This window comes from Erythrolamprus reginae, unplaced genomic scaffold (genome assembly GCF_031021105.1).
Source record: "Erythrolamprus reginae isolate rEryReg1 unplaced genomic scaffold, rEryReg1.hap1 H_21, whole genome shotgun sequence".
NCBI classification, from domain to species: domain Eukaryota; kingdom Metazoa; phylum Chordata; class Lepidosauria; order Squamata; family Dipsadidae; genus Erythrolamprus; species Erythrolamprus reginae.
Genome location: NW_027248475.1, coordinates 137,358 through 209,446, shown reverse-complemented (window position 1 = coordinate 209,446; position 72,089 = coordinate 137,358). Strand labels below are relative to the sequence as shown.

The 72,089-nt window shown below is 46.2% G+C and overlaps 1 protein-coding gene and 1 long non-coding RNA gene across 4 annotated transcripts in view; both read left to right on the top strand.

Moving 5' to 3' along the window:
- Positions 1-24,237, top strand: part of LOC139155477 (uncharacterized) — a 297,390-nt gene extending 273,153 nt beyond the window's left edge. Inside the window, exon 4 of the long non-coding RNA XR_011557073.1 lies at positions 24,100-24,237. This is a non-coding gene — a long non-coding RNA (uncharacterized lncRNA). The remainder of the gene's footprint in view (positions 1-24,099) is intronic.
- Positions 24,238-38,558: 14,321 nt separating this feature from the next.
- Positions 38,559-71,732, top strand: LOC139155474 (complement factor H-related protein 1-like). Of its 3 annotated transcripts, none has more exons than XM_070730610.1 (7): positions 38,559-38,691; positions 52,599-52,781; positions 54,608-54,808; positions 59,829-60,011; positions 63,017-63,199; positions 64,929-65,129; positions 71,322-71,732. In XM_070730610.1, exons 1-7 carry the CDS (start codon positions 38,628-38,630, stop codon positions 71,342-71,344), a joined length of 1,038 nt encoding a protein of 345 aa, XP_070586711.1. In that variant the 5' UTR covers positions 38,559-38,627; the 3' UTR covers positions 71,345-71,732. The 3 variants fall into 3 exon arrangements, with proteins under 3 accessions (XP_070586711.1, XP_070586714.1, XP_070586712.1); XM_070730611.1 differs by lacking the exon at positions 38,559-38,691 and adding an exon at positions 52,270-52,312; XM_070730613.1 differs by lacking the exon at positions 64,929-65,129 and having other exon boundaries at positions 38,565-38,691.
- Positions 71,733-72,089: the final 357 nt, after the last annotated feature.

Genomic DNA, 72,089 nt, shown 5'->3' with positions numbered 1-72,089 from the left:
GTTTTCACACAGAGAGACACATTTTAAGCATATTCATAAGAAACTACTCTGTTTTCCCCAAAATAAGCATCCGCTGATAGTAAGTACAATCAGGCTTTTGAGTGCATGACAATAAGTTCAAGAGCTTATTTCAGGTTTCAAAAAAATATAAGACAGGGTCTTAATTTTGGGAAAACATGGTATATTTCAAAATTATACTGTTTCTTATTTTTAAAAACAGTATCCTGAAGCTTGATCAACTGATAGGCAAAAAATGATTATTACTGTTGTCCCTAGTGCTGTCTTTCAACTTTAGAAAATATAGTGCCATTACATTTTTAATACCTAAAGTCAGATCTGTATTTAAATAAATAGCAATTGCTTTGGGATAATTGACATCTCCCCACAAGGTGTTCTTATTTGAATTACCCATTTTCCATTAATAAATGTTCAAAATCTACACAAATATATTGTGTAGTTGTATTGAATGTTGTGCCATCCATGTCAGTATTGAAGTGATGGGAGGCTTCAACACAATAAAAACAAGCATAGAAAAAAACATTTAAAAATCAATAGATGTTGACTAAAACTAGGAACCAGTACATAAGCAGTACAGTGGTGGAATCTTCTTTCGTTGTCCTCCAAACAATTGCTGTGTAAAATGCTCCATCATGGACCCAAGTCAACTGACTCAGGTTTTTAGGCAAATCTAGAATGCCTAGACAGTGAGGGTGTATCTTATCTCCAGCAGCAAGATTTTCCAGATTGTTGAGGCATGGCAGAGAAAGATCGTTTACTAGATCCTGCTAGCAAATTTTCTTGACCGAGGAGTTCTGCAGCATGTTTCTTTTGTCAGAGTGAGTGACAAAGCCATGAAGGGCTTTAAAAATGATAACCAACATGTTCAGTGAAGGGCTGCAAAAAAAGTTACTACCACACTGTAGGCATGGCTTATTTTGTGGGTGTGGCTTGTCAGCCATGTTACCAGGTGGGAGTGGCTTGATGATCATATGACCGGGGGTGGCTTAAAGATCATGTGAATGGCTTAAAGGTGGCCAACTTGACGTCACTCACGTCAAGGGTTTGGGTTAGAGTTAGGCTGCCTGGCCTCTCCTCGCCTCAATGATATACGATTTCCCTATCAATTTACTATTACTGACCATCAAAAATATATTATTTAATTCTATGTATATATGCCACATGTGTGCATACATATCACACACAGGCACACAAAAATATACATTATCTACTATATAAACCTTATGTGTTTGTACACATACACATACATACACACACACACAGCTCTTCTAAAATTATACACATTCAACCTCATTTACTGAAATATTAAAAACACACCCAGAGCCCAGAAGGGGAAAAAAAGAAACAAATTCAAAATTTTCTACCGTTTCTGCATACCTGACCATACCCGTAGGCGCCCATCACTGAATGTTGAATTGGACCCGGAAGCATACCAGCAATTAGTTCAACTCATGTAACAGCAATGTTACATGCATCTTTGAGCAGGCATTGTGAGTCTATGAGAACCCACAAGTTGTACACAGGATCTATTTGCGTCAATACAATCCCATCCAGAACTGAAGATTTTAAATTCCCAGATTCAAACAACCATATCAAGATTGTCTTACCAGGATTCAAGCCTGTTGTCCACTATTCAGACATCCATATCATCTAAGGAGGGAACAGACTAATGTCTAAAGGGTCCCAGGGATGCCCCCTTCTGCAGTGATGCATTGATCACCACCTGGAGGACAACATCACAAAGTTTTCACCAGCCAGGAGAGATAGGGATATAATAGGCAATCACTTGCACTGATAGCCTTGAGGACCTTGTCTGCTTCTTTAGATCTAACAAAATGAAACTGTTCCCAGATACCTGGGTAAGCCCACTTCCTGGGCATCTCTAATGGACCTGCTTTATGTTTGGCCTTCTACTGAGAATAGATAGAAGCAACTTTTCCTATCAAGTGTTTCACAATTTCCTCCACATGGCTCTGGAGACCCATGTCATCATTCCCATTATATAAGTTGTAATGCAAATAATAGAGATAGTTGAAGGATGGAATGGAAAGGTATGTAACACAATGATACTGATATTAGAGTCAAAGGAAAAGTCACAGAAATGCAGTAAATGATGAAGAAAAGTAGCAGTGGGCAAATTTGATGCTATATCAGGAGAAATTTTAAAATGTGTTTTCATTCATAAGTGGTTAGAGTGTTTGCCTTGCTACCATGGAGAAAAATAATTGTATTATGAAATAATGGAAAATGTGTGCAACTTATTACATATGGATATTTAAACTTAAATTGGAAGAAGGTGCTATTGCTTGCATGGAAAAGGAAAGATAGGTGTAGGATGGAATTGAAAGGGTGAATTAAAAGCTATAGGGAGGTTAGTTTATTAATTGTTCCTGGGAATGTGCTGTGGTTAGCTCTGGCCCAGCTCCTGCTCCAAGGACTGTGGAGGTGGATGCGGGGGAAACATCCAAATGTCACAGGCCTATTTTTCTGCTGACAGAGTTGGCCAGTGAATTATCCTCTGAAGAAGGAAGTGTCAGTGGGATGGATGAGGGGGGCTTGGCAGACAGCCCAGGAAGAAGCCAATCCTCCTTATCTTCGTTAGATTCGGATGAGGAAATAATGATAGACCCACGCATGCGTAGAACTATGCATAGGAGAGAACAGCTTCAAAAGTATTACAGAAGATAATTGAATCAACCTGTGTTTGGGTGGGGTTCAAATAATTAGGGCTGCTGTTAAATTGGCAGCATGCCGCCTCGCAGTGTGGAAGATTATCTGATTGTACTTGTTTGGACCATGACTTGCTGTTTCAGGATTGTGCTCAGAACTCTGTTTGGATTTCAGGACTTTGGGATATAAATCATTGTGAATTTTTACAATGTCTGAAAAACAGTAGCTGTGACGAATTTCACAGTTACTGGTTTATTGCCTGGATGTCTTTCTTGCCTTTGTTATCTTACTATATTCAAGTGTGCTTTGTTTGTACCAGAAATCCCTTTGAAGTTAAAAAGGAAGTTTTGCTGCTCTTTTGTTTGGATAAAGAAACTTTAATTGCATTCTCTCTTGTGTGTGTCTGCTTTGGCTATATTTCCCTTTAATTGAAGGCTTGTGTCATAAGCCGGCTGAACAGAATGTATGTGGGAGAGAAGTTCAAAAACTTAGAAAATGTGACAGTGACCAAATTAGGGAAGTGCAGGATTTTTTGATGGCCCAGGATATAAAATTAATATTATTGTCCTATAGCTGGACAAATCCCCTTCATGGATTACTGCCTTGCCATGGCAAAGGGGCTTGTATAGCTCAATGAAGCATAAACTATGCTGTGCAGGGCCACCCAAGATGGACAGGTCATAGCAGAGCTCTGACAAAACATGATCTACTGGAGACGGAAATAGCAATCCACTCCAGTATCTTTGCCATGTAAACCCCATGGACAGTACCAAAAGGCAAAAAGATATGATGCTGGAACAGGTCGGAAGGTAATCAATATGCTATTGGGGAAGAGCAGGGGGCCAGTACTAATAGCATCAGAAAAAGTGAAGCAACTGGGCAAAAGCCGAAAGGACACACAGCTGTGGATGTATCTGATGGTGAAAGGAAAGTCTGATGCTGTAAAGACCTATACTTCATAGGAACCTGTAATATAAGATCCATGAATCAAGGCAAGCTGTATGTAGTCAAACAAAAGATGAAAAGACTGAACACCAACATCTTAGGAATCAGTGAACTAAAATGGACAGGAATGAGGTAATTTAATTGAGATGACCATCAGGTATATTACTGCGGGCAATAATTCCTCAGAAAGAAATGGAATAGAGTTCATAATAAAAAAGTAGGAAAAGCGATACTGGGATACAATCCTAAAAATGACAGAATGATCTCATTTCAAATCCAAGGCAAACAATTCAATATCACAGTAGTCCAAGTCTATGCACCAACCACTGGTGTTGAAGAAGATGATGTTGACCCATTCAGTGAAGCCCTACAGCACATTATAGAATTGAACCAAAAATGATGTCCTTATTATCATGGGGGATTGGAATGCTAAAATAGGAAGCCAGAGATAACCAGAATAACAGGCAATTTTGGCCTTGGAGTACAAATTGAAAAAGGGCACAGGCTGATAGAATTTTGTCAATAGAATATGATGGTCATAGCAAACACTATTTTCCAACAACCCGAGAAATACTCTACACATGGACATCACCAGATGGTCAACACAGAAATCAGATTGACTATGTTCTCTGTAGAGAACATAGCCAAAGAGTAAGAAGTCAGTTAAAAACAAGATTAGGAGCTGACTGTGGCTCAGATCATGAGCTTCTCATTGCAAAATTTAGGCTTAAATTAAAGAAAGTAGGGGAAAGCACTAGGCCATTTCGCTGTGGTGACTCCCTCGCACCACCTCCCATACTTGGCCAATAAAATTCTATTCTATTCTATTCTATTCTATTCCTCTATTCTATACACCCGGCGTGAGGTTGCCTCTCAGAGCATCTGGGTGCAGAAAGGCAAAAGGGGGTGCTTCGCCCCGGCTGGATCAACTTGGCTTCAGCCAAACCGAGGAGTCACCACAGTTACGGAAGGGTGCTGGCTACCAAATGAGCAAGTGAGAAAAGACAGGAGCCCTTCAGCATGAAAAGGACAAGGTAGCAGCAGCAGCAGCCAGCTTTCAGTAAAAGGAGTGGGAGGTTTCCCCCTCTCACCCGTCTGGGTTTCTCTCTCTGGCACAGTGTGTGGGAGACAGCCTCGTGTTGGGTGTATGAAAGGTGTGTGCTCCTCCTAGCCGCCTCAGAGTCCCTCTTTTTTTTTAAGCTTTAAAGTTTTGGATTGTTTTGATTACCCTCATCTGACCTTCTTCCTTCGGCAGCAACTGTCCTCCTCCTCTTCTTCTTCCTCCTCCTCCCACCCAAATTTCAAGCTTTTATTTCTTTCCTAATGGGTTTGCACGCATTATTTGCTTTTACATTGATTCCTATGGGAAAAATTGCTTCTACTTACAAACTTTTCTACTTATGAACCTGGCCACAGAACAAATTAAGTTGTTAAGTAGAGGTATCACTGTACTTTGATAGAATGAAAAAAAATGGCAAAGCAATAGGCACAATTTACATAGATTTCTGTAAAACCTTTGATTCAGTGGTGCAAAACAAACTACTTCTAAAACTGCAATCTCATGGCAAATCTGGCCCCCTGCACAAATGGAAAACTGTGTTTCTGTCAAACAGGCAACCAGTAGTCAAAATATCAAATGCTATATCAAATCCTGTGCCTGTTAACCATGGTGCAGTGTTTTAGGGCCAACACTTTTTATACTTTCCATAAATGACAATCATATTAAAATCATATTTGCAACCATATTAAAAGCAACTGCATTCTCTTAGCTGATTATGTAAAACTATTCAACACTACTAACATTGCTGCTATCCTTCAAACAGGCCTTGACTATGTGTCAGAATGGTCAAACTGTTAGCAACTACAAATCTCAACCAACAAATGCTCTGTCTTACACATTGGCAAAAAAAAAATAAAAAAGACACAAAATACAGGCTGGATGGAAATGACCTAGTAAGTGACCCTCACTCTGTTAAAGACTTTGGAGTACTTATCTGGAATGATCTAAGTACAAGATCTCACTGTAACAACATTGCAAAAAAAGCATTAAGAGTTGTTAACCTATTGCAGAAGAGACGGAGTAACGACTCGGACACCAGAGCTGGATTTAAACTTGGGTCATTTTTATTATAATAAATTTGCATAATTTATTAATTAAATTAGCATAAATTTGCATAAATTTGCATAAATCAACATATTCAACTATGACCCGGAAACAGTGGACCTGCAGGGTCAAACAAACACTTCCGGGGCGGAAATGACGTAAAAGGTCAACATTCCTGGGCAACTAAGGGCGTAGTCGATGCTGGTCCAGGTGAGGGACCTCTCCCTCACCTGAGACCCTGCCATGCACTCGCATGAGGGGGGTCCCGCCGGCTCACCCCTACCCTGGGACTTCAATAGCGGGACCCAAAGACAGGTTCCCCCCAAGTGCGCAGGTAGCACCCACCATGGGCTTGGAGAGAACCTGTCAATCATCCCCAAAGATGCCCAAGGGAGAACGCGCAGTTGCTGAACCACCACCAAGATTTCTGCCCCTAACCTGCCTACCCAAATGACCAGAGGTAAGCCAATTAACCTATTAAATGCAAGCACCCCCTAACCGCACGTCCATCTCCCCAGTGTGGAATGGGCGAAAAAACAGCCCCGCCTAATGGGCGAGGCTGCAAAAAATTCCCATTCGGCCCCCGAAGGCGACCCACCAGGCACACTGCAAAATAGGGAAGGGCGGGTGGGTGTCTGCTTGTGTGATGGGTCCGGGGCGAAAAGGCCTGCTTCAAGGCCCGCTGCCCTTAAATAGGGCCAGCAAGCCCCGCCCGGACCCCACGTCATGCCCAGCCACGTGGGCAAGGCATTCCCGGCCGAAATCTTGCCTCGCGAGATTTCGGCCGAAAACAAAATGGCGGCCGCCATGGAAGGGTCCGAGTCTGCCCGGCCCTTCCGCAAAAGCGCCGTGGGCCGGTAAGTCAGCCGGCGATATTGCAGAAGAGACAGAGTAACGACTCGGACACCAGAGCTGGATTTAAACTTGGGTCATTTTTATTATAATAAATTTGCATAATTTATTAATTAAATTAGCATGAATTAGCATAAATTTGCATAAAGCAACATATTCAATTATGACCCGGAAACAGTGGACCTGCAGGGTCAAACAAACACTTCCGGGGCAGAAATGACGTAAAAGGTCAACATTCCTGGGCAACTAAGGGCGTAGTCGATGCTGGTCCAGGTGAGGGACCTCTCCCTCACCTGAGACCCTGCCATGCACTCGCATGAGGGGGGTCCTGCCGGCTCACCCCTACCCTGGGACTTCAATAGCGGGACCCAAAGACAGGTTCCCCCCAAGTGCGCAGGTAGCACCCACCATGGGCTTGGAGAGAACCTGTCAATCATCCCCAAAGATGCCCAAGGGAGAACGCGCAGTTGCTGAACCACCACCCAGATTTCCGCCCCTAACCTGCCACGGAGCGGGGTTCAGATCTCTATCTTGGCCCCCCGACTCCCCCCTCTATCTGCGCCAGCTCACGCAGAGACCGCTGCAGGTCCTGTAAGAAAATGGTGTTCCCCTGCTCTGACAGGTGAACGCCATCGGCCCGGTAAAGCCACGGCCGATCTACGGTGATGAGGGGATGGGCCACTACAACCCCACCTAATTCCTTGACTGTTTTTCCCACGGCCTTATTCACCCTACGCCTGACCCGGTGTATGGCCCTAAGGGAAATGGCGTCCCTCCAAACGATCCTTGGGAGGATCTCTGACCACACCACTTGCGTGGTGGGCCATACCGTGCGAAGCCACCGCAGGTCTTCGCGCGCCTGGATGATCAATGGAAGACCACCAAGCAGGCACAGGTCATTGCCACCGAGGTGCAAGACCAGCCATCTGGGTGCGGCTATGGGTTGCCGACCACCCAGTCCCATCTGGGCGCGACCCTGGGTAGCCGCCCGCCCAGCAGCGCCGGGTACCGCCCTGAGATGCTGAGTACCCAGCAACGTCGGTAGGAGCCCCTCCCACCGCATACCCCTCCGGCCCATCCAAACAACATTGACCCACCGTCCCAACGACAGCTGGGTCCCAATGGCGCTTCTGGCTGCTGAGCGGCCGGCCCAGAAGACCATGCTGTGGCCACACAGCAGCGCCGTCTGTTTCTGCCTGGACTGGGAACCTGGAAGAGGACACACACAGAGAGGTTACCTAGCCTAAACCCTGCCCAGAATCCTCAGCGGGCCTAACATAACCCAAATATGCCGCTGACCGCCAGCGGCCAATCTCCTGAATCCGTTGGGCCGGGAAACCAGAAAGTGCCGCGCTAGTGGCGGCGCCGATACGGAACGAATGCGTTCCGTAGCCGGCGGGATCCATGCCTACCTGAGCCATTGCCTTCGACACTACCGCCCAGAATTGATACCGGGTCAGGGGGGTGCCATCCTGGTGTTGAAAAAGGTACCCACGCCCTGATCCCCGCAAGCCACAAAAATGCTGCAAAGCAGCCACCGGGCATACAGACTGATCGGTGGCTGCGCTAAGCTCAATTCTAACCCCTCTGTGTAACTGATCTGTCTTGGAATGTCTCACCAAAAGGGAGACACCCCCCTGCCTAAAGGCCAGATCAGTGAGCTGGAAAGCACGGAGCGACAAGTCAGACTGCGAGGAGGCCATTGCCTCGCTGACCCTGAGGGCCCCAAAAAACATAACACAAGTCGCTGCCCTAAAAAGACGGGCCTCGTACAGAGAGGCACACAGACTGTCAAATGCCTGATTAATCAAAGACAGCTGCTGAACCGTCAGGGCCTGACGAGTGTCAGAAGGGAACCCCTGTCGCTCCCGCACCCAGCCTTCCAGCATCCTCCGGATGCGAAAATCACCCGAAAAATCACTAAACCCCCCCGCCTTGGACAGAAAGGCGAGGCCGGCTAACCTAGACCTGATAGTCCTAACTGAAAGGCCACGCCCCTTCAGCAGAACACAAAATTCAGCTAGGTGCTCAACCGGGACAGGCCAGCTATGGGGGTAACCCCTACCCTGCCTGAAATCCCCAAACTCCTTACCTGCACGCTGGTAGGCTCGCAGGGTGCCAGGTGCTACAGATAAGGCGATCGCCCTGGAGGCCTCGTCTCTCCAGCTCTCGGGAGCCCGCCCAGGCTCCACAGGTGGGCTGGAAACACCTCTGGCGACTCTCGGGCCCACGGGGCCAGGGTCCGAAACCTGGACAACTGACCACGGGACAAGGCGTCAGCCACCCCGTTATCTAGCCCCGGGACGTGCCTGGCCAAAAACAATGCGTTCAGAGACAAGGACCTGTGCACAAAATGGCGGACAAGCCGCATTACCCTGTCACTCTTAGAGGACAGGGCGTTCACAACATGCACAACCGGTAGATTGTCACACCAAAAATGCACGGTCTTGTCCCTGAACTGCTCTCCCCAGAGCTCTAAGGCCACTATCAAGGGGAAAAGCTCCAAAAAGGTCAAGTCCTTAACCAATGAACAGGCACTCCATTCCGGAGGCCATGCCGACCAGCACCACTGGTCACCTAACACTACCCCAAAACCGCAAGTCCCTGCGGCGTCGGAACACAGCTGCAGCTCCGCTTCCAAAAGAAGCTCGTGCCGCCAGAAAGACAACCCGTTAAAACGTTCCAAAAACTCCCGCCACACGCAGAGGTCAGCCCTGACCCCAGCGCATAAGCGGGTACGATGATGGGGCAAACGTAGCCCCTTCATCGCATCATACAACCGGCGAGAAAAAGCCCTGCCTGGCACCACTACCCGACAGGCAAAATTAAGGATCCCGGCCAATTCCTGGAGCTGCCGAAGAGTAACCTTCCTGCAGCCCAAGACCGCCTCAAGCTTGGTCCTAATTTTAATCAACTTATCCAGGGGCAATCTGGAAGATTGCTCCTCCGAATCCAATTCAATACCGAGGAAGGTAATCCTGGTGGCAGGGCCTTCGGTCTTCTCAGGGGCTAAAGGCACCCCCAATTGAGCACAAAGGGCTTCGAAGTCCCGCATCAAAGCAAAGCATTGCTCCGAGTGCGCCGGCCCGGCCATCAAGAAATCATCAAGGTAATGAACGACCGAACCCAGGCCACTACGCCTCCTGAGCACCCACTCCAGGAAGGTACTGAAGCTCTCAAAAAGGGAGCAGGAAACAGAGCAGCCCATAGGCAATGCCCTGTCCACATAAAACCCACCTTCAAAATGGAAGCCCAGAAGCTCGAAGTCGCCTGGGTGAATGGGGAGGAGCCGGAATGCCGACTTAATGTCGCATTTACCCATAAGGGCTCCCACCCCACACTCCCTAACCATGGCCACGGCCGCATCAAAGGATGCGTACCGGACTGAACAAAGTTCGTCAGGAATGAAGTCATTCACTGACTCCCCTTTTGGAAAAGACAAATGGTGAATCAACCTAAATTCACCGCTCGCCTTTTTGGGGACCACCCCCAGGGGGGACACTCTAAGATTCGAAAAGGGCGGCTCCAGGAAAGGCCCAAGGACCCTGCCCTCAGCAACCTCCTTCCGAATCTTAGCCCGAACAATGTCCTCATGTCCGACAACCGACCTGAGGTTCTCTGACATGAAAGCCTTCCTAACGCCCACATAAGGGATCCTAAATCCCTCGGAGAAGCCCCTCAAGAGCAACTCGGCTCTCGGGCGAGGGTGGTAGTCGACCAACCAACCCTCGAGCACAGAAACATTAATTGGGCTGGGCCCCTTTTCCCCCAGCTGGTGGGGAAGGTTTTCCTGGACCCCCGCCCTTCTTTTCCGCCCCTTTCTTGGGGCAGGGACAGACTGAAGCTGCATGGGACCCCCCACAATTCCCGCAGGCATGCTTGTACTTACAAAAGGGACGAAAACACGCCCCTTTTGCAGCAAACTCATGACAAGCGGGCGAGGCCCCCTTGCCAGCCACACCAGGAGTCGCCTTGGCCGGCAAAGCCGCGCCAGGCTCCTCCTCCATGAAGTGCCCACTATCCGTACGCTCACACCCTTCCTTCCCAGACATATGCGTGGCCCGGAACCAAAGGTCCGGAACCACCATATCCCAAGGCAAGTTAGGCTCTACCGCCATCCTCATACGAAAGCCTTTATCATAATGGCGCCATATGGTGCCCTTATATTCGAAGTGGGCCCTGGCAATCAAATCTATATATTTAAACATGGCAGAGGCCATAGCCGGCTGCCTCTGAATCACCACAGACCCATAAGTAAGAAAAGCATACAGCCAGGAGCTGAAGCATTTCGTTACTTTGGTTTTCTTCGTTTTCTCCCTCAGGACAATCTCTTTCTCCTGCTTAGGAACCTCTCGGTTCAAAAGCGAAAAAAGATCCACGTATTCTCCCCGCCATATAGCCTCCTTCACCGAAGGGTGAAGGTGGCATCCTAAAGGGGTGGACGGCAACCCGCACGGGATGGCCCCTGCTTTAATGCAAGCGAACGGGTCCCATACCGTGTTGGCCGCAACACCAAAAACTCCCGCACCGTGGGGCTAGGGCAAGACAGGGAGCGGGGGCATAACCGCAGGGGCTGGAGGAACCCACCCCCCTGCCCCGGGCACCGCAGGTATCCCCGTAGGACCCGGCCCGGGCAGCGGAGCAGGGCCAGCCGCCAGCGGCCCCGAAGGAGGAACCGGCTGTGCCCAGACCTGCCCGCAGGTGCCCGTGGAAGACCCCAAAAAACTGGACCCACTCCCAACCCCCGCCGGGGGAAACCCCGGGGTGGGTGAAGGAAGAAAGGACAGCGGTGTAGTGTGTGGTGCAGCCTCACCTGCCCCGTACGGGGTTGATGACATCCACGGGGGGCCCATTGTTGCGGGGCCCGGGAAAGCCGCCATCGGCCCTGCCGGGGCCTGTCGTCCAGCAGGAGCCATCTGCCCAGCCTGGGCCGCCACGGGATCTCTTCCCAACGCCGCAGGAACTTGATCAAGGGACCCTCCGGAGCCCGAACCACTTCTCCACTGCTCGAGCTCGTCGAGCCTCTCCAACACCCTGGCCCAAGACATGGCAGGAGAAAGATCAGGTTGAGGGGCAGGAGGCAACGAAACCACCCCCCCTTGCTTGGGGACCACCCCCGTAGGCCCCTCCCTACTGGCCCGAGCCCGGGCAGAAGGCCTAAGGGCCCTCCTGGGACGCGCAGCCGGCGGAGCCATAGGGGCAGTAGCAGGCCTCTTCTTCGGAGCCATCCCAAATCCTTAAAATCTAGGATGCAGGGAGCAACCTCAGCTGCTACCTAGAATTGAACTCTCAACCTTCTGAGTGGCAGGCAAGCGTCCCCACCACTGGGCCACTACCTGGCGTTAATTAACGTAAAGGGAGAAGCCCTTGCAAACCCCCAGGCCCCCTTTCCGAGGCCCAAAAGAGTAAGCTTCCCCTCACGGGCAGGCCGCTTAAGGCCTTAAAGCCGGCCTCCAATCAACCCAGGACCGGGGACCCCAGAAGCCAAACCACCCAACCGCGCCCTCCTCCCGGCCGGGAGGAGGTTACCAGTCCCCCTCGGGCCCGAGGGGGATCCTCTTGTAGAAGCTGAGCTCTGATCGAGTTCACCGAGCTGCTGACAACTTTTCGCTCCCTCTGCCGGCCACAAAATGGCGGCCGCGACACGAGGGCAACCCAAAATGGCGTCGGAGCAGCACTCAGCCGAGTGTCTGCTCGTGTGATGGGTCCGGGGCGAAAAGGCCTGCTTCAAGGCCCGCTGCCCTTAAATAGGGCCAGCAAGCCCCGCCCGGACCCCACGTCATGCCCAGCCACGTGGGCAAGGCATTCCCGGCCGAAATCTCGCCTCGCGAGATTTCGGCCGAAAACAAAATGGCAGCCGCCATGGAAGGGTCCGAGTCTGCCCGGCCCTTCCGCAAAAGCGCCGTGGGCCGGTAAGTCAGCCGGCGATAATCTTGCATAACTTCTTTTCTGGTAATATTGTAATTTTAACTAGAGCATACAAAACATTTGCTAGACCAATTCTTGACTACAGCATATCTGTCTGGAACCTACATTACATATCGGACATTAATACAATTGAGAATGTCCAGAGATATTTCATGAGAAGAGTCCCCCACTCCTCTGTTTGCAACAGAATATCTTATGCCACCATACTTGAAATTTTGGGCTTAGACAATTTAGAACTACATCCCCTTATGTTTGACATAAGTTTAGCAGATAAAATTATCTGCTACAATGTCCTATCCATCAGTAACTACTTCAGCTTCAACTGCAACAATACACGAGCACACAATAGAAACAAACTTAAGGTAAACTGCTCCAAACTCGATTGCAGATAATAGGACTTAAGCAACAGAGGGATCAATGCCTGGAATAAACTGCCTGACTCTGTGCTTTCTTCCCCAAATCCCTAAATTCTTAACCTTAGACTATCTACTATTGACCTCACCCCATTCTTAAGAGGTCTGGAAGAACCGTGCATAAGCACACCTACCGTCTATTTCCTATGTACTCATAACCATCTCATCTATACATTTACACTTTCACAATTCAACTGGTACATTAAATTTTACAATTATAGCATTTTATACAATATTGGTATATAATATAATATTGAAAAAGTTTGAAAGGACTTTCAAAATAACATGAAAGAGCCAGTGAAATAAAAACAATTTCATTTCCAATTTTAACTTCAGTTCTACATAGTGAAGATCTGTACAAATACCTGTACAATGTGGTAGTTGTTGTTCCCAACGTTTCTTCAAATATGTAATGAAAGAAAATCCAAGAAAAGTATAACCTGTGTTGCATTGATAATACACCTTCTCTTGGGGGAAATACTTCTCCTTTATGTCACCAACAATCTGACCATTTTGAATTTCAGGGGGAGAAGAACATCTTACATCTAAAATAGTAACAAATATGGTTCAGTTAAATGCACTTGGTTTTCCCAAAACAAACTTTTGTAAGCATGCTCTCACTTTAACTTTTTAAACTAAAATTGACAGTACATATCATATGGCACAGAAAATACAAGAGTGGCCCTGCAGGGTTTCTTCCCTTTGAGGTGAGCGGAATGTGAGACTACAGAGAGTGGAACGTCCTCTTCCTCCTTGAAGAAATGAAACTGGGTGCCTTCAATCATTACTATCATGATATCTGATCAGTCTTAAATTAGTGGTAGTGAGTTGTTTGTGTAAATAATTTTCTCTGAAACTCCTTTTCTAGGATTATTGTTAACTCAGAGGGTGGGAGAATCTGTATACAGTCTGTTTTCTAATTTTGTTTGTAAAAGCTAAATAAGAATACAACATTAATACTTATGCATTAGAGCAATTCTAAAATGTTGTATTGAAAACTGGATTATTTTGCAAGAAATTTAAATCCTTCTATGAACTACATGCAGAAAAGAAGCTATCAAGTGAATGACCTCTGCATGATGAACTATTCTGGCCTTTTCCCTTCTAATCAGTCTGTTACGAAGCAGCAAAGCAACAGATGCAACTGTGATCCTCTACTCTAGGCTTTGAGGAAAATGGTCTCAATATCCTTTGCTGATGTCTGGAAACCATCAGATCTGGATGAGAGAGAACAGATTAATATAAAGACCACTTAGTCTGTTCTGTTGCTTTACTATATTTACAGTTGATTGTAATGAGGCTGTTATACTTCGTTTTTATATATATAAGCAGCTAACTGTCTCTAGATTGTGATGGGATAGAAGTGGATTATAAAATGCACCTTTTACCACTGCAAAAGAGGGTGAAAACATGGTTGCTGTAGTCCCCCAGTACCCACACCTTTTGGTTTCTTCCTCCCAGCAATTTACCTCCTTGCAGCAAGCAGCCCATAGCCTGATTAGCATAAGCCACTGATTATATGCCTTTCAACCCTCAGCTGATTGATTGAAGCTGCAGGCAAACCCATATGTTAAAATGTAAGTGATGGAGGCAAATCACTGTCAGGGAGAGGGAAGGCAGAATTTTATTTCTTGTGCTAATCACATTGTGTTGAAACTGGCTATTTGTTGTATGCTGCAAGGAGATAAGTCAATAACTATAAATGCCTATACAATGTTCAAATTATTAGACATATTTTTTAAAGACTGCTTTATTATTTTTTCTAGACAACTTAACAAAATGAAAAAAACTTTTTAAAATAAATGCTTGATCTGAAGAGGCTTAGTGTTGTTGTATCTTCTTTTAAATTGTAGAGAATGCCGCTGGCGACTTACCCGCCGGCGCGGGTTGCGGCGTGGCCGGGGAAGGAGGCTGCCATGTTGGGGGTGGCCCGCAGTGACGTGTCTTGGGGTGCACGGGGCACCCATTGGCCGGGCAGGAGGAGGCAGCCCTATAAAAGGGGCTGCCTCGTGGCGCAGTTTCTCTTTTGCCCAGCAGCGTGAGAATGCCCTGCAGCACGAGGAGTCATCGCGCAGCGAGGGACAGGCCCGGAGGCCGGAGATGTTCACGGATTGCGCAGCCGGCGAGCGGAGCCTGAGCAGGCCGGCGGAGGGCGGAGAGCAGCGGATTGGAGGCTATTGGGGGCCAGATTGTCTCTCGGGGGTGGTTGTGGCGGCGATGGCGCGAGGCAGCAGGGCAAAGGGAAGCAGCCAGCGGTGGGGAGCGAGGGAGGGGGCCAGCGAGCAGGGCACCTCCCCCAACGAGCCCCGGCGTACGGGACGCAAGAGGGCCCCTAAGAGGGCATGGGTGGAGGCCTCTGGGGCTTGGCAGGCCGAGCGGCATGGGTGTGAAGGCAGCTCCAGGGGGGCGGTAGTAACAAGGGGAAGGGCGGCGAAGCATCGGGGGCCACCCCCAGGAGCGGGAGGCCGCCGCCAGGGGCGGGCCCCTCCTCGAGGGCCACATGGAAGGATGACTGAGGTTACAGGGGAAGGGGAGCCCAGTGCCTCAGAGCTTAGCTTGTCTGAGGAGGGGTCACCTGCAGGGAGGACTCCTGGGAAGGAGGGTGCAGGGTATGATTCTCTTGCTGTTTCCTCACAACTCCTATCTGCTTTACTCAAGAAACTGGATGAGCGGCCAAAGAAGAGGGGAAGGCCCCGACAGGCAGGGGCCGCAGGTGCCACAAGCGCGGAGGGGACGCGTAGCTCCTCAGAATCGGAGGAGAGGTCCCAGAAGGAGCGAGCAGAGCATCGCGCTAAGAAGAAGCACAAGAGGAAGCGGGTAAGCAGGACAGTCTCCTGCTCCGAGGATGCCGATGATGACTCTTCACATTGGGGTGAGTGCCCTGTACGTAAGCATCGCTGGTCCCGTCCAAGGGGGCCACGAGTCAGGCTGCAGGCTGTCAAACGCACTACACATAGGGCACACAGAACATGGCGATCGCGCACGGCAGCCCAGGTTTGGGGGAGGCGGCGCAGGCGAGAGGTGACAAAACAGGGCAGGAAGAGAAGGGACACATCGCAGGACAGCTCTGAGTCAACCACCACGGACTCCACCGACTCCTTTGGGGGTGATAGTGATAACCCTTTCGCCCCTGGCCTCCCTGACACCACGCTGAGTATGCATATGTCACAGGCCCTTAAACGAAAAATTTGGCGTGGGGCTTACGTGGATATCTTCAGTATTTTGTTACCGGAGAAGTCCGACAAGGACAAGGATAGCAAGAAAGGGGCCGATGAACCGAAGGACACTAAAATGGATAAGGGAATATTGGCGTGGGCGTATGCCTTCTTGGCTTACCATTCAGTGGTAGTGGAAGATGACGTACACAAGACCCACGAACTTATACTTTATATGAATATGATCTTGAAGGCGTACCAGGAGTTTGGGGGGGAGGCATGGAAGCAGTACGATGAGACGTTTCGGAGATTCGCCGCACACAATAGGCACTGGCCTTGGGACATGAGGCATAATGATCTGTGGCTGCAGGCCACGCAGCAAGCAGCTACCCCGGCCAGCGGCGGACGCCCACTGGCCACCTGCTGCTCACCCAAGGAAAAGAAGCAACCCTCCCCCGCCCTGCAGTGGGTTCAGTGACACAAGGCTCTACACAGCATAGCGGGTCAGGTTCGTCCTTTCGGATCCCGCCGTACTGTTACGAGTACGGCGCCAGGGGAGCCTGTTCACGGCCAGTTTGCCGCTTTCGCCACGCATGCGCTTTGTGCAATGGCAGACACCCAACTTCAGCATGCTACAGAGGCAGGGGGGAGGCGGCAACAAGGACACGGGGGGCCCCTCTAAACCCCAGTCGGGAGGAGCTCAAGCTAAGGGGCCCAACCCCCGTTAGGTTGGAAAGGTTGCAGGAGAGACTTATCGGCTATCGACCAAGGAGAGAGGCCGAGTTTTTGATGGCAGGTTTTTCAGAGGGCTTTCGGATTCCGTACAAGGGGCCTAGGAGGGCCTGCCTTGCGGACAATTTGAGGTCTTTAGTTGGCATGGAGTATGTGGTACGAGAGAAGATTTTGAAGGAGGTGCAGGAGGGCCGGGTGCTGGGCCCCTTTTCGGGGCCGCCCCTGCCCTCCTTGCAGGTATCCCCCCTGGGAGTGGTGCCCAAGAGAGCAGCCGGGGAGTTCAGGCTCATTCATCATCTGTCTTTCCCTCCGGGTGAATCGGTAAATGATCACATCCCTGGGGAGCTGTGCTCAGTGCACTATACCCCCTTTGAGAAGGCCGTCTCAATGGTACGAGACTGTGGAATTGGGGCCCTGATGGGCAAATGTGATATTAAGTCGGCCTCTCGTCTATTACCGATTCACCCCGAGGATTTTGACCTCCTAGGTTTTCAGTTTGAGGGGGGCTTCTTTGTAGACAGGGTCCTGCCAATGGGTTGTTCGGTTTCATGTTCTTTGTTCGAGAAGTTTAGTTCGTTCCTAGAGTGGGCCCAGGTGAAGGGCACGGGGATTCGGTCAGTTGTCCATTATTTAGATGACTTTCTTTTCGCAGGGCCGGCTGGCTCTGACGAATGCCAACGGGGGATGGCAGGATTTCAGGAATTGTGCGGTGATCTGGGCGTGCCTCTAGCCCATGAAAAGACTGAGGGGCCCACCACCAGGCTCACATTCCTAGGCATTGAGGTAGATTCGGTAGCGCAGACATGTAGGCTACCTGAGGACAAGCTGGCTAGGCTTAGGGACTCAGTTAGGGTTATTCGAGCCGCCAGAAGGGTGACTCTTAAGCAGGTTCAGGAGCTAGCCGGATTGTTGAATTTCGCTTGTCGAGTGGTAGCGCTGGGTAGGGTATTTATGTATAGATTTACAGGGCGACAGTGGGCCTGAGTAAGCCACACCACAGGATCCGCTTGACGGCTAGCATTAGGAAGGATCTAGGGGTATGGCAACAATTCTTAGACACATATAATGGGGTTTCCTTTTGGAGACAAGACATGCTTTTGAGAGGGGACATCCAGGTGAAATCTGACGCGGCAGGGACGACTGGTTTGGGAGTAATATGGAAGGATAGATGGTTTAGGGCGGACTGGCCACACGATTGGTGGGATACGGCGTTTGCAGGGATTTGACATTCCTGGAGCTGTTCCCAATTGTCGTGGGAATCGAGCTTTGGTCCCATAGTTTCGCCGGGAAGACGGTACATTTCTGGTGCGATAACATGGCAGTCGTACATGTGGTCAACATACTTTCCTCCAAAAACGAGAGGGTGATGGGGCTGGTTCGACATATGGTGGTGAAGTGCCTGGCGCATAACATGCTTTTTCGCGCGCACCATGTCCCGGGTATTAGGAACGGGGTGGCTGACGCACTATCAAGGGGGCAGTTGGCTAGGTTCCGGCTGCTTGCCCCACAGGCCAAGGAGCACCCGGAGGCAGCCCCCCATCACCTGTGGCTGATTGGAGGGCCGACGTAAACAGGGCAATGGACATGTCCATAGCAGCAAGCACCAGGAGGTCATACCAGCGGGCAGGTAGGGAATTTTGGGCTTTTCGTCACCTTAGGAGATACGATCAGCTATGGCCTGCCCCGGTAGAGCACTTACTCGAGTTCTGTGCTCTTAGCAGACATCGGGGGTTGTCCGCCCGAACAATACGGGGCAAACTCGCAGGCTTGGCTTTTATAGCCAAGTCCCGGGGCTTCTCAGACACCACAGGGGACTTCAGGGTTAGGAAAACACTGGAGGGCTGGATTAGGGAGAGGGGTCCGGCCCGGGGTGACAGGAGGCGTCCCCTTAAACTAGTTCACCTAAAGGGGCTGTGCGGCTTGTGGGACGGGCTATGCCGCTCTCAGTACGAGGTGGCACTTTACCGTGCGGCCGCGGTTATATTGTTCTTCGGAGCTTTTCGTATTAGTGAGGTTTTAGCGGCATCTAGGTTCAACAGCTCGGGCTGTCTGCAAGAGATATCAGATTTAGGCGGGGCTCGGTATTCCTATGGCTGCGACATTCCAAGACCGATCAAAAGGGACGGGGCATTACGGTTAAGCTTTCCCGCACTAGCAACAAGAGGGAGTGCCCAGTACGGGCGATTTCAGCATACTGGGCCCTTAGGGGCAAGGAACCGGGTCCGCTTTTCTGTCACTCCTCTGGGGAACCTCTCACCAGGTACCAGTTCTGGGCAGTAATGACTAAGGCCCTGGCCCGGCTGGGCCTGGACCCCAAGCGTTACGGGACTCACTCTTTTAGGATCGGTGCAGCTTCCTTTGCAGCAGAGGAAGGTTTCAGCACGCCGGACATCCGTGCAGTGGGCCGATGGCGATCGGCGGCCTTCCAGACTTACATCCGCCCTTAGGTGAGTAGGGCGGGACAGGGCGCGGCTGCGCCACCACTTCTGACGCTGCTTTGATTCCTCCCTTCTTTAGATAACACACAGGGTGCGCACAGGATCCTGATGTGTGGCCACAGCATGGTATACTGGGCCGAGAGGAGGGCCCAGGAGACGATGCCCGGCACGCATTTGGAGTTTGACCAGCCTGTGTCTGTTCAATGGTTGGGCCATCAAGGCTTGCGGTGGTTTAATTTACTTCCCCTGTTATTCAACAGTGGGAAGGTGCACGGGGTGCTGGGATGGTTGGTTTTACACGTAGGAGGTAACGACCTTGGATCAATAACGGGCGTAGATTTGTTGTGGCACACTTGGGATGGCTTACAGGTGATTTGGCAGTGGTGGCCGGACACCCGAGTTTTATGGTCCAACATTTTGCCATGAAGGTGCTGGCGGCATGCTGTAAACCCTAAGGCGGTAGATGGGGCTAGGAAGAGGGTCAACAGAGCAGTTAAGAAATGGGTACTCCAGTCGGGGGGTGGAGTGATAGACCACCCCGATATCAGAGCATCCCAGATAGATGCTCTGATATATAGACAGGATGGGGTACATTTAACAGACAAGGGGAATGACAAATTCATAGCGGACCTGCAGAGGTGCCTGCACATTCATGTGCAGGGGGGGAGCAGGGGGAATAAATTCATAATTTCACCCCCTGCTGTGGCCGATAGGGGGCGGAAATGGGCATAAGCAGGAACTGTGTGATCTCCTTTAGGGGCGCCTCTACTGAGGTGAGGGGCGATTTCCTTCTCGGATTACAGGGCTCGACCGGCCTGGGTTCGGGGAGGGGGTCGCTCCTGTGGCTCGCTGCCTGGGGATTATCAGAGACCAGTGGCAAGCCATCTCATACGCCGTGGGGGCGTGGCAAGGGGCAGGGGGCAGGTGTAAGTTTACCTGACCCTGCACCCGGCAAGGAGCTTTCGCCCTAGAGTTGCTCAGTTGAGGTTGTTGGAAAGTTAACTCCGCCCCCATTTGAGTTATGCACCCCTGCAAGTCACGTGGGGTTTATTTGGTTAATAGTTAATTAAGTTGGTTTAATAAAAGTGGCCCTATTTATACCCACACCTTGTGTCCGACTGTTACTCCGACTGCGCCGCAATGCCACTGGCAACTTACCCGCCGGCGCGGGTTGCGGCGTGGCCGGGGAATGAGGCCGCCATGTTGGGGGTGGTGCCTGCAGCCCCCACGTCATCCCCGGGGGCCACAGTGACGTGTCTTGGGGTGCGCGGGGCACCCATTGGCCGGGCAGGAGGAGGCAGCCCTATAAAAGGGGCTGCCTCGTGGCACAGTTTCTCTTTTGCCCGGCAGCGTGAGACACCCGCCCGCCCTCCCTCTGTTACAGGGTGCATATGATGGGTCGCCCCTCGGGGGGCCGAGTAGGAATTTTTTGCAGCCACAGCAAAATGGCCGAGCGGTGGCTGTTTTTTCGCCTACTCCACTCTGTGCGTGGGAGTGTGGTTAGGGGGTGGACCCACCAGCTAGTACCCCTCCCCCCCTCAAGGTCACTGGGGGGGACAGCCGATAGGGGGTGGAAATGGGCGTAAGCAGCAACTGTGTGATCTCCTTTAGGGGCACCTCTACTGAGGTGAGGGGCGATTTCCTTCTCGGATTACAGGGCTCGACCGGCCTGGGTTCGGGGAGGGGGTCGCTCCTGTGGCTCGGTGCCTGGGGATTATCAGAGACCAGTGGTGAGCCATCCCATACGCCGTGGGGGCGTGGCAAGGGGCAGGGGGCAGGTGTAAGTTTACCTGACCCTGCATCCGGCAAGGTGCTTTCGCCTTAGAGTTGCTCAGTTGAGGTTGCTGGAAAGTTAACTCCGCCCCCATTTGAGTTATGCACCCCTGCAGGTCACGTGGGGTTTATTTGGTTAATAGTTAATTAAGTTGGTTTAATAAAAGTGACCCTATTTATACCCACACCTTGTGTCCGACTGTTACTCCGACTGCGCCGCAATATACATTTCTCCAATTCTTTGCTATTTCTATTATTAGACCCGGATGCGCAAAAATACACAGCAAACAGTGTATATCATCTGTGCTGTTTGCTGGGAGGGAAATTGCTGGGAGACAGAGGCAGATTTGTTTTTCCTTGTTTTCCTTTCCCAAAACTAAGATGCATTTTATGCTCCAGTGCATCTTATATTCCCAAAAATATGGTAAATAAGCAAACAAGCTTGATCATTCAAGGTAGGCAAGGCAATCATAAGTGCTATTTCCAGACATAAAACCTGCACTAATTTAAAATGTGTCCCTCCTGCTGGGTTTTCATGACCTCAAATAGATTGTATATCTAGGCTGACAGCCCCCCCCCTTCAATTAGGAAATGCTAAAGCAGAGAAAACACTACCAAAAGTAATGAACAGCATTTCTTTTTAAAGCAATTGATGAGATCTAACAGCTAATAGCATGATAAATTTTAATAAGGATATTAAAAATTGTTATATTGGGTCATCCAGTTGACAAAAGTTAAGGAGGTAGCACTTGTTCAATGATATTTACCAAAAGGAAATGGAAAATTATTGTATTGTATTGAAAGTTGAAGGTATATGAAAAATGTATGTATTTATGAGTGGAGAAAAAATAAGCAATTTTACACACACACAACCAAAAAAGAACTTATCAGAACAAGTATAGTGAACCCTCGATCATCGCGAGGGTTCCGTTCCAGGACCCCAAGCGATGATCGATTTTTCGCGAAGTAGCGGTGCGGAAGTAAAAACACCATCTGCGCATGTGCAGATGGTGTTTTTACTTCCACCGCCGCCCGCAGCGCGTTGCTGGGGAGCGCGCGCGCGTTGCTGGGGCCGCTCCCCAGCTGGGGAGCGGATCTGGGGTTTCCCCAAGCGCGCGCGCGTTGCTGGGGCCGCTTCCCAGCTGGGGAGCGGAGCCGGGGTTTCCCCAAGCGCGCGCGCGTTGCTGGGGCTGCTCCCCAGCTGGGGAGCGGATCTGGGGTTTCCCCAAGCGCGCGCGCGTTGCCGGCTCCGCTTCCCAGCTGGGAAGTGAAGCTAGGCTGCCCCAAGCTCGCGCGCACCGCCCGCCCGCCCACGCTGTTGCCGGCTCCGCTTCCCAGCTGGGAAGCGGAGCTAGGCTGCCCCAAGCTCGCGCGCGCCGCCCGCCCGCCCGCCCACGCTGTTGCCGGCTCCGCTTCCCAGCTGGGAAGCGGAGCTAGGCTGCCCCAAGCTCGCGCTCCAGCCCAGCGCCGCTGGGGTCTTACCGGGGCAAGAGGGGGAAGACCCAGGGAAGCCTCTGCCCGGCGGGGAAACTCCACCATCTACGCATGCGTGGAAGGGCACGCATGCGCAGATGGTGGAGTTTACTTCCGGGTTGAAAACTAGCGAAATAGCCCTTTCGCGATCCTTGAGGACGCGAAACTCGAGGGTTCACTGTATTAACTTTAAAGCATAAGATGGAAAAACTGTCATCAGAAATAAATTACTGTAGAATCTAGCAGTAATTATTGACAAAGGGTAAAAAAAAAATGTATTTCTATTTTTTGGTATTCACAACAAAAAAGTATACTGCTTAATTGTTTTCATACCTTTCACATCCAAAGAGACTTATAGAAGAGGCTGGATCTGAGGAGGAATTCCATTGACAACTTTCAGCTAGTCAGCTGTTTTGTAATGTAGATTAGTCTGCAGACATCAACTGCCACAGCTACTCAGGATGTCATTCCTAATCTGCAAACATCAACTAATCTGCATACATCAACTACATCAATTACTCAAGGTGTTACCCCACCAACTAATCAGGATGTTTCAATACAACCAACCAACCCGCTTGCAGCAGCTGAGCCAACACGCCACACCCACCCAGCAGTATTTATAGAGGGACAGTAGCATAGACCACACTTTGTTTGCCCAAGCACAAAGCCAAAAAACAATAGCCTGAAGATGACGAGTGGGACCTTGTCAAAATGTGTTTTTGTTTTTAGCAGCTGTTTTTAATGCTCACAACTTTTTATCTGTAAAATAGTGATCATTAAATGAAATATTATTGATTTCAAGAGACTACCAAACCCAATCTACTTGTTTTCTGTTGGAAACTTACGGTGCACACTGATTGAATTTGTTACACTGAGGATGATCGAATCATTGAAAATAACCCACTAAAGTTAAATAACAGTTTACACTTATTTCAGCCTTAGGACAGAGGGATCTTCTGGTCTTCAGTTTTAGAATCATAGTACTTCTCTCCCATTGCTCTGAATGGAAGGAATTTCATTTGGATCACAGGAATATTATTGTACAATGGAGCTTGCATTTGAAATTGCAATTAATAACAAATGGTATTAGTAAAATACAAATTTGTGTTGTGATTTACATGTAAATACCAAACATTTCTGTAGTGAACATTTTATAAGTAGTCTTTGACTTACAACAGTTCATTTAGTGACAATTCAAAGTTACAATAACACTGAAAAAAGTGACCTTTGCAGCAATTCCCTTGATCACATGATCAAAATTCAGATGCTTCGCAACTGATTCATATTTATGATGGTTGCTATGTTCCAAGTCAATGTGATCTCCTTTTGTGACCTTCTGCCAAGGAAAGTTAATAGGGAAGCCAGATTCACTTAACAATCAGGCTATTAATTTAACAAATGTTGAGTCACTTGGGTGATTTTAGCCATTTGGTATAAAAATGATGATACTGACATTTCAGAATTTTCTTGTCCATGTAGTTTGGTTTCTTAAAATTGTTATATTTTGCTGCAGATCAGATGAATCGGTTTAAAAAAGAATTATATAAAATGTACTGATGCAAATTTATTTTTTTACTGTTCACTTTTTGTTTTTCCAGATCTAAGTAAATGAACAACAGGACATATGCCTCACCCTTTAAAACAGAAGATGAATATCTGAAAAGATATATCGTTCTCTTTAATGTGACCACATGAAACTGGATTGTATGCAATTATAAACATCAGATCCAAACAAAAAAGCCTGGTCTGCAAAAGATTTTACCAACTATAATTTCTTGGGAAATGATAAGATTTAATTAAAAACAAGTTTATGGACTAAAATTAAGGCAGATAAAATAATATCCATTTGTGAATAGGTGGCAATGTAAAATTTAAAAATGATGAAATAAAATATAAAATAATAAAATATAATAAAATATAAGGTAACCTAATAAATAATGGAGGAATGGAGAATTTTTAATATATTTTTCCTTTAAACGTTTGATTAATTGGATCAAACAGCAACTCATCTTAAACAATGACAAAATTGTAATTGATAATAAGCCTATAGATATGTTCAAGGGGAAAAAGGAAGGAAAATATCTTAAGGGAACAATCACATGAGGATTCAAGAGGAAGTTTGCAAAGGGGTATCATAAATAGTAAAAGTAAAGATTCCCTTTGCACATATGAATTACTCATTCCCAATTATAGGGGGAGATACAATATCCATCTCTTGGATATGGTAATTTTTTTCTTTCTTATGGAAGATCACAAGATACCCTCAACTTTGCTGGTGTCATTGTGAAGTTTGGAGAACAGCAAGTTAAGAAGTACACATTTCACCAATTTTAATAATCCATTGTGATTACCTGTGGACAACATTGTGTATTTTTCCTCTTGGAAGAGTGGGGGAGAGGGATGATGAGGACAAGGACAAGGATAATGAAGAAGAAGGAGAAGAATGAAAGATTGGATGCTTCATAATAAGGCAGAGCCAAACCAGATATCTTCTCACATTAGATCTTTTCCTTATTTTATTGAATCTTCCCATGAGGAACATAGAGCACTGTCTACATTTTTTAAGTCAATGGGGTCTTTTTGACTCAATTCAAGTTGCATAATACAGATACTAATACATATTGTTCTCCACAGTAGGTGGAACTATAATCCAGAATGGGTTGATCTTGCCCAATCAGATGAGGACTGAGACTGGTAATTTAAATACTGAGGGGCACTTCTGTCCTATTTCCCTCAGTCTTCAGTCTGGACAGAGGTCATCTTGTTCAATCCTCAGATTGATAGCTTCATTAGCTGATATCTCTACTTTTCATCTGTCATTGCACATGAGTTTGAGGTTTCCTTGATTCAACTGTCAGTTTTCAAGCTTTACTGCCTCTGACTGGATGGCAGGAGCAATAAAGAATAGAATAGAATAGAATAGAATAGAATAGAATTCTTTATGGGCAAGTGTGATTGGACACACAAGGAATTTGTCTTTGTGCAGATGCTCTCAGGGCCTTGGCCCTGCTCCAGTCCTGATAGGACTGAGGGACTATTATTTGGGGCCTTGTTCCCCATTAATTTCCCTCTGATTACCAGCTACTCTCAGGAACTTGTATGCTACACCTTTCCCCCTGAACTGCCAACATCTGTATCAGAGTGAGAGGAAAGGTTTAAGTCACCATGGCAACAAATCACTGATTTTTGCTCCAGCACTAGCAGTTTTTCCACTCCAATTCCTCTAACCAGCTCAGGTGACAGACCCTCCTTATCTCAGCAATTGCCTGACCACCCCTAAATTGACAGCGAAGGGGAGTTGCATCTTCGTTCCCTGCTGTCTCCTCTTCCTCCCATTGCTGCCGCTGGCTCTGGAGCTCTCCCACTTTTCCAATTATAGTCTGAGAACAGCAGAAGAATAGTGTTGTGTGAAACGAACTTGCACAGTTTGGGTTTGTGCCAAACTTTGCAGTGTTCGGCATGTTTTTAAAAGTTCGGGTTCAGGTTCGGCATTTGTTCGAACACCACGAAGCGCCGCCGCCCAGCTGTCATCTTCTGAGGAAGCAAAAAGAGGTGGGGAATCCCATGGAGACTCCTTCTGGCCCAGCTGAAATGGGGAGTTGAGGAGGAAATAAAGCCACAGGCCAGGAAGGAGATTCCCCACCTCCTTTTGCTTCCTTTTATTTTTATGGAAAAGGAAGCCGCAGCACCGCTGCAAGCAAAAGGAGGTGGGGAATCCTACAATGGGATTCTGGGGGTGGGGCTTTGACGTCACGGAGACTCCTTCCTGGCCTGTGGCTTTATTTCCTCCTCAACTCCCCGTTTCGGCCGGCCAGGAAGGAGTCTCCATGATGTCAAAGCCCCACTCCCGGAATCCCATTATGGGATTCCTCACCTCCTTGTTTATTTTTACGGGTGTAAAAATTTTTAAGTGTTCGGGTTCGGGTTTGGCGAATTTACCTGAACTCCGCCACCAAGTTCGGATAAGTTCGCTGAACCCGAACTTCGTTGGGTTCGCCCAACACTACAGAAGAACCAATTACCTGTTTGGAAGAAGTAGGCCTCATCCATGCACACAAGTAATCTGAAAGCCGACAGACAGCTGGGATCAATCAGCGGCTATTCGATGAGCCATGGAGCACAGGTGAAGCTGTCACCTCAGACAAGTTCATTGGCTTCCCCCACAGCCTTACCTTGTTTCTATGTGGGCTCCTTGTGGCTTGGGGATTTGGCGAGAGAGCCATTTTAGGTCTCTGTTGGTCCAGCCACCATTTTGTTTTTCTTGTGCCCCCATCTTACTTAGTCCAGGAGTGTAAAGACACTTGGGCTTCCAGATACTGGAAGTTTCCAACAGAAAACAAGTAATCATTCTATATGCCTAAGCTTTTGATTAATTCCTATTGATGACTGGTGATTTCTGGTCAAAGTTTATTGTCTCTACATATATAAAACCAAAAACCACTCATTCATTAATCATGAAGTCTCCAAAATAGTAAAGCTTATAAACTTAAATTTGACATGTATGTTCCTCTTGCCTTCTAGGTGCTCACTAAGAAAGGATTTTTCAAAATGACCATTGGAGCATTAGTATTTTCTATATTATTATTAACACGCTCTGTTGCCAAGGACTTCTACTTCCCCTCCCCATCTGAAAAGAAATCTGTTCCAAATGCAAAACACAAGCAGAGGAGAGAAGTTTCAGGTTCAGATTTACTTTCACAGCAAAAAGCAGGGAATAGGATAGGGAGGCTTCCATGGGGAAATTCTGAGGGAGAGAAGGGGGTAGGAAAGGAGAGAATTATGTGCGGCAAGGCTGAGGGGGAGAAGTGGAGGGGAGAGGGGAGGCTTCTATGCGGCAAGCCTGAGGGAGAGAAGGAGATGGGATAGGCAAGGCTTCTGTATGGCAAGGCTGAGGGAGAGAAGGGGAAAGAAGACGCCAAGTGTAACTACTCATTAATTTTCAAGCTGTAAGTTTCAATTTATCAAGCCCAATCACATAGTTCCATAGCAGAACACAGGTATTTAGCTAGTATTCAATACTAATATGTTTGTAATGGAGACATACAATTTCACTGGTGTTGATGTATGGGAGCTCGCAGCTGGCAACTGACTGCGGGTTACTCACAAATCCAATTGAGAGAAAAGACCTTGGACAAGAAACTTGCTCTTTGGTGAGACAACCTGGATTTTCTCTTTGGTGAGGCAACCCAGATTAAATCCAGGATGACCCTTTTATTGAAAGCAAACAAAGAAAGGCAGGCTTCTGTGATGCTACATTTCACATGGGTCTCTTACACCAATTCAAACTTATAACGTATTAAGCGTACAAAATATAACCAATAAAAATCACACAACTTGTGCTACATTTCAAAGTGCTGATTCATGAGAAAAAGAAAGCAAGAGCGAGAGAAGGGCCCCATCAGCCCACCTCATGATATATAATGTTGCACTTTTCTTAGGCTAGCAGCAACGAAAGCAAGATAAGAGTGCAGGGAAGGAGAATGTTGCTAGAGAAACTGGGTCATCATATGTGTCATGCTCAAGGTCTATGCTTTTCGCACGCACATTCCAAGACACTAGTTCCCGCGTTCCTGTAAGTTTCAATTTATCAAGCCCAATCACATAGTTCCATAGCAGAACACAGGTATTTAGCTAGTATTCAATACTAATATGTTTGTAATGGAGACATGCAATTTCACTGGTGTTGATGCACCTTTTGCATGCCCTTCTAGCCAATAGGGTTTGGGAGGTGTAGGGTGGGTTCAATATTTACATTAATTAACTGCTGCTAGTATAAAGTATTAAGAAAATTTGTAATAAAATGTGCATCTGCTGAAATGATAACTGACATTAGTGTTTTGGTGTGTGGTTCCTCTTTTCTTATACCATAGTTCTTTAATTCAGGATGCAAGAAGCTGGTGCTGTGGAAAATGGGGAACTATATGGTAACAGCATGTACAAAAATAGAAATGATGAAATAAGGTGGGGTGCTGGAAGACAGTTGCTATGAAAATGTGGTATTTGCTTGTTGTTTTAAGCTACCTTATGAATTGTCTATGACTTGTAGTTCGGGGCCAATTGGTCTCAAGTCATCCCTTTAGACTGCTTCTCTGATTGACCTTCATTGCAGTGTGATTACTTTAAGTGTCTTATATTTGCTATGCTATAATTTCTAATAAATCTCTGAATCATAAAGTGATATTTTTGTGGTGTTCTGTCTGTTCAATTTTTATTAAGTGCAGCTATGCTCATAATCAGGTTTGACAGTAGAAGGGAAATACCATCCCAGATCTGTAATATTTGAGGGGGAAAACTGATATCAAAGTGTACAAACCATTTCTATGATAATAATTGACTAATATTTAACTGCATTTCTCTGAAGAATGTTAAACTCCAGAGTAATTTAAGAGAAGAACTAGATATCTGCAAACTTGAAGTTTTTATAAGTATTTATAAAATAAATGTCAATAAATCTATATAAATAAAAATGTAAATGGTCATTTGCTCAAAATCTTAAATTTCTGAAAGTTCTTCACTGATTGAATTTGAATTTTGAAATTTTGATACAACATTGCATTGAAATATGCACCTATTTTTATTTATTTATTTATTATTTTTATTAATTGGACTTGTATGCCGTCCCTCTCCATGGACACCCCGTGGACTATATCTATATTATATAGTTGTCACACCTATGACAGGTAAAACATGCAGGTGCTTAAAATAGGACCTTAAAACAGGTCCTTTGCATTTCTAGCTCCACTTTCCACATTGTTATAGGTCAAAATCAACATCTTTTACCCCCCCCCCCCAAAAGGGGGTGAAAACTTGGGTGCTAATTTTCTTGCGCTAATCAGTGCTGAATCTGGATGCAAGGTTGTGGAGAGCTTTTTAAGAAGTATGCACATAGTCCATTAGATCCCAATAGCCAGAGATGGTTTTAGGTTCTGTTATGCCTTTCTAACATTTTCTTCTGTAAAATTGATTTGTGTTACATCACTGAAGTTAATTGTGGTATGACTAGGAAATGTTGTCCGTGAGCCATTGCTGTTAACAAAGACTGAGCTGAGGAATGTGTTAAAGAGGTTGGCTTTAACTGTTTCATCATTATAGTCTTTACCATTCGGTCCTTTAAGGCATGGGATGGATCTTGAGTCTTTGAGTTTGTTTTTTACCAAGTTATAGAAGGCACCTGTGGACTTTGTACATAAGTTTACTTCTTGATTGAAGTGATAATTGGTAAATTTTGTCTTTATTTGTTGACACAAATTTTTGTAGCAGCTTTTAATGTTTGCAATGTAGCCTGTTTTATTTTTTTGCCAAGTTCATCCTTTTTTTAGATTGGAGCTTCCTTATTTTTATGGTTAATTTAATTTTCTTGGTTTGGGTGATGGCGGTGCATATAATATAATGACTCCTTGGATTTCAAGCAAAAATATATTGCGGTACTCTTATCCCATTATTAAGGTAGTTTATGTAAGGACATATACTGAGACAAAAGTCAATCATGCTATGGTCACTGCTGGAAAAGGGTTCTTTTATTTGTAGCCTGTATATTGAGTGTAAACTGTTGCAGAAGATGAAATCAAGACAATTGTTGAGTCTAGTATTGTCTGTAACTAGTTGATCTAGCCCTAGACTCATTGAAGGGCTATAAAATTGTTTACTACCACACTGTGAGCGTGGCTTATTTTGTGGGTGTGGCTTGCTGGCCATGTGACCAGGTAGGAGTGACTTGACAATCATGTGACCAGGGGTTAGCTTAAAGGTCATGTGACTGGCTTAAAGGTGGCCAACTTACATCACTCACGTCAAGGATATGGATTAGGATGCCTGGCCTCTCCTCACCTCAAAGAGATACAATTTCCCTATCCATTTACTATTACTGAACATCCAAAATGTACTATTTAACTCTCTCTATATATGCCATATGTGGACATACATATTATAAATAGGCACATAAAAATATACATTATCTACTATATAAACTGTATGTGCATGCACAGCTCTTCTAAAATTATACACATTCAATCTCATTTACTGCGATAGGAAAAACATACCCAGAGCCCAGAAGGGGGAAAAAAGAAACAAAATTCAATTTTTGTCTACTGGTTCTGCATGCTTGACCGTACCCATAGGAGCCAATGCTATAATAGCACTGTAAAGGGTTGAATGTATGGGTTCAGTTGTACATTCGTTTAGGTTCCACTTTATATGTGGTAGGTTTAGGTCACCAAGAAATATAAGAGAATGTGGGTAGGAGGCTCCCTACATTAGTAATGAGGTTAGCTTGTTTGCATGTCATAATTAGGGCTCTATAACATAGTAGGAAGTGAAATGTGGTATTTAAGGTATTTAAGCCCCTCAAATATTGGAACACTGCTATCAAGTATCACTTCATCCTTCTCTTCACTAGACTAGTCATGCCCAGTTCCTGTAATCGTTCTTCATTTGTTTTATTCTCCAGTCCCCTAATCATCCTGGTTGCTCATCACTGCACTCTTTCAAGAGTTTCAATATCTTATTTATAGTGTAGTGACCAAAACTAGATGCAGTATTCTAGGTGTAGTCTTACTAAGACTTTATAGAGTGGTATTCGATCTTGATTATATCCATGGGTGGGCTACTGTCTGGACGGGGGGCTGGGGGGGGGGCACAGTGGGGTAGTGAAAATGGAGCTCCACCCCAGAGCACCCAATTTACACTGAAAGATATTGGAAGAAAATGCATCCTGCATAAGCCAAGCCCACAATGTAGTAGTAAAAATTTTGGTAGCCCTTCACTGATTATATCCCTCTGTTAATGCAACTCAGGATTGCATTGGCTTTTTTGGCTGCCACAGCACACTGCTAGCTAATATTTAACTGGCTGTCCACTAAGACTCCAAGTTCCCTCTCACAGTCACTGCTATTAATGCCAGTTTCACCCAGTTTATATGTGTATATTTGGTTTTTCTTGCCTAATTGTAAGATTTTACTTTCCTCTACTTTGAATTTCATTAGGTGGGAGCCAGTGTTCAATCTGTCAAGATTAATCTGGATCTTGTGCCTATCTTCAATGGTGTTAGCTATTCTTGACATTAATATTATCTGCAAATTTGATAAGTTCCACTTCTATTCATCATCTAAGTCATTTGTGAAGCACTGGGCCTAAGCTGGAATATGTCAGATATCAAATGTAATTTAATTATTTAATAATCAAATTTCTACACTGCCCTTTTCATCTGAGTCACTCTGAGTGATTTACAATACAAATTACCATGTTAAGACATGGAAGAATGAGAAAATGTTTTCCATTGCCAAGAAGTTTTCATAAATTCATGTATCAACCTGGGAAGATTTATCAATGCTGGGATGTTGCGGCGCAGTCGGAGTAACAGTCGGACACAAGGTATGGGTATAAATAGGGTCACTTTTATTAAACCAACTCAATTAACTATTAACCAAATAAACCCACGTGACCTGCAGGGGTGCATAAATCAAATGGGGGTGGAGTTAACTTTCCAACAACCTCAACTGAGCAACTCTAGGGCGAAAGCTCCTTGCCGGGTACAGGGTCATGGTAAAATTACACCTGCCCCCTGCCCCTTGCCACGCCCCCACGGCGTATGGGATGGCTCGCCACTGGTCTCTGATAATCCCCAGACAGCGAGCCACAGGAGCGACCCCCTCCCCAAACCCAGGCCGGTCGAGCCCTGTAATCCGAGAAGGAAATCGCCCCTCACCTCAGTAGAGGTGCCCCTAAAGGAGATCACACAGTTGCTGCTTATGCCCATTTCTGCCACCTATCGGCCATCCCCCCCCCAGTGACCTTGGGGGGGAGGGGTACTAGCTGGTGGGTCCACCCCCTAACCGCACTCCCACGCACAGAGTGGAGTAGGCGAAAAAACAGCCACAGCTCGGCCAATTTGCTGTGGCTGCAAAAAATTCCTACTCGGCCCCCCTAAGGGCGACCCATCATATGCACCCTGTAACAGAGGGAGGGCGGGCGGGTGTCTCACACTGCCGGGCAAAGAGAAACTGTGCCACGAGGCAGCCCCTTTTATAGGGCTGCCTCCCTCTTGCCCGGCCAATGGGTGCCCGGCGCACCCCAAACTCGTCACTGCGGCCCCCGGGGATGACGTGGGGGCCACAGGCTCCGCCCACAACATGGCGGCCTCCTTCCCTGGCCACGCCGCAACCCGCGCTGGCGGGTAAGTCACCAGCGGCATTGCGGCGCAGTCGGAGTAACAGTTGGACACAAGGTATGGGTATAAATAGGGTCACTTTTATTAAACCAACTCAATTAACTATTAACCAAATAAACCCACGTGACCTCCAGGGGTGAATAAATCAAATGGGGGCGGAGTTAACTTTCCAACAACCTCAACTGAGCAACTCTAGGGCGAAAGCTCCTTGCCGGGTGCAGGGTCATGGTAAAATTACACCTGCCCCCTGCCCCTTGCCACGCCCCCACGGCGTATGGGATGGCTTGCCACTGGTCTCTGATAATCCCCAGGCAGCGAGCCACAGGAGCGACCCCCTCCCCGAACCCAGGCCGGTCGAGCCCTGTAATCCGAGAAGGAAATCGCCCCTCACCTCAGTAGAGGTGCCCCTAAAGGAGATCACACAGTTGCTGCTTATGCCCATTTCCGCCCCCTATCGGCCACAGCACGGGGTGAAATTATGAATTTATTCCCCCTGCTCCCCCCCCTACACATGAATGTGCAGGCACCTCTGCAGGACCGCTATGAATTTGTCATTCCCCTTGTCTGTCAAATGTACTCCATCCTGTCTATATAACTCTATCTGGGATGCTCTGATATCGGGGTGGTCTATCACTCCACCCCCTGACTAGAGTACCCACTTCTTAACTGCTCTGTTGACCCTCTTCCTGGCCCCATTTACCGCCTTAGGGTTTATGGCATGCCTCCAGCACCTTTGTGGCAAAATGTTGGACCACAACACACGGGTGTCTGGCCACCACTTCCAAATCACCTGTAAGCCATCCCAAATGTGCCACAACAAATCCACGCCCGTCATTGATCCGAGGTCGTTACCTCCCACATGTAAAACCAACCACCCCGGCACCCCGTGCACCTTCCCACTGTTGAATAACAGGGGCAGTAAATCAAACCACCGCAGGCCTCGACGGCCCAACCATTGAACAAACACATGCTGGTCAAGCTCCAAGTGCATGCCGGGCGACGTCTCCCGGGCCCTTCTCTCGGCCCAGTATACCATGCTGTGGCCACAGATCAGGATCCTGTGCGCACCCTGTGTGTTATCTAAAGGAAGGGAGGAAACAAAGCAGCATCAGAAGTGGCGGAGCAGCTGCGCCCTGTCCCGCCCTACTCACCTAAGGGCGGATGTAAGTCTGGAAGGCCGCAGATCTCCATCGGCCCACTGCACGGATGTCCGGCGTGCTGAAACCCTCCTCCACTGCAAAGGAAGCTGCACCGATCCTAAAAGAGTGAGTCCCGTAACGCTTGGGGTCCAGGCCCAGCCGGGCCAGGGCCTTAGTCGTTACTGCCCAGAACTGGTACCTGGTGAGAGGTTCCCCAGAGGGATGACAGAAAAGCGGACCGGGTTCCATGCCCCTAAGGGCCCAGTATGCTGAAATTGCCCGTACGGGGCACACCCTCTTGTTGCTAGTCCGGGAAAGCTTAACCGTAATACCCCGTCCCTTTTGATCGGTCTTGGATCATCGCAGTCGTAGGAACACCGAGCCCCGCCTAAATCTGATATCCCTTGCCGTCAGGGCACAGCCGGAGCTGTCGAACCTGGATGCCGCTAAAACCTCACTAATACGGAAAGCCCCAAAAAACAATATAACCGCGGCCGCAGGGTAAAGTGCTGCCTCGTACTGAGAGCGGCATAGCCCGTCCCACAAGTCGCACAGCCCCCTTAGGTGAACTAGTTTAAGGGGATGCCTTCTGTCACCCCGAACCGGACCCCTCTCCCTAATCCAGCCCTCCAGTGTTTTTCTAACCCTGAAGTCCCCAGTGGTGTCTGAGAAGCCCCGTGACTTGGCTATAAAAGCCAAGCCAGCAAGTTTGCCCCGTATTGTTCGGGCGGACAACCCCCGATATCTGCTAAGTGCACAGAACTCAAGTAGGTGCTCCACCGGGGCCAGCCATAGCTGATCGTATCTCCTAAGGTGACGAAAAGCCCAAAATTCCCTACCTGCCCGCTGGTATGACCTCCTGGTGCTTGCGGCTATGGACATGTCCATTGCCCTGTTTACATTGGCCCTCCAATCAGCCACAGGTGGAGGGGGGCTGCCTCCGGGTGCTCCTCGGCCTGTGGGGCAAGCAGCCAGAACCTAGCCAACTGCCCCCTTGATAATGCGTCAGCCACCCCGTTCCTAATCCCCGGGACATGGTGTGCGCGAAAGAGCATGTTATGTGCCAGGCACTTCACTACCATATGTCGAACCAACCCCATCACCCGCTCGTTTTTGGAGGAAAGTGTGTTGACCACATGTACCACTGCCATGTTATCGCACCAGAAGTGTACCGTCTTCCCGGCGAAACTAGGGGACCAAAGCTCGATGGCCACAACAATTGGGAACAGCTCCAGGAATGTCAAATCCCTGCAAACCGCGGTATCCCACCAATCCTGCGGCCAGTCCGCCCGGAACCATCTATCCTTCCATATCACTCCAAAACCAGTCGTCCCTGCCGCATCAGATTTCACCTGCAAGTCCCCTTTCAAAAGCATGTCTTGTCTCCAAAAGGAAACCCCATTATATGTGTCTAAAAATTGTTGCCACACCCCTAGATCCTTCCTAACGCTAGCCGTCAGGCGGATCCTGTGGTGCGGCTTACTCAGACCCACCGTCGCCCGGTAAAGTCTATACATAAATGCCCTACCCGGCGCTATCACTCGACAAGCGAAATTCAACAATCCGGCTAGCTCCTGAACCTGCTTAAGAGTCACCCTCTTGGTGGCTCGAACAACCTTAACCGTGTCCCTGAGCCTAGTCAGCTTGACCTCAGGTAGCCTACACGTCTGTGCTACCGAATCTACCTCAATGCCTAGAAATGTGAGCCTGGTGGTGGGCCCCTCGGTCTTTTCGTGGGCTAGAGGCATGCCCAGGTCACCGCATAAATCCTGAAATCCTGCCATCCCCCGCTGGCATTCGTCAGAGCCAGCCGGCCCTGCAAAGAGAAAGTCATCTAGATAATGGACAACTGACCGAATCCCCGTGCCCTTCACATGGGCCCACTCTAGGAACGAACTAAACTTCTTGAATAAAGAACATGACACCGAACAACCCATCGGCAGGGCCCTGTCCACAAAGAAGCCCCCCTCAAACTGAAAACCTAGGAGGTCAAAATCCTCGGGGTGAATCGGTAAAAGTCGAAAGGCCGACTTAATATCACATTTGCCCATCAGGGCCCCCATTCCACACTCTCGGACCATCGAGACAGCCGTCTCAAAGGGTGTGTAGTGCACTGAGCACAGTTGTCCAGGGATGTGGTCATTTACCGATTCACCCTGAGGGAAAGACAGATGATGAATGAACCTGAACTCCCCGGCTGCTCTCTTGGGCACCACTCCCAGGGGGGATATTTGCAAGGAGGGCAGGGGCAGCTCCGGAAAGGGGCCTAACACCCGGCCCTCCCGCACCTCCTTCAAAATCTTTTCCCATACCGCATGCTCCATGCCAGCTATAGACCTCAGATTATCTGCAAGGCAGGCCCTCCTTGGCCCCTCGTATGGAATCTTAAAGCCCTCAGAAAAACCTTCCATCAAAAACTCGGCATCCTTCCTTGGTCGATAGCCAGTAAGTCTGTCCTTCAACCTGTCCAACCTAACGGGGGTTGGGCCCCTTCCCTTGAGCTCCTCCCGTCTGGGGTTTGGAGGGGGGCCCTGTTTCCTTGTTGCCGCCTCCCCCCGTGCCCCTGTAGCATGCTGAGGTTGGGTGTCTACCATTGCACAGAGCGCATGCGTGGCGAAAGCGGCAAACTGGCCTTGAATAGGCTCCCCTGGCGCCGTACTCGTAACAGTACGGCGGGATCCGAAAGGACAAACCCGACCCGCTACGTTGTGTAGAGCCCTGGGTCCCTGAACCCACCGCGGGGCGGGGAAGGGTTGCTTCCTTTCCTTGGGTCAGCAGCAGGTGGCCAGTGGGCGTCCGCCCGCTGGCCGGGGTAGCTGCTTGCTGCGTGGCCTGAAGCCACAGATCATTATGCCTCATGTCCCAAGGCCAGTGTCTATTGTGTGCGGCGAATCTCTGAAATGTCTCATCGTACTGTTTCCATGCCTCCCCCCCAAACTCCTGGTACGCCTTCAAGATCATATTCATGTAAAGTATAAGTTCGTGGGTCTTGTGCACGTCATCCTCCACTACCACTGAATGGTAAGCCAAGAATGCACACGCCCACACTAATATCCCCTTATCCATTTTAGTGTCCTTCGGTTCATCGGACCCTTTCTTACTATCCTTGTCTTTGTCCTTCTTGGACTTCTCCGGTAACAAAATACTGAAGATATCCACATAAGCCCCACGCCAAATTTTTCGCTTAAGGGCCTGTGACATATGCATGCTCAGCGGGGTGTCCGGAAGGCCAGGGGTGAAAGGGTTGTCACTGTTGCCCCCGAAGGAGTCAGTGGACACCGTTGTGGTTGACTCGGAGCTATCCTGCGATGTGTCCCTTCTCTTCCTACCCCGTTTTGTCACCTCCCGCCTGCACTGCCTCCCCCACACCTGGGCTGCCGTGCGCGATCGCCATGTTCTGTGTGCCCTATGTGGTGTGCGTTTGACAGCCTGCAGCCGGCCTCGTGGCCCCCTTGGACGGGACCAGCGATGCTTAGGTACAGGGTACTCACCCCAATGTGAAGAGTCATCATCGGTGTCCTCAGAGCAGGAGGCTGTCCTGCTTACCCGCTTCCTCTTATGCTTCTTCTTAGCGCGATGCTCAGATCGCTCCTTCTGGGACCTCTCCTCCGATTCCGAGGAGCTCCGCGTCCCCTCCACGCTCGTGGAGCCTGTGGCCCCCATCTGCTGGGGCCTTCCCCTCTTCCTTGGCCTCTCATCCAGTTTCTTGAGTAAAGCAGATAAGAGTTGTGAGGAAACAGCAAGAGAATCATCCCCTGCCCCTTCCACCCCAGGTGTCCTCACCGCAGGGGACCCCTCCTCAGACATGCTAAGCTCTGAGGCGCTGGGTTCCCCTTCCCCTGTTCCTTCAGCCATCCTACCGCATGGCCCCCAAGATGGGGCCCACCCCTGGTGGCGGCCTCCCACTCCTGGGGGTGGCCCCCAATGCTTTGCCGCCCTTCCCCTTGATCCTACTGCCCCCCTGGACCTTCCCTCTCGCCCAGGCCTCCCGGCCTGCCCAGCCCCAGAAGCCTCTATCCATGCCCTCTTTGGGGCCCTCTTGCATCCCGTACGCCGGGGCTCGATGGGGGGGTGCCCTGCTCGCTGGCCTGCTCCCCCGCTCCCCGCTGCCAGTTTCCCGCCTTTGCCCTGCTGCCTCACGCCATCGCCGAAAAAACCACCCCCGAGAGACAATCCAGCCCCAATAGCCTCCAATCCGCTGTCCACCGCCCTCCGCCGGCCTGATCAGGATCCGATCGCCGGCTGCGCTGTCCGCGAACTTCTTCGGCCTCCGGCCCTTGTCCCCTGCCGTGTGATGTCTCCGGGTGCTTCAGGGCTGTCTCACGCTGCTGGGCAAAGAGAAACTGCGCCACAAGGCAGCCCCTTTTATAGGGCTGCCTCCCTCTTGCCCGGCCAATGGGTGCCCCGTGCACCCCAAACTCGTCACTGCGGCCCCCGGGGATGATGTGGGGGCCGCAGGCTCTGCCCACAACATGGTGGCCTCCTTCCCCGGCCACGCCACAACCCGCGCCGGCGGGTAAGTCGCCAGCGGCATAAGTGGGTTTTTTCCCTCTTTTGAAGAGATAGAAGCACAGCATGAAAAGTTGAAAGTTCATGCTTGATTTGTTTGTTATTCATTGCAATACAAAGTTCACAAAGTTCTCATTTAGTCCTCATTTAGCTAGCAAGGTCATATTTTTATTCCAGTAATACTTCTTTTTCATGTTCCGTAACAAAAAGCAAAGCAAAAAGGAGGCGGGGATGATAGTATCTCAGAGAAATCAGCTGAAATAGCTAAACTACTGAACTGAATTTTAGTGGCTGGGAGATTACCTGCAGAGCTATGAAGGCCTGGCTGCTCCCGACTGCTGTTTTTCTTCTCTGGCCAGACTTCTCTTCTCAAAAAGGTAAGTTAAAACAAAGAGAAATCAAGGGGGAACTAGTGCCTGATTGCATTCATTAAAGGAACTAGTTCTTTTAGAAAAGACAAACAGTTTCATTTTTCTCTTGAGGCTTTCTAGACATTTGTAATACCAGATTCTTTAAAAATATCATGGATTTATAATTCCAATCCTGTTTTCAAATACAAGACTTTTCAGCAGTTGATTTGTAAATAACAAAATACTTCACACCAGTATTATAAATTCACAACAATTCTGAGGATCTTTGTTTCAGTTAATAAAGAAATTGATATGATCATAACCAAGTAATTACCATGACTAAGATGACGTTTCATAAGTCAGAGTGATTGAAGTTGTAGAGATGTATTTTAGTTGGGTATCGTATATATCAGGATAAATACAAAGAAATTAGCGGATGTCTAAATTGAAAATGGTTGTATCCTTTACATGAAGACAATGAAGGTAATATTGACTTCACAATATTTTAAAGTTCAGACTATATTTTCTAAGACTATATTCTTACTTTGAGCCAATCATATATTTATCACTGTTTTGGATGATTGCAAAAGTCATTCATGAAGGAAAAGGAAGAAATAAAACTGATCTTAATCAACAATCAGTGATGGAGAACCTTTTTTTCCTCAGAAAGAGCATGGGCGCATGCTATCGCCCATGTGCGAGTGTTCACACCCATAATTCAATGCCTGGGGAGGGCGAAAACAGTTTTCCCTGCCCCCTAGAGGCTGGAAATGGCCTGTTTCCCAACTTCTGGTGGACCCAGTAGGCTCATGTTTCCCCCTCTCCAGGCTCCCAAGGCTTCCCTGGAGCTGAAAGAGGGTAAAAACGCCCTCCCCCATCCCTCCAAAGTCTCTCTGTAAGCCAAAAACACCCTCCCAGGGCCTTTGTGCAAACAAAAAATCAGCTGGCCAGCACACAGATGCACGTTGGAGCTGAGCTAGGGCAATGGCTCGTGTGCCAGCAGATATGGCTACGCATGCAACCTGTGCCACAGCTTCATCATCACTAGTATAGATGGTATTCTTTCCCCAATAATTGTAAAATTAATTGGTAACTCAATGCCATGAGAAGTTGTGAATGCTATCCAATTTCAGACTTTTTCAAATTCAATAGCTAAATTCACTAGCTGACGGGTTAGAGGCAATTATTCTATAATTATTTTCTTCCTGATTCTGACCGGAACAATCTGGAACTGAATATATTCAAAACTGTAAAAAAAATGGTAGACTTTAGGAGAAATCCATCTGTACTTTCACCTCTTACAATACTAGACAATACAGTATAAAGAGTAGAGACCTTCAAATTCCTATGGTCAACTATATCGTAAGATCTAAAATGGACACTTAACATAATCAAAAAAGCACAACAAAGAATGTTCTTTCTGCACCAATTCAGAAAGCTCAAACTGCCCAGGAAGCTACTGATACACTTCTACAGAGGAATTATTGAGTCTGTTATCTACCCCTCTATAACTGTCTGGTTTGGTTCTGCAATCCAACAAGACAGACACAGACTTCAGAGGATAATTAGAACTGCAGAAAAAACAATTACTACCATCCTTTCTTCTATTGAGGTCCTGTATACTGCACAAGTCAAAAAGTGGGTTGTGAAAATATTTACTGACCTCTCACATCCTGGACACAAACTGCTTCAATTCCTACCCTCAAAACAGCACTATAGAGCAATTCACAGCAGAACAATTTATTATTTATTTATTTATTTATTAATTATTTAGATTTGTATGCCGCCCCTCTCCGCAGACTCAGGGCGGCTCACAACAAAGTGAAACAATTTACAACAAATCTAAATTACAGTTTAAAAATATTTTAAAAACCCCATTTTCTAAACAAACATACATACAGACATACCATTCATAAATTGTATATGCCCGGGGGAGATGTCTCAGTTCCCCCATGCCTGATGACAAAGGTGGGTCTTAAGGAGTTTACGAAAGGCAAGGAGAGTAGGGGCAGTTCTAATCTCCGGGGGGAGTTGGTTCCAGAGGGTCGGGGCCGCCACAGAGAAGGCTCTTCCCATGGGGCCCGCCAACCGACATTGTTTAGTTAATGGGACCCGGAGAAGGCCCACTCTGTGGGACCTAATCGGTCACTGGGATTCGTGTGGCAGCAGGTGGTCTCGGAGATATTCTGGTCCAGTGCCATGAAGGGCTTTAAAGGTCATAACCAACACTTTGAATTGTGACCGGAAATTGATCGGCAACCAATGCAGACTGCGGAGTGTTGGTGAAACATGGGCATACCTAGGTAAGCCCATGACTGCTCTCGCAGCTGCATTCTGCACGATCTGAAGTGTAACTCTGGCCCTGGACTCAGGTTGCTGCTGCTTAATGCCAGGTCGGTGGTAAATAAAGCTCTCCTCATCCGGGATTTGATCCTGGATGAGGAGGCCGACCTGGCATGTATCACTGAAACCTGGCTGGGCCCAGAGGGAGGTGTTCCTCTCTCTGAAATTTGCCCAGCTGGGTTTCAGATATGGCATCAACCTCGACCCCAGGGAAGGGGGGGAGGAGTGGCTATTATAGCCAGGGAGAGCCTTTGCCTACGTGGACTCATTGCTCCGGAAATTGCGGGTTGCGAGTCACTCTTTATGAGGTTGGACTTAGGGGTTCAGGTGGGCTTATTTCTCACGTACCTGCCTCCCAGCTGCGTGTCAAAAGCCCTGCCTGTGCTACTCGAGGAGGTAGCCGGGTTGGCGGTGGAGTTCCCCAGACTTATTGTCTTGGGGGACTTCAACCTGCCGTCACTCGGCGAAACCTCGGGGTTGGCACAGGAGTTCATGGCCACCATGACAGCCATGGACCTGACTCAAGTAGTACGGAGTCCGACTCATGAGGGGGGGCACGCACCTGACATGGTATTCCTTTCCGAGCAATTGAGCAATGGTCTGAGACTAAGGGGCTTAGAAGCAGTGCCTTTGTCATGGTCAGACCATTTTCTACTAAGGCTTGACTTCCTGGCTCCAATCCTTCCCCGCAGGGAGGCGGAACCAATGAAGATGTTCCGCCCCAGACGCCTAATGGATCCAGAGGGTTTCCAGACGGCGCTTGGGGTTATTCCAGAGGCACTCATCCACAGTTCGGTGGAGTCTCTTGCGGAGGCCTGGAATACGGCTGCTGCGGAGGCTCTCGACCGGATTGCGCCTTTGCGACCTCTCCGTGGCGCTAGACCCCGTAGAGCCCCATGGTTCAACGAGGAGCTCCGGGAGTTGAAACGCCAAAAGAGACGTCTAGAGAAGCGATGGAGGAAGAGTAGGTCTGAATCTGATCGAACACTTGTAAGAGCTTTTATTAAGACTTACAAAGTGGCGCTCAAGGCGGCAAGATGCGCGTACCATGCCGCCTTGATTGCATCAGCGGAATCCCGCCCGGCCGCTCTGTTTAGGGTGACCCGCTCCCTTCTTAACCAGGGGGGAGTTGGGGAGCCCTTGCAGAGTAGTGCCGAGGAGTTTAACACGTTTTTCGCTGATAAAGTCGCTCAGATCCGGGCCGACCTCGACTCCAATTGTAAAACAGAGTCGACTGACAACGAGTCAGTCGAGGTGACTGGGGCACGTACTTGTCCACCTGTCTGGGAAGAGTTTGATCTGGTGACACCTGATGAAGTGGACAAGGCCATTGGAGCTGTGAGTTCCGCCACCTGTTTACTGGATCCGTGTCCCTCCTGGTTGGTCTCGGCCAGCAGGGAGGTGACACGGAGCTGGGCCCAGGAGATTACCAACGCTTCCTTGGGGAGGGGAGTTTTTCCATCACTCTATAAAGAAGCGCTTGTGCGCCCCCTCCTCAAGAAGCCTTCCCTGGACCCAGCAGTACTCAACAACTACCGTCCAGTCTCCAACCTTCCCTTCATGGGGAAGGTTGTCGAGAAGGTGGTGGCACTCCAGCTCCAGCGGTCCTTGGAAGAAGCCGATTATCTAGGTCCCCAGCAGTCGGGCTTCAGGCCCGGTTACAGCACGGAAACCGCTTTGGTCGCGTTGATGGATGATCTCTGGCGGGCCCGGGACAGGGGTTTATCCTCTGTCCTGGTACTCCTCGATCTCTCAGCGGCTTTCGATACCATCGACCATGGTATCCTTCTGCACCGGTTGGAGGGATTGGGGGTGGGAGGCACTGTGCTTCAGTGGTTCTCCTCCTACCTCTCTGGCCGGTCGCAGTCGGTGTTAGTGGGGGGTCAGAGGTCGACTCCGAGGTCTCTCCCTTGTGGGGTGCCTCAGGGGTCGGTCCTCTCCCCCTTGCTATTTAACATCTACATGAAACCGCTGGGTGAGATCATCCAAGGACATGGGGTGAGGTATCATCAATATGCCGATGATACCCAGCTTTACATCTCCACCCCATGCCCAGTCAACGAAGCGGTGGAAGTGATGTGCCGGTGCCTGGAGGCTGTTGGGGCCTGGATGGGTGTCAACAGACTCAAGCTCAACCCGGATAAGACGGAGTGGCTGTGGGTTTTGCCTCCCAAGGACAATCCCATCTGTCCGTCCATTACCCTGGGGGGGGAATCATTGACCCCCTCAGAGAGGGTCCGCAACTTGGGCGTCCTCCTCGATCCACAGCTCACATTAGGGAACCACCTTTCAGCCGTGGCGAGGGGGGCGTTTGCCCAGGTTCGCCTGGTGCACCAGTTGCGGCCCTATCTGGACCGGGACTCATTACTCACAGTCACTCATGCCCTCATCACCTCGAGGTTCGACTACTGTAATGCTCTCTACATGGGGCTACCTTTGAAAAGTGTTCGGAAACTTCAGATCGTGCAGAATGCAGCTGCGAGAGCAGTCATGGGCTTACCCAGGTATGCCCATGTTTCACCATCACTCCGCAGTCTGCATTGGCTGCCGATCAGTTTCCGGTCACAATTCAAAGTGTTGGTTATGACCTTTAAAGCCCTTCATGGCACTGGACCAGAATATCTCCGAGACCGCCTTCTGCCGCACGAATCCCAGCGACCGATTCGGTCCCACAGAGTGGGCCTCCTCCGGGTCCCGTCAACTAAACAATGCCGGTTGGCGGGCCCCAGGGGGAGAGCCTTCTCTGTGGCGGCACCGGCCCTCTGGAACCAACTCCCCCCGGAGATCAGAACTGCCCCTACTCTTCCTGCCTTCCGTAAACTCCTCAAAACCCACCTTTGCCGTCAGGCATGGGGAAACTAAACATCTCCCCTGGGCACGTTGAAGTTATATATGGTATGCCTGTATGTGTGTATGTTAGTATAGGGGATTTTCTTAAACTCATAATATTTTAATTAATTGGATTGTATTGGATTGTTTTTCACTTGTTGTGAGCCGCCCCGAGTCTTCGGAGAGGGGCGGCATACAAATCCAAATAATAAATAAATAAATAATAAAGTTTCCGAAAACTTTTCAAAGGTAGCCCCATGTAGAGAGCGTTACAGTAGTCGAACCTCAAGGTGATGAGGGCATGAGTGACTGTGAGCAGTGAGTCCCGGTCCAAATAGGGCCGCAACTGGTGCACCAGGCGAACCTGGGCAAACGCCCCCCTCGCCACAGCTGAAAGATGGTTCTCTAATGTGAGCTGTGGATCGAGGAGGACGCCCAAGTTGCGGACCCTCTCCAAGGGGGTCAATAATTTCCACCCCCCAAGGGTAATGGAAGAACAGAGGAATTGTCCTTGGGAGGCAAAACCCACAGCCACTCCGTCTTATCTGGCTTGAGTCTGTTGAAACCCATCCAGGCCCCAACAGCCTCCAGGCACCGGCACATCACTTCCACTGCTTCGTTGACTGGATATGGGGTGGAGATGTAAAGCTGGGTATCATCAGCGTACTGATGATACCTCACTCCATGCCCTTGAATGATCTCACCCAGCGGTTTCATGTAGATATTAAATAGCAGGGGGGAGAGGACCGACCCCTGAGGCACCCTACAAGGGAGAGACCTTGGGGTCGACCTCTGGCCCCCTACTAACACCGACTGTGACTGACCAGGAATGGTAGGAGGAGGACCACTGGAGAACAATGCCTCCCACCCCAACCACTCCAGCCAGTGCAGAAGGATACCATGGCCAATGGTATCGAAAGCCGCTGAGAGGTCAAGAAGCACCAGGACAGAGGATAAACCCCTGTCCTGGGCCCGCCAGAGATCATCCATCAACGTGACCAAAGCAGTTTCCGTGCTGTAACCGGGCCTGAAACCCGACTGCTGGGGACCTAGATAATCAGCTTCTTCCAAGGACCGTTGGAGCTGGAATGCCACCACCTTCTCAACAACCTTCCCCATAAAGGGAAGGTTGGAGATTGGACGGTAGTTATTGAGTATGGCTGGGTCCAGGGAAGGCTTCTTGAGGAGGGGGAGCACAAGCGCCTCTTTATAGGATGATGGAAAGGATCCCCTCCCCAAGGAAGTGTTGACAATCTCCTGGACCCAGCTCCGTGTCACCTCCCTGCTGGCCGAAACCAGCCAGGAGGGCCACGGATCCATTAAACAGGTGGCAGAACTCACAGCTCCAATGGCCTTGTCCACTTCATCAGGTGTCACCGGATCAAACTCTTCCCAGACAGGTGGACAAGTACGGGCCCCAGTCACCTCGACTGACTCGTTGTCAGTCGACTCTGTTTTCCAATTGGAGTCGAGGTCCGCCTGGATCTGAGCGATTTTATCAGCGAAAAACGTGTTAAAATCCTCAGCACTACTCTGTAAGGGCTCCCCAACTCCCCCCTTGTTAAGAAGGGAGCGGGTCACCCTAAACAGAGCAGCCGGGCGGGATTCTGCTGATGCAATCAAGGCGGCATGATACGCGGATCTTGCCGCCTTGAGCGCCACTTTGTAAGTCTTAATAAAAGCTCTTACAAGTGTTCGATCAGATTCAGACTTACTCTTCCTCCATCGCTTCTCTAGACGTCCCTTCTGGTGTTTCAACTCCCGGAGCTCCTCGTTGAACCATGGAGCTCTATGGGGTCTAGCGCCATGGAGAGGTCACAAAGGCGCAATCCGATCAAGACCCTCTGCTGCAGCCTTGTTCCAGGCTTCCGCAAGAGACTCTGCCGAACTGTGGATGAGTGTATCTGGAATAACCCCAAGCGCCGTCTGAAAGCCCTCTCGGTCCATCAGGCGTCTGGGGCGGAACATCTTAATTGGTTCCGCCTCCCTGCGGGGAAGGATTGGAGCCAGGAAGTCGAGCCGTAGTAGAAAATGGTCTGACCATGACAAAGGCAATACTTCTAAGCCCTTTAGTCTCAGACCATTGCTCAATTGCTCAGAGAGGAATACCATGTCGGGTGCATGTCCTCCCTCATGAGTCGGACCCTGCATTACTTGAGTCAGGTCCATGGCTGTCATGGTGGCCATGAACTCCTGTGCCAGTCCAGAGTCTTCACCGAGTGACGGCAGGTTGAAGTCCCCCAAGACAATAAGTCCGGGGAACTCCACCGCCAACCCGGCTACCTCCTTGAGCAGCACAGGCAGGGCTTTTGACACGCAGCTGGGAGGCAGGTATATGAGAAACAAGCCCACCTGAACCCCTAAGTCCAACTTCATCAAGAGATACTCGCAACCCGCAATCTCTGGAGCAATGAGTCCACGTAGGCAAAGGCTCTCCCTGGCTATAATAGCCACTCCTCCCCCCCTTCCCTGGGGTCGAGGTTGATGCCATATCTGAAACCCAGCTGGGCAAATTTCAGAGAGAGGAACTCCTCCATCTGGGCCCAGCCAGGTTTCAGTAATACATGCCAGGTTTGCCTCCTCATCAAGGATTAAATCCCGGATGAGGAGAGCTTTATTTACCACCGACCTGGCATTAAGCAGCAGCAACCTGAGCCCAGGGCCAGAATTACACTCATCACCAGTACCCAAGGTTGAGCTCACAGAGCCAGAACAAGGGATCATTATTAAGCAACGATCCCTCGTTCCCCTGGAACGGTTAACTCTGTGGCCCCCGCCATATCTGCCTCTCCCCAGCAACACCGGGATATTCTGACCCTCTGTCACCCCAGAGATCAGCACCCCCCCTCCTCCTGCCTCTCCGGCATCAGGTGGGCTAAATCCGTCATTCATACTGTTTCCAATTATCTCATTCATACCATACTCCCACCCACCCCAACCATCACACTCATACCAATCATTCACTCCATGCACAGTGTTATATCTACGCCAATCATCCATTAATTAAGAAAAAAAAACCCAATAATATTAAAAATGAATTAAATTAATAATAGTTAAAACATTAATAAAATATATCACAATAAATAAGTATAAAATAGAGAGTAGAAAAAGTTCATAAATTAATAATTGATAATATAAAATTAGATCTTAGTTATTAATTAATCATCAGGCAATCGATCAATCCAGGTATGATGTCCTCTATAGGTCTTCTATGAGGTCTTAAAGTCTTAAAAGGTCTTTAAAAAGCTGCTGTCTTCTACAATCAATCCACTAAGGGCGCAGGTCTTCAATAATAGTGCATAGCAATCAGGAGGAGGGGGGATGGGGGGGGAGACGACAAATGGTGATAAAAATTTGCAAAGATAGCATTAGCAATATCACCAGTCTGGTTGGCCACAGTGTTCCCGAGCAACCAATTACAATCCTCACCCCCTCTAATCATTTTAGTCATTGTTGTTCCAATATCCACCAACTCCATCTGTCTCTTCGATCTTTCAATCCCCTTCTAACCTCCCCTCGGCACCAGCAACTCTCACCCACTGGTGCCATGTGGGGGGGCGGGGGGGTTGTCTCTGGATGTCCCCCGCTTGCAGTTGTCCTCCGCCACTGGCAACAGGTCGCTCCCATTTCGGTGTTGGTGTTGGTCTCCACTTCTCTTCGTCGCCTCCATTACCCCCTGGCTTCCACCATCCCGCCGCTGGTCATTCTCACTCACCAAGGGCCAGGCGGGAGGCTCAGTTCAGCAATAACCTCCACGCTCCACACTCCACGCTGTCTCAACTTCTTTCCTCCTTTTCTCCCTCCAATGTTTGTATTTCGTGCCAGGCACTGCCGCCATCCTCCCCGTCTCAGCTGGTCACCTCTCGATGCCGTGGTCTTTCTTGGTGCCTCTACAACAGGGTGGATGCCCTCTCTGTCGCCTCCGCCTCAGCACCGGTCACTCTCACTCACTGGGGCCGGGGCGAGAGGCTCAGTTCGTTAGTACCTCCACACTCTCTCGGCTCCTTTCCTCCCTCCGATATTCAAATTTCGCGCCAGGCATGGACGCCATCTTCCGCGTCCCAGCTGATTGTCTCTCCATGCCGCAATCTTTCTCAGCACTTCTACAGCGGGTGGGAATATCTCATCTCCAGCCCTCAAGCCCTCAAGATGCAGCAGCAGCAGGCAGACTTCAGGGCATTTCTCACCCTGGATTAATACATTTCACTGCTCAAACTGGAACCGGAAATATACTGTGTGTCCAATCATACTTGCCAATAGAATTCTATCTCTTCCCCTGGGGCCTGCCAGACGACATTGTTTAGTCGACAGGACCCAGAGAAGGTCAACTCTGTGGGACTTTATCGGCCGCTGGGATTTACAAACACTTTTCAAATGTAGAGAGCATTGCAGTAGTCGAACCTCGAGATGACGAGGGCATGAGCGACTGTGAGCAATGACTCCCTGTCCAAATAGTGCCGCAACTGGTGCACCATGTGAACCTGTGCAAACGCCCTCCTCATCACAGCCGAAAGATGATGTTCCAATTTTAGCTGTGGATTGAGGAGGAAGCACAAGTTGCGGACCCTCTCCGAGGGGGACAATAATTCCCCCCCCCCAGGGTAATGGACAGACAGATGGAAGTGTCCTTGGGAGGCAAAACCCACAGCCACTCCGTCTTGTCAGGGTTGAGTTTGAGCTTGTTTACACTCATCCAGACCCCAACAGCCTCCAGGCACCGGGACACCACTTCCACTGCTTCGCTGACTGGACATAGGGTGGAGATGTACAACTGGGTATCATCAGTATACTGATGATACCTCACCCTATGCCGTTGGATGATCTCACCCAGCGGTTTCATGTAGTTATTAAATAGTGGGTGGGGACCGATCCCTGAGGCACCCCACAAGAGAGAGACCTAGAGGTCAACCTCTGACCCCCCACTAACACCGACTGCAACTGACCACAAAGGTAGGATGAGAACCACTGAAGAACAGTGCCTCCCACTCCCAACCCCTTCGCCGGCACAGAAGGATACCACGGTCGATGGTATCGATGGTATCGAAGCTGCTGAGAGGTCAAGAAGCACCAGGACAGAGGACAAGCCCCTGTACCAGGCCCACCAGAGATCATCCATCAGCGCGACCAAAGCAGTTTCCGTGCTGTAGCCAGGCCTGAATCCTGACTGTTGAGGGCCTAGATAATTGGCTTCTTCCAAGAACTCTGAAAGTCCCATTTGAGTCCCATCTCAAGCAGGAGGCATTCCTGGCCTTTTAAAGGAGGCCTTCATGAAGGAGCCAATCCACAAAGACCCAGAACCCCATCATTCATTTGTAGTAGATGTGGATGTGTCAGACATTGCCGTCAGAGCCATGTTCTCCAGGCTCATGAGGATGGCAGTCCTCTTTTCCCATGCACTTATTATTCCAGCAAGTTAAATCCATCCGAACGCAATTACACAATTTGGGAGAAAGAGTTATTTGCCATTAAGACCACGTTCAAGACCTGGAGGCATCCCCTTGAGGAGTATTGACATCAAGTAGAAGTTTGGACAGACCGCAAGAACCTGGAATTCCTATAAAGTCCAAGGAAACTTAACCAGCACCAGATCTGGTGGTCCTTCTTCTTTGCCCAATTCAACTTTATTTATTTATTTATTTATTTATTTATTTATTTATTTATTTATTTATTTATTTGTTTGTTTGTTTGTTTGTTTGTTTGTTTGTTTGTTTGTTTGTTTATTTATTTATTTATTTATTTATTTATTTATTTATTTATTTATTTATTTATTTATTTATTTATTTATTTATTTATTTATTTATTTATTTATTTATTTATTTATTTATTTATTTATTTATTTATTTAGATTTGTATGCCGCCCCTCTCCAGCCCCTCTAAAGTCACCTACCCTCTAAAGTCACCTACATCCTGAGTGGGTGTAACCACCTGGCAAATGCCCTATCCCGCAAACCTGAATACATCCATGTCGAGGACCCACTGCTGTCTCAGATTATCCTGCCCATCAAGTTGTTTATGGCTGTCCACAACCCTGTTGATCTACGAAGACATATTCGGGAGGAGAAGCAGAGGATGATTTTGTAGAGCAACGGAAGTGGAACATAGGGCCTGAGTCTCCTTGGACCTTCTCAGAAGACCTTCTCCACTTCTGAGACAAATTGTATGTCCCAGCAGGACTGCTCTGAGGTCTGACTTTTACCCAATGCCATATTAACTCTGTGTCAGGACATTTCAGTCTGTTTAAGATACTTCACTTGGTTTTCCGGACTTTTTGGTGACCCTGACTCCGTCATGACATCCAATCCTATATGACCTCCTGTATCTGGTGTCGTCAGGCCAATTCAGTCATGGGAGCACCTCCTAGTCTGGTGCAGCCTTTGGTGAGGCCAGAGAGACCCTGGGAGTCCATCTCCATGGACTTTCTAATGGACTTGCCTCTGTCCACCAGTTTCATGACTGTGTTCATGGTGGTAAACATGCTGATGAAGATGGTGCATTTCATCCCCTTTCGAGGATTACCATCAGCTCGCTCCATTGCCCACATATTTATTCAGCATGTCTTCTAGTTACATGGGCTGCAAGATAGGGTCATGTCAGACAGAGGGGCCCAATTCACCACCCAATTCTGGAAAAGTCTGATGTCAGCTCTAGAGATCCAAGTCTGTTTATCATCAGCACATCAAACTGAAACTGACGGAGGCATGGAGAAGGTGATTGGCATCCATGAGCAGTACCTGCATTGTTTTGTCAATCAACAACAGGATAATTGGGCAGAGTATCTCGCAGTGGTCAACTCCCAACACACTTCCATCCAAAGCACTCCTTTCTTAGACAATTTGGGCTACCACCCCCACTTCTTCCAGCTCACACTCCTTGATTCCCCATTTCCTGCAGCAGAGGACTTCTCATTCAAGCTGCAGGCCATTCACCAATTAGTATATGAAACCAATTGGTACATGAAACCATACATGAACAAGGCCAAGGTGGATTACAAAAAGGTCATGGATCACTCTTGAAGAGCCACACCACCATTGGTGATAGGGGATCGAGTATGGCTCTCTACCAAGCATCTCCCCACTGACTGACCAGTCTGCAAGCTCAGCCATCACTATCTGAGGCCATTTCCAGTGGAAGCAGTCATGTTCCTGTGACTTATTGCCTGACCTTGCCCCTCTCCATGTCTATCCCGTGTTCCACTCTTCTCTTCTTGTTCCTGACAATCCTGCCTGTCTGCTCCATCTTCTTCATCAACCACAGCCATTGCCCAGTATATGAGATGAACTGCCCAAATTTGAGGTCGCCAGCATTCATGATTCACAGTGGCTGAAGGGCTGGTTCCAGTACCTCATCGAGTGGAAGGTGAATGGGCCAGAAGATTTCATGTGGAAGGATGTGATCTCTGTTCAAGCTCCTGACTTGGTTCATGGATTCCATGAACAATTCCCATCACAACTGCATCCAGGCTGACAGATCCAGGGGAAGGGCCCTGTGGTGAGGGATAGTGTTGTGCATGCCTGCATCCTGCAGAGCTGGTCATGGATCCCGAGGACCAAGAGGCGGTTGTGGTGCAGTACCATCAATCCTGGCACCTGAGTCTGATAGTGAGGAGGGACACATGAGTGATGCAGAAGAAGAGGAGAGGGTCTCTTATTCTCGAGGCTAGGGCATGCAGGGCTGCTAGCAGACAAGACTGGCTACACAGGAGGAGGTCTCTTTGAGAGAGAGCTGCAAGCTAATTGGCCATGCCCTTAGATTATTTAAGTCCTAACCACGCTGAGCATAGTTGCAGGGAACAACGTCATTTCTGAATCTTGACTCCTGTGTTGCCAGTTTGCATTCCAGTTCAGACTTGCTTCTTGCATTTGCTAGTTTGGATGTCGCTTCTAACTCTTGACTTCTGCATTTGTATTTCAGCAAGGAACTTGTCTCTTGCATTTGCCAGTTTGGGACTTATGCCAAGTACAGTAAACCTTGTCAATTATCTTTTAGAGTTTGGCCAGCTGTTAAGATAGTGTATTAACAGCTGGGATTGTGAACAGAATAACTTCTGCCTTTTCTTTTGCTTTTCACATTCCCCAGAGATTAGAACTGCCCCTACTCTTCCTGCCTTCCGTAAACTCCTTAAAACCCACCTTTGCCGTCAGGCATGGGGGAACTGAAACATCTCCCCATGTGCATGTTTAATTTATATATGGTATGCTTGTGTGTATGTCTGTTAGTATATGGGGTCTTTTGTAAATCTTTAAATATTTTAAATTTGTCAGATTATTTATGATTTGTTCCACGTGTTGTGAGCCGCCCCGAGTCTTCGGAGAGGGGCGGCATACAAATCTAAGTAATAAATAAATAAATAATAATAAATAAATAATTCAAAGTAATCAGAGTCTGCAGTTTCAGTGTAATGAAGGATATGTGCTTGTAGTTCCATCAGTTAGAAAGTGTATTGATAGTTACATGGATTTCCCATTATGTATCTCTGGTAAGCATGCTATCAAAATGATTTAATTATCTAGGATCGTAACTAATTAAAACAATTAAGATAATATAATGAATAAGCTGGTGTGGTTAGAGTGCAACACTGCAGGCTACTTCAGCTAACTGCTAGCTGTAGTTCAGCAATTCACACCAGCTCAAGGTTGTCTCAGCCTTCCATCCTATTGCCCCCAGATTGTTGGGGGCAATATGCTGATTCTGTAAACTTACCATGAACAAATGTGTTTGTAATTGTCAGGAATGTTGATCAATGGATTATTTGTCTAATATAGATAGTGAAGGAGGATGTGGACGCCCACCTGCTGTGGACAATGGAGACATCATAGACACACTCAAGGAAACCTATTTACAATCTGAAAGTGTAAATTATCAGTGCCAAAATTTCTACATAATGGAAGGTTCTTCAAGAGTCACTTGCCAAAATGGTCGTTGGTCACAAACACCATCATGTAGAGGTATAAGTAATATCTATATTTTTTTATAAACATTTGTGCTTTATAAACAAAAATTGTCCTTTGGGAAAGCTCTTAATACCAGAGCTGTTGTATCAGTATTATAGTGTCAGAAGGTGTTTTGTGGCCTTGTAATGGAATTAGAAGTGGTAGTGTTATGAACCAAGATAAAGAAACTCTCAGAGAGAAACTGCATTATAGTGGAAAATTGTACAATACCTTCTGACATTTACAAATGTTGTCCTCCTTTTGAGAAAACTTCCTGTGAAAATTCACACTCTATATTTAATTTTTCTTAGTATTTCACAGCTGAGTACACAGTGCACTCCCATCATCACCATCACCATCAGCAGTCATTCCCAGAAGAGAAATTATAAAACACTCAGTTTACCAAAAATCCCCTATTTTTTTTTTTTTGAATGATCGTAATAGACGGAGTGGCTGTGGGTCTTGCCACCCAAGGACAATTCCATCTGTCCGTCCATTACCCTGGGGGGAGAATCATTGACCCCCTCAGAGAGAGTCCGCAACTTGGGCGTCCTCCTCGATCCACAGCTCACATTAGATAAACACCTTTCAGCTGTGGCAAGGGGGGCGTTCGCCCAGGTTTGCCTGGTGCACCAATTGCGACCCTATTTGGACCAGGAGTCACTGCTCACAGTCACTCATGCCCTCATCACCTCGAGGCTCGACTACTGTAACGCTCTCTACATGGGGCTACCTTTGAAAAGTGTTCGGAAACTTCAGATCGTACAGAATGCAGTTGCGAGAGCAATCATGGGCTTCCCCAAATATGCCCATGTTACACCAACACTCCATAGTCTGCATTGGTTGCCGATCAGTTTCCAGTCACAATTCAAAGTGTTGGTTATGACCTATAAAGCTCTTCATGGCACCAGACCAGATTATCTCAGGGACCGCCTTCTGCTGCACGAATCCTAGCGACCAGTTAGGTCCCACAGATTGGGTCTTCTCCGGGTCCCGTCAACCAAACAATGTTGCTTGGCAGGACCCAGAGGAAGAGCCTTCTCTGTGGCAGCCCCGACCCTCTGGAACCAACTCCCCCCAGAGATTAGAATTGCCCCCACCCTCCTTGCCTTTCGAAAGCTGCTTAAAACCCACCTTTGTCATCAGGCATGGGGGAACTGAGACATCTCCCCCGGGCATATACAATTTATGAATGGTATGTCTGTATGTATGTTTGTTTAGAAAGGCATGGGGGAACTGAGATACATTCCCCCCTTGGCCTTTACAATTTTATGCATGGTATGTCTGTATGTATGATTGGTTTTTATATAATGGGTTTTTAACTGTTTTTAGTATTGGATTTGGCTATATACTGTTTTATTGCTTTTGTTAGCCGCCCCGAGTCTGTGGAGAGGGGCGCCATACAAATCCAATAAATAATAATAATAATAATAATAATAATAATAATAATAATAATAATAATAATAATGTTGAAGGAGAAGATGCAATCTGGAATTTTTTTAAAAAGGTTGGCTGAACTTGTTTTTTTGTATAATTCAGACATTTAGTATGAGGAAATCTGGAGGAAGGATAAAATATTTTCCTTCTGCCTTTTGCATATGAAACATTGCCTTGCTTAAAAGAGGTTTATGTATGTTAGGTGGTTTAGTTTATGACTGATAACAGCTGAGAGACAAAAAAAAGAGAGGAGGCAACAACAGATAAAAATCCATTTACATAGATCTCTAATCATTTTATTCCATTGCAACATAGAATTTCCCACCTAAATTTTAATCATTTTATCAAAGGAATTATTCACTGTCAAACTTTGTTTGCATCATCAGATCTGTGTTCTTTTGCAGGCCCTTGCACAGCAAGTGAAGAAGATATGAGAGAACACAATATAAAGCTGAGGTGGAAAACTTGGGATAAAATATCTTCCGAGGATAGAGATGTAGTGGAATTTGAATGTAGAAGAGACTATAAACCACAGCCAAATGCCAGATCATTCAGAGTTACTTGTATGAATAGGAAATTAGACTTTCCAGACTGCATTCCTATAGGTACATTTTCCAGAAAATTGCTTTAATTCACCAGTTAACTTTTCTTTCTCCTGTCTATATTTATATACTACGCTAGTGGTGGTAAAGTGACCAGATTTTAACATTGGTAAAGAGGTAAATCTTCTCTCCATTTCTCTCTCTTTTTCTCTCCCTCTCTCACTCCCTCTTTCTTTATCTCCCTTCCTTTATCTCTTTTTTCTTTCTCTCCATTCCTCTTCCTTTCTCTCTTCCTCCCTGTCTCTTTCTTTCTCTCCCCCTCATTCTCTCCCTCTCACTCCCTTTCTCTCTCTCTTCCTCCCTCCCTTTATATTTCTCTCTCCCTCGCTCTTTCTTTCTCTTTCTCCCTCTCTACCTTCTTCTCTTTTTTCTCTATCTGTTTCTCTCTTCCGCCCTCACTTTCTCTCTATTTCCCTCTCTTTTTCTCCTTCCGATTTCCTTCCTTCTTTCTTTCTTTCTTTCTTTCTTTCTTTCTCTCCTTCTCTCTTTTCTCTCTCTTTCTCCCTCCCTATTTCTTTTTATCTCCCCGCCTTCCCTCTCTCCCCCTCTTTCTTTCTTTCTCTTCCTTCCTTCCATCCTCTCTTTTCTCTCTCTCTTTCTCTATTCCTTCCTCCCTGTCTCTTTCTCTTCCTTTCTCTCTCTCCCTCCTTACCTCCCTCTCTCTCTGTTTTTCTCACTCTCTCTTCATCCCTCCCTCCCTTTCTCTTTCTTTCTCTCTCTTTCTCTCTCTCTCCCTTTCTTTCTTTCTCTCTTTCTCTCTCTTCCTTTCTTCTCTCTCTCTCTCTCTCCATCGATGGTACGTACCTGTGCTGCCTCTCTCACCTGCTTCCAAGATGACACTTATCCAGAGGCAGAGGCATAGTACACTCAGTCTCTCTATTCATGGTGCTGAGGCAAAGGTCCATTGGGGAGGAAAAAAGCCAGCGCAGTTTACCCCTGCTCAGTTTTCCCCCAGCACTGGCAAGTAGCATCTGCTGGGGAAAAACTTGGAAGCCACGAAGAAGGAAGCTCAGCTTCCATGCTGCCCAAAATCGACCAATGCGAAGGTTTAGCAATCTCCAGCTGACAGCTTCTTTCAAAAAATCAGGACTTTTAAAAAACGCTGTGGGACACAGGACAAATTGCTAAGAAGCGGGACTGTCTCGCTAAAAGCAGGACATTGGGTTGCCTTAAGTGATGCTTAACCTATTTTTGCTCAGGTGCCAAAAGGGAGTGTCCCTGCCTGTGGCCACATCCATAATGTAATGCCCTCCCCCAATGTATGTGCACACAACCACCAGCCCCATGCTGTACCCCTATGCCTACGTACAGGCCTCACTAAAACCTTTTCAATCTCCCCAGTTTCAAATGGCTTTTCTGAAACCTGTGGATGGTGAAAAAAATGGCCTAATTGGCCTATTGGAACTTCCGGTAGGCCCATTGGGTCTGATTTTTGCCATTTACAGACTCTGGTGGCTTTTCTAAAGGCCAAAAATCAGTTGGCCAGTTGGAGCTGACATAGGGCAACACCTCGAATGCCATCACATATGGCTCCGTGTGCCACAGATGGCACACATGCTTGTCATCATGATACTATACCTACTATATATAGTGGTACTTAAGAACTTAATTCGTCCTGTGACCAGGTTCTTAAGTAGAAAAGTTTGTAAGTAGAAGCAATTTTTCCCATAGGAATCAATGTAAAAGCAAATAATGCATGCAAAACCATTAGGAAAGAAATAAAAACTTAGAATTTGGGTGGGAGGAGGAACAAGAGGAAGGGGACAGTCACTATTAAAGGAAGAAGGTGAGGTAAGGGGAATTAAAAAAAATCAAAACTTTACGGCTTTAAAAAAAAAAGAGGGACTCTGAGGCGGTGAGGAAGAGCAGGGCCTTCCATATACCTGGCGTGAGGCTGTCTCCCATACATTGTGCCAGAGAGAGAAACCCAGGGGGAATGGCAGGACACTGGCCAAGCCTTCATGCCGCTCTCAAGTTTCCTGGGAAATTTTCCAGGCTTGGGTTGTTAAATAGAAAGTGGTTCTTAAGAAGAGGCAAAAAAATCTTAAACAATTCAAAGTGTTGGTTATGACATATAAAGCCCTTCATGGCACCGGACCAGATTACCTCAGGGACCACCTTCTGCTGCATGAATCCCAGTGACCAGTTAGATCCCACAGAGTGGATTTTCTCCGGGTCCCGTCAACTAAGCAATGTCGCCTGGCGGGACCCACGGGAAGAGCCTTCTCTGTGGTGGCCCCGGCTCTCTGGAACCAACTTCCCCAAGAGATTAGAACTGCCCCCACCCTCCTTGCCTTTCGTAAACAACTTAAAACCCACCTCTGCCGCCAAACATGGGGGAATTAAGATCTTCTTCCCCCCTAGGCCTTTACAATTCTATGCATGGTAGGCATGTATGTATGTTTGGTTTTTATATTAATGGATTTTTAATCATTTCTAATAACAAATTACAGTGGTACCTCGGTTCTCAAACGCCTCGGTTTTCATACATTTCGGATTTCAAACAAAATTTTCTGCAAAAATTTGCTTCGGTGTCCAAACAAAAATTCGGATACTGAACAGAAAATTTTGTTTACTATCCGAAATGTAAGATCTGAGGGGACGAGGTGAGAGGGAATGGGAGTTGGAATCCCGACACGCCCCTCCTGGCCGCCCTCTTAACAGCCTCCCAGTCTATACCTTGGAACTGCTCCAAGCTGCAGGAAGGGTAGGGCTGGCTGCAATACCGGCAGCTTCGGGGGGCTCCTTTCTTCAGCGGTTCAGTTTGGTACTTCCAGGCAGCTGCACCAACTTTTTCCTTCCCGGCGGCAGCGGCTCCGGCGGCTTCCCTACGAGGAAGAGCAGCATCAGGAACATCATGTGATGAAGGTAAGCCGCCGGAGCCGTCGCTGCCGGGAAGGAAAAAGTTGGTGCAGCTGCCTGGAGGTACCGAACTGAACCGCTGAGGAAAGGAGCCCCCCGAAGCTGCCGGTATTGCAGCCAGCCCTACCCTTCCTGCAGCTTGGAGCAGTTACAAGGTAGAGACTGAGAGGCTGTTAAGAGGGTGGCCAGGAGGGGCGTGTCTTGATTCCGACTCCCATTCCCTCTCACCCCGTCCCCTCAGATTTTTATCCCATAGGAAATAGAGGAAATACTGTAGATTTAATTGGTTCCCAGCAAGTCAATGGGCTGGGAACCAATTAAATCCATTTCCATTATTTCCTATGGGATAAATTAATTCGGTTCTCAACCAAATCGGTTCTCAACCACACTTATGGAACGGATTGTGGTCGAGAACCGAGGTACCGCTGTACTATTGTACACTGTTTTATTGTCGCTGTTAGCCGCCCCGAGTCTCCAGAGATATCTGCTTCTCTCTATTTCACAATTAACATCCTTTAACTTTCCTTCTCAGCACACAACACAAAACTGGCTGTCATTTTAAAGATCTCAAATGTACTACTTGTGATAAATTCTCCATCCATTTTCACACCTTTAGTCATCATTCTATAATGATATACAGATCAACCTAGATGCTTTGTTCATTCCCATTCATTAATATTGTATACTTCCTTCTTCTTTCAAATTTAACTATTTGAAGGTTTGGTAAAGAACATAGAATAACAGGATTGGAATGGAGATTTTGGAGGTCAGGTAGTCCAACCCTCTGCATTTGGCAGGAGATACTATACCATTGCAGACTTTCTTTAGATTTTACAGGATAGATAAACCTGATCATAGAAAGAATAACAGAATAACAAAACAAAATAATAGAGTTGAAAGGGACCCATTTCATCCCCCTGCCCAAACAGGAGACCATTTCACATAAATGGTTGTCAATCTCTCCTTTAAAACCTCCAGTGATGGAGCATCTCAACTTTTGTAGGCAAACCATTTCTCTGGTTAAATGTTCTCATTGTCAGTTCTTACTTCTAGGTTGCTTCTCTCCTTGATTAGTTTCCATCTATTGCTTTTTGTTTTGTCCTCAGGTGTTTTGAAGAATAGGTTGATCTTGTCTTCTTTATGTCAGCTTTTCAAATATTAGAAAATTGCTTTCATATCACAGTAGACTGCAACTGTTCTTCATATGTTTTAGTTTCTGTCTTCAATCATCTGTGTTGTTGTTCTCTGCACTATTTCTAGAATTTCTCTATCTTTTTTTTTATATTCTACTGACCGAAACTGGACGCAATCTTCCAAGTGTGGTTTTACCAAGGCATTATAAAGTAGTGCTAACACTTCCCATGGGTTTGATTCTATCTCTCTATTAATGCAGCCTTATGATTGCATTGGCTTTTGGGGCAGATGCAGCACACTACTGGCTCATATTTAAATGATTGTCCAAAATGATTCCTAGATCCCTTTCACAGTTACTGCTATTGAGTTATACTGCTATTCTATACCTATGCATTTGGTTTTTCTTATCTACCAGGAAGGGGTAAAACTTACTTTTCTCACAACTAAATTTAATTATATTAGATAGCATCCTATGTTCAAGTCTGTCAAGATCCTTCTGGTTCTTGAGTCTATTTTTTGGGCTGTTGGCTACTCCTGCCAGTTTGGTGTCATCTGCAAATTTGATGAATTTCCCTTGTCCTCATCTAAATCATTTATGAAGATGTTGAAGAGTACTGGGCCTGAGATAGAGCCTTGAGGTATGCCACTGCTCACTTCCCTCCATGTAGATATGGTTCCATTAAGGACTGCTTAATGTTGAATGTGGTTTAACATGTTGAGTGTGGTTTATCAGCTAATTACAAATGGGGTTGATGCTGTCTAGCCAACATTTTTCTAGTTTACAAAGAAGTCGGTTGTCATTTACTTTGTCAAATGCCCTACTGAAATCCATGTTTACTATGTCCACAGCATTTTGTTATTCCACTAATTTAGTCACTTTGTCAAATCATGAAATAAGATCTGTCTGGCATGATATTATTCCTTTTTGCATCATTCATGTATTAAAGAGTCATTGAAATCATTACCATGAACAAATGTGTTTGTAATTGTCAGGAATGTTGATCAATGGATTATTTGTCTAATATAGATAGTGAAGGAGGATGTGGACGCCCACCTCCTGTGGACAATGGAGACATCATAGACACACTCAAGGAAACCTATTTACAATCTGAAAGTGTAAATTATCAGTGCCAAAATTTCTCCATAATGGAAGGTTCTTCAAGAGTCACTTGCCAAAATGGTCGTTGGTCACAAACACCAACATGTAGAGGTATAAGTAATATCTATATATTTATATATATTTATATATATATATATTTGTGCTTTATAAACAAAATTGTCCTTTCGGAAAGCTCTTAATACCAGAGCTGTTGTATCAGTATGATAGTGTCAGAAGGTGTTTTGTGGCCTTGTAATGGAATTAGAAGTGGTAGTGTTATGAACCAAGATAAAGAAACTCTCGGAGAGAAACTGCATTATAGTGGAAAATGGTACAATACCTTCTGACATTTACAAATGTTGTCCTCATTTTGCGAAACCTTCCTGTGCAATTCCACAGTCTGTATTTAATTTTTCTTAGTATTTCACAGCTGAGCACACAGTGCAATCCCATCATCACCATCGCCATTAGCAGTCATTCCCAGAAGAGAAATTATAAATCACTCAGTTTACCAAAAATCCCCTATTTTTTTTTTTTTTGAATGATGGTAATAGACGGAGTGGCTGTGGGTCTTACCTCCCAAGGACAATTCCATCTGTCCATCCATTACCCTGTGGGGAGAATCATTGACCCCCTCAGAGAGGGTCTGCAACTTGGGCGCCCTCCTCGATCCACAGCTCACATTAGAGAAACACCTTTCAGCTGTGGCGAGGGGGGCGTTCGCCCAGGTTCGCCTGGTGCACCAGTTGCAACCCTATTTGGACAGGGAGTCACTGCTCACAGTCACTCATGCCCTCATCACCTCAAGGCTCGACTACTGTAACGCTCTCTACATGGGGCTACCTTTGAAAAGTGTTCGGAAACTTCAGATCGTACAGAATGCAGCTGTGAGAGCAATCATGGGCTTTCCCAAATATGCCCATGTTACACCAACACTCCGCAGTCTGCATTGGTTGCCGATCAGTTTCCGGTCACAATTCAAAGTGTTGGTTATGACCTATAAAGCCCTTCATGGCACCAGACCAGATTACCTCAGGGACCGCCTTCTGCTGCACGAATCCTAGCGACCAGTTAGGTCCCACGGATTGGGTCTTCTCCGGGTCCCGTCAACCAAACAATGTTGCTTGGCAGGACCCAGAGGAAGAGCCTTCTCTGTGGCGGCCCCAGCCCTCTGGAACCAACTCCCCCCAGAGATTAGAATTGCCCCCACCCTCCTTGCCTTTCGAAAGCTGCTTAAAACCCACCTCTGCCGCCAGGCATGGGGGAACTGAGATACACTTCCCCCTAGGCCTTTACAATTTTATCCATGGTATGTCTGTATGTATGATTGGTTTTTATATAATGGGTTTTTAACTGTTTTTAGTATTGGATGTTGTTATATACTGTTTTATTGCTGTTGTTAGCCTCCCCTAGTCTCCAGAGATATCTGCTTCTCTCTATTTCACAATTAACATCCTTTAACTTTCCTTCTCAGCACACAACACAAAACTGGTTGTCATTTTAAAGATCTCAAATGTACTATTTGTGATAACTTCTCCATCCATTTTCACACCTTTAGTCATCATTCTATAATGATACACAGATCAATCTAGATGCTTTGTTCATTCCCATTCATTAATATTGTATACTTCCTTCTTCTTTCAAATTTAACTATTTGAAAGTTTGGTAAAGAACATAGAATAACAGGATTGGAATGGAGATTTTGGAGGTCAGGTAGTCCAACCCTCTGCATTTGGCAGGAGATACTATACCATTGCAGACTTTCTTTAGATTTTACAGGATAGATAAACCTGATCATAGAAAGAATAACAGAATAACAAAACAAAATAATAGAGATGAAAGGGACCCATTTCACCCCCCCTGCCCAAACAGGAGACCATTTCACATAAATGGTTGTCAATCTCTCCTTTAAAACCTCCAGTGATGGAGCATCTCAACTTTTGTAGGCAAACCATTTCTCTGGTTAAATGTTCTCATTGTCAGTTCTTACTTCTAGGTTGCTTCTCTCCTTGATTAGTTTCCATCTATTGCTTTTTGTTTTGTCCTCAGGTGTTTTGAAGATTAGGTTGATCTTGTCTTCTTTATCTAAGCTTTTCAAATATTAGAAAATTGCTTTCATATCACAGTAGACATACCCGATTCCTGCAACTGTTCTTCATATGTTTTAGTTTCTGTCTTCAATCATCTGTGTTGTTGTTCTCTGCACTATTTCTAGAATTTCTCTATCTTTTTTTTTATATTCTACTGACCGAAACTGGACGCAATCTTCCAAGTGTGGTTTTACCAAGGCATTATAAAGTAGTGCTAACACTTCCCATGGGTTTGATTCTATCTCTCTATTAATGCAGCCTTATGATTGCATTGGCTTTTGGGGCAGATGCAGCACACTACTGGCTCATATTTAAATGATTGTCCACAATGATTCCTAGATCCCTTTCACAGTTACTGCTATTGAGTTATACTGCTATTCTATACCTATGCATTTGGTTTTTCTTATCTACCAGGAAGGGGTAAAACTTACTTTTCTCACAACTAAATTTAATTATATTAGATAGCATCCTATGTTCAAGTCTGTCAAGATCCTTCTGGTTCTTGAGTCTACCTTTTGGGCTGTTGGCTACTCCTGCCAGTTTGGTGTCATCTGCAAATTTGATGAATTTCCCTTGTCCTCATCTAAATCATTTATGAAGATGTTGAAGAGTACTGGGCCTGAGATAGAGCCTTGAGGTATGCCACTGCTCACTTCCCTCCATGTAGATATGGTTCCATTAAGGACTGCTTAATGTTGAATGTGGTTTAACATGTTGAGTGTGGTTTATCAGCTAATTACAAATGGGGTTGATGCTGTCTAGCCAACATTTTTCTAGTTTACAAAGAAGTAGGTTGTCATTTACTTTGTCAAATGCCCTACTGAAATCCATGTTTACTATGTCCACAGCATTTTGTTATTCCACTAATTTAGTCACTTTGTCAAATCATGAAATAAGATCTGTCTGGCATGATATTATTCCTTTTTGCATCATTCATGTATTAAAGAGTCATTGAAATCATTACCATGAACAAATGTGTTTGTAATTGTCAGGAATGTTGATCAATGGATTATTTGTCTAATATAGATAGTAAAGGAGGATGTGGACGCCCACCTCCTGTGGACAATGGAGACATCATAGACACACTCAAGGAAACCTATTTACAATCTGAAAGTGTAAATTATCAGTGCCAAAATTTCTACATAATGGAAGGTTCTTCAAGAGTCACTTGCCAAAATGGTCGTTGGTCACAAACACCAACATGTAGAGGTATAAGTAATATCTATATTTTTTATATATATTTGTGCTTTATAAACAAAATTGTCCTTTCGGAAAGCTCTTAATACCAGAGCTGTTGTATCAGTATGTTAGTGTCAGAAGGTGTTTTGTGGCCTTGTAATGGAATTAAAAGTGGTAGTATTATGAACCAAGATAAATAAACTCTCAGAGAGAAACTGCATTATAGTGGAAAATGGTACAATACCTTCTGACATTTACAAATGTTGTCCTCATTTTGCGAAACCTTCCTGTGAAATTCCACAGTCTATATTTAATTTTTCTTAGTATTTCACAGCTGAGCACACAGTGCAATACCATCATCACCATCGCCATCAGCAGTCATTCCCAGAAGAGAAATAATAAAACACTCAGTTTACCAACAATCCCCTAATTTGTTTTTTGAATGATGTTAATAGACGGAGTGGCTGTGGGTCTTACCTCCCAAGGACAATTCCATCTGTCCGTCCATTACCCTGTGGGGAGAATCATTGACCCCCCTCCAAGAGGGTCTGCAACCTGGGCGTCCTCCTCGATCCACAGCTCACATTAGAGAAACACCTTTCAGCTGTGGTGAGGGGGGCGTTCGCCCAGGTTCGCCTGGTGCACCAGTTGCAACCCTATTTGGACAGGGAGTCACTGCTCACAGTCACTCATGCCCTCATCACCTCGAGGCTCGACTACTGTAACGCTCTCTACATGGGGCTACCTTTGAAAAGTGTTCGGAAAATTCAGATCATACAGAATGCAGCTGCGAGAGCAATCATGGGCTTTCCCAAATATGCCCATGTTACACCAACACTCCGCAGTCTGCATTGGTTGCCGATCAGTTTCCGGTCACAATTCAAAGTGTTGGTTATGACCTATAAAGCCCTTCATGGCACCAGACCAGATTACCTCAGGGATCGCCTTCTGCTGCACGAATCCTAGCGACCAGTTAGGTCCCACAGATTGGGTCTTCTCCGGGTCCCGTCAACCAAACAATGTTGCTTGGCAGGACCCAGAGGAAGAGCCTTCTCTGTGGTGGCCCCGGCCCTCTGGAACCAACTCCCCCCAGAGATTAGAATTGCCGCCACCCTCCTTGCCTTTCGAAAGCTGCTTAAAACCCACCTCTGCCGCCAGGCATGGGGGAACTGAGATACACTTCCCCCTAGGCCTTTACAATTTTATTCATGGTATGTCTGTATGTATGATTGGTTTTTATATAATGGGTTTTTAACTGTTTTTAGTATTGGATTTTGTTATATACTGTTTTATTGCTGTTGTTCGCCGCCCCGAGTCTGTGGAGAGGGGCGCCATACAAATCCAATAAATAATAATAATAATAATAATAATAATAATAATAATAATGTTGAAGGAGAAGATGCAATCTGGAATTTTTTTAAAAAGGTTGGCTGAACTTGTTTTTTTGTATAATTCAGACATTTAGTATGAGGAAATCTGGAGGAAGGATAAAATAATTTCCTTCTGCCTTTTGCATATGAAACATTGCCTTGCTTAAAAGAGGTTTATGTATGTTAGGTGGTTTAGTTTATGACTGATAACAGCTGAGAGACAAAAAAAAGAGAGGAGGCAACAACAGATAAAAATCCATTTACATAAATCTCTAATCATTTTATTCCATTGCAAAACAGAATTTCCCACCTAAATTTTAATCATTTTATCAAAAGAATTATTCACTGTCAAACTTTGTATGCATCATCAGATCTGTGTTCTTTTGCAGGCCCTTGCACAGCAAGTGAAGAAGATATGAGAGAACACAATATAAAGCTGAGGTGGAAAAATTGGGATAAAATATCTTCCGAGGATAGAGATGTAGTGGAATTTGAATGTAGAAGAGACTATAAACCACAGCCAAATGCCAGATCATTCAGAGTTACTTGTATGAATAGGAAATTAGACTTTCCAGACTGCATTCCTATAGGTACATTTTCCAGAAAATTGCTTTAATTCACCAGTTAACTTTTCTTTCTCCTGTCTATATTTATATACTACGCTAGTGGTGGTAAAGTGACCAGATTTTAACATTGGTAAAGAGGTAAATCTTCTCTCCATTTCTCTCTCTTTTTCTCTCCCTCTCTCACTCCCTCTTTCTTTATCTCCCTTCCTTTATCTCTTTTTTCTTTCTCTCCATTCCTCTTCCTTTCTCTCTTCCTCCCTGTCTCTTTCTTTCTCTCCCCCTCATTCCCTCCCTCTCACTCCCTTTCTCTCTCTCTTCCTCCCTCCCTTTATATTTCTCTCTCCCTCGCTCTTTCTTTCTCTTTCTCCCTCTCTACCTTCTTCTCTTTTTTCTCTATCTGTTTCTCTCTTCCGCCCTCACTTTCTCTCTATTTTCCTCTCTTTTTCTCCCTCCTATTTCCTTCTTTATTTCTTTCTTTCTTTCTCTCCTTCTCTCTTTTCTCTCTCTTTCTCCCTGCCTATTTCTTTTTCTCTCTCCCCCCCTTCCCTCTCTCCCCCTCTTTCTTTCTCTTCATTCCTTCCATCCTCTCTTTTCTCTCTCTCTTTCTCTCTTCCTTCCTCCCTGTCTCTTTCTCTTCCTTTCTCTCTCTCCCTCCTTACCTCCCTCTCGCTCTGTTTTTCTCACTCTCTCTTCATCCCTCCCTCCCTTTCTCTTTATTTCTCTCCCTTTCTCTCTCTCTCTCTCCCTTTCTTTCTTTCTCTCTCTCTTTCTCTCTCTTCCTTTCTTCTCTCTCTCTCTCTCCATTGATGGTACGTACCTGTGCTGCCTCTCTCACCTGCTTCCAACATGACACTTATCCAGAGGCAGAGGCAGAGGCATAGTACACTCAGTCTCTCCATTCATGGTGCTGAGGCAAAGGTCCATTGGGGAGGAAAAAAGCCAGCTCAGTTTTCCCCTGCTCAGTTTTCCCCCAGCACTGGCAAGTAGCATCTGCTGGGGAAAAACTTGGAAGCCACGAAGAAGGAAGCTCAGCTTCCATGCTGCCCAAAATCGACCAATGCGAAGGTTTAGCAATCTCCAGCTGACAGCTTCTTTCAAAAAATCAGGACTTTTAAAAAACGCTGTGGGACACAGGACAAATTGCTAAAAAGCGGGACTGTCTCACTAAAAGCAGGACATTGGGTTGCCTTAAGTGATGCATAACCTATTTTTGCTCAGGTGCCAAAAGGGAGTGTCCCTGCCTGTGGCCACATCCATAATGTAATGCCCTCCCCCAATGTATGTGCACACAACCACCAGCCCCATGCTGTACCCCTATGCCTACGTACAGGCCTCACTAAAACCTTTTCAATCTCCCCAGTTTCAAATGGCTTTTCTGAAACCTGTGGATGGTGAAAAAAATGGCCTAATTGGCCTATTGGAACTTCCGATAGGCCCATTGGGTCTGATTTTTGCCATTTACAGATTCTGGTGGCTTTTCTAAAGGCCAAAAATCAGTTGGCCAGTTGGAGCTGACATAGGGCAACACCTCGAATGCCATCACATATGGCTCCGTGTGCCACAGATGGCACACATGCTTGTCATCATGATACTATACCTACTATATATAGTGGTACTTAAGAACTTAATTCGTCCTGTGACCAGGTTCTTAAGTAGAAAAGTTTGTAAGTAGAAGCAATTTTTCCCATAGGAATCAATGTAAAAGCAAATAATGCATGCAAGCCCATTAGGAAAGAAATAAAAACTTAGAATTTGGGTGGGAGGTGGAACAAGAGGAAGAGGACAGTCACTATTATAGGAAGAAGGTGAGGTAAGGGGAATTAAAAAAATCTAAACTTTACTGCTTTAAAAAAAAAGAGGGACTCTGAGGCAGTGAGGAACAGCAGGGCCTTCCATACACCTGGCGTGAGGCTGTCTCCCATACACTGTGCCAGAGAGAGAAACCCAGGGGGAATGGCAGGACACTGGCCAAGCCTTCATGCCGCTCTCAAGTTTCCTGGGAAATTTTCCAGGCTTGGGTTGTTAAATAGAAAGTGGTTCTTAAGAAGAGGCAAAAAAATCTTAAACAATTCAAAGTGTTGGTTATGACATAAAAAGGCCTTCATGGCACCGGACCAGATTACCTCAGGGACCGCCTTCTGCTGCATGAATCCCAGTGACCAGTTAGGTCCCACAGAGTGGATTTTCTCCGGGTCCCGTCAACTAAGCAATGTCACCTGGCGGGACCCACGGGAAGAGCCTTCTCTGTGGCGGCCCCGGCTCTCTGGAACCAACTTCCCCAAGAGATTAGAACTGCCCCCACCCTCCTTGCCTCCTTGCCTTTTGTAAACAACTTAGAACCCACCTCTGCCGCCAAACATGGGGGAATTGAGATCTTCTTCCCCCCTAGGCCTTTACAATTCTATGCATGGTAGGCATGTATGTATGTTTGGTTTTTATATTAATGGATTTTTAATCATTTCTAATACCAAATTACTATTGTACACTGTTTTATTGTTCTCATTGTCAGTTCTTACTTCTAGGTTTCTTCTCTCCTTGATTAGTTTCCATCTATTGCTTTTTGTTTTGTCCTCAGGTGTTTTGAAGAATAGGTTGATCTTGTCTTCTTTATCTCAGCTTTTCAAATATTAGAAAATTGCTTTCATATCACAGTAGACATACCCGATTCCTGCAACTGTTCTTCATATGTTTTAGTTTCTGTCTTCAATCATCTGTGTTGTTGTTCTCTGCACTATTTCTAGAGTTTCTCTATCTTTTTTTTTAATATTCTACTGACCAAAACTGGACGCAATCTTCCAAGTGTGGTTTTACCAAGGCATTATAAAGTAGTGCTAACACTTCCCATGGGTTTGATTCTATCTCTCTATTAATGCAGCCTTATGATTGCATTGGCTTTTGGGGCAGATGCAGCACACTACTGGCTCATATTTAAATGATTGTCCACAATGATTCCTAGATCCCTTTCACAGTTACTGCTATTGAGTTATACTGCTATTCTATACCTATGCATTTGGTTTTTCTTATCTACCAGGAAGGGGTAAAACTTACTTTTCTCACAGGACAGTCACTACTAAAGGAAGAAGGTGAGGTTAGGGGAATAAAAAAAATTCAAAACTTTACGGCTTAAAAAAAAAGAGGGATTCTGAGGCAGTGAGGAAGAGCACGAGCCTCCCATACACCCGGCGCGAGGCTGTCTCCTATACACTGTGCCAGAGAGAGAAACCCAGGGGGAATGGCAGGAGACTGGCCAAGCCTTCATGCCACTCTCAAGTTTTCTGGGAAATTTTCCAGGCTTGGGTTCTTAAATAGAAAATGGTTCTTAAGAAGAGGCAAAAAAAATCTTAAACACTCGGTTCTTATCTAGAAAAGTTTTTAAGTAGAGGCATGGGGGAACTGAAACATCTCCCCCTGGGCACGTTTAATTTATGCATGGTATGTCTGTGTGTGTGTCTGTTAGCATATGGGGTTTTTAAATATTTAAATATTTTAAATTTGTCTGATTGCTTATGATTTGTTTCTACATGTTGTGAGCCGCCCCGAGTCTTCGGAGAGGGGCGGCATACAAATCTAAGTAATAATAATAATAATAATTCTTAGGTAGAGGTACCACTGTACATCTACTGTATATCTAATCATTGAAAAAAACAATTGAAATGTGTAAATGGCCAAAGCCTGGTAGCTAAAATTGTGGATGTAATAGATTATAAAGCAACTTAGTCTTTGGCAATTCTTCTAAATCAGAACACTTTTGAAGATTCCTCTGACCTAAATAAAATTTCTTCTGATCAGAGCAATGGGAAAGAAACCTATGAGTGTTGGTGTTACTTAAAAACAATGAGGCATGAGACAAAAACATTGTCTATCATTTCATCTCTTCTGGTCTGTTGCTGAATCCTGATAAATTCCAAAATAAAGAACAGGAGATCCCTGTGTCTTAGGCCTGAAATGAATGTAAGCTCTATTTTAACCTCAATGGGCTATTTTTATTGATTTCATTGTCCTCAATGAAACAAATTCATTTAGCATGCACAGTAACATTTTCAGTAGAAAGCAAGTAATCCTTGGGTAGGATCTAGTAGTCTCCTGAAGTCAATAGAATTTTATTTAATAATGGACAATCTATCTCATCCAATTCATTTCATGGGGTGTTTCTTCAGTCTATTTTTTACATTCATTCTAAGCTTGGAAATGAAAAAAAAATGTTTTGAACATTTGTAGTCCTCCAGGTCATATGTGACCCGGAGTAAAAAAGGTTGGTTCTAGCTACTGGAATGGGGTTTTTTGAATACTTTTTTTTTTGCTAGTATACTAATTTGAACATGAAATGAAAAAAATTAATGCTTATTTGTTTATTTTGCTGAGAAAAGCCTGCCCCCCCAGCTGTGTGTAATTTTTTCCATTTATAGACAGATTAGCCTGCAAAATCTGAATTTAAAAATATCTTTGGCATTGGCGTATTAATTTGAACATTTCTGAACATAATGAAATGAAAAATGAAATGAAAAATTATGCTTATTTGCTCATAAAAGCCTGCCCCCCGGCTGTGTGCAATTTTTTCAATGTATAGATAGATTAGCCTGCAAAATCTGAATTTTTAAAATATCTTTGGCATTGGCGTATTAATTTGAACATTTCTGAACATAATGAAATGAAAAATGAAATGAAAAATTGATGCTTATTTGTTTATTTTGCTTAGAAAAGGGCTCCCCCCGGCTATGTGCAATTACTTACCCCTGCTATTGTCCTCACATTTACTGTACACTTGTACTCCTCCAGGTCCTTTTAGACCCAGAGTAAAAAAAGGTTGGTTTTAGCTACTGGAAGTGTCTTTTTAAATACTTTTTTCACTAGTATGCTAATTTGAACATTTCTGAACATAATGAAATGAAAATTAAATGGTGCTTATTTGTTTATTTTGCACAGAAAAGGGCCTTCCCCCCCCAACCAGGCTAATCTATCTATAAATTGAAAAAAATTGCACACAGCCAGGTGGGCAGGTTTTTCTGAGCAAATTAAACAAATAAGCATTAATTTTTTCATTTCATTTTTTATTTCATTGTGTTCAGAAATGTTCAAATTAGTATACTACTGAAAAAAGTATTCAAAAAAACCACTTCCATTAGCTAAATCCAACTTTTTTTTACTCTGGGTCTAAAAGAACCCAAGGACCAAAAGTGTATAGTAAATGCGAGGAGAACAGCAGGGTTAATTAATTAGATTTAACTATTGTATATCATTGTTTCTTTTATATGTTGTAAGCCACCCTGAGTCCTGGGAACGGCATATAAATCAAATAAATAAACAAGTAAGTAAGTAAGTAAATGAATGAATAAATAAATAAATAAATAAATGCAAGAAATAAAATAAAAAGTATGAGCATTCATTTGAAACCATTAATTTTGAGGCAAGTAAATTCATTGCATGGAGTTTCCATTTATCATTTCAGTCCCAGTACAGAGGAATGTAAGAATCTGGTCTAAGAATCTTCCAGGATTCAGAAACTCATTATAAAAGGACATATATTTTTTTCCTTCCTGCCCCATTACTTGTTTTAAGTATTATTCACATGATACTTCTTTCCCATTGTTTTGAATGGAAGCAATTTTATTTAGATCACAGGAATCTTATTGTATAACGAGGCTTTCCTTTGAAATTACAATTAATACAAATAGGAATAATATAATACCAATTTTTTTCAAGTTAAAATTAAATATCAATTATTTCTGTAATGAAATAATTCTTCTAATCATTCTTTCTAATCAATGAAAAAATGGCAGCTTTTTCGGTATTGCTGGACTACAGCTCCCAGTGTCCTTCTATTGGGCTGTGTTGTCAGAGAATAATGGGAGTTTGTTTATTCACTGCATTTGTATTCCATCCTTTCTCAAGTGTATCCCTGGTGAGAATGAATGGTTAATAAATATTCTTTAAATTTGTTATTGTAAATTATATTGTTGTAAAAAGTAATTTCTTTTTTTAAAAAGGAGAACATTGCCCAGAGGTCTACAAATTTTGAGTCACTTGAGTAAATTAAGTAATTGAGTTGCTGACATTTCAGAGCCTTCTTGCCCATGTACGGAATCAATTTAATATCGCAAAGTTATCAGAGGCTGTATTTTTCTGTAGATCAAGATCTAGCCATTTAAAAAAGAATTACGGTATATAAAATGTAGAGATGCACATTTATTTCTTCATTCTTCACATTGTATTTTACAGATCTAACTAAAGGAACAACATAACATGCACACCGTTCTTTGAACCAGAAGATGAATATCAGAAATCATTTATCATTCTCCTAAAATATGACCACATTAAACTGTATTGTCTATAGCTATCAACAAAGTATCTGAACCTAAAAGTCTACTTTGTAAAAACCAAGTTTTACCAACTGGGAAAAAGTTAACATTTACAAACAAGTCTGCAGACTATATTTAAGGCAGATACATCTACAATGAAGAATTTACCTTTTTAAAAAATATACATTTTATCAGTAAACATTTAATTAATCTGAATTATCAGTCAGCAGGTCAACTTAACACAATAAAAATAGAAAATTGTAATTAATATTTTTAGCTTAAAGATGTGCTGAGTTCTAAAATAAAAATAAATAAATATTTTTTTCACCAAGCAATTTGTAATATATTCTTTAAATAACAGAGATAGAGAGCAAACTCTCTAATTCACAGTCCAATCCAAGTTCCAGAAGCAGTCTAGTCTTCCTTGGGTTGTTCTGGAGTTAGCCCAATATACCTTCATGCTCAGATCAACCAAGTGAATTTGCTTTGATGTATAACATGGGAAAATAACAAATGGGTTCAAGGTTTTGTTTTTCTTTTTAACAGTATGAAATTATATAATTATTTATTAACAATTAAAATTAAGCTAGATCTTATAAATTGATGCAGGGCTTGCCAAACCACATTCCTTCATAAACTTTGACACGGAATGGAATGAAATGTACTAAATGTTCTAAAACCACTAATT

Coding starts and splice junctions, on each gene's coding strand:
- LOC139155474 (XM_070730610.1), top strand. CDS start 38,628: ATGAAGGCCTGGCTGCTCCCGACTGCTGTTTTTCTTCTCTGGCCAGAC. Junction 38,692..52,598: donor AGACTTCTCTTCTCAAAAAG/GTAAGTTAAAAC, acceptor TGTCTAATATAG/ATAGTGAAGGAGGATGTGGA. Junction 65,130..71,321: donor TCCAGACTGCATTCCTATAG/GTACATTTTCCA, acceptor TGTATTTTACAG/ATCTAACTAAAGGAACAACA.